The 68,954-nt window shown below is 29.6% G+C and overlaps 4 protein-coding genes across 6 annotated transcripts in view; 3 read left to right on the forward strand and 1 right to left on the reverse strand.

Moving 5' to 3' along the window:
- Positions 1-3,033: 3,033 nt before the first annotated feature.
- Positions 3,034-14,626, forward strand: LOC137819047 (very-long-chain aldehyde decarbonylase CER1-like). The gene is made up of 9 exons (XM_068622769.1): positions 3,034-3,437; positions 5,007-5,230; positions 8,565-8,797; positions 9,550-9,769; positions 10,656-11,031; positions 11,824-12,132; positions 12,803-12,898; positions 13,522-13,695; positions 14,240-14,626. Exons 1-9 carry the CDS (start codon positions 3,378-3,380, stop codon positions 14,414-14,416), a joined length of 1,869 nt encoding a protein of 622 aa, XP_068478870.1. The 5' UTR covers positions 3,034-3,377; the 3' UTR covers positions 14,417-14,626.
- A 27,651-nt stretch (positions 14,627-42,277) lies between these two features.
- On the forward strand, positions 42,278-43,312 carry LOC137819212 (uncharacterized mitochondrial protein AtMg00810-like; the record flags this gene model as incomplete). Its single annotated transcript, XM_068622992.1, has 1 exon — positions 42,278-43,312. A coding segment is annotated over one exon (1,035 nt), but the record flags the coding sequence as incomplete, so codon positions are not given.
- A 4,446-nt stretch (positions 43,313-47,758) lies between these two features.
- LOC137818528 (very-long-chain aldehyde decarbonylase CER1-like) lies at positions 47,759-57,993 on the forward strand. Of its 2 annotated transcripts, none has more exons than XM_068622008.1 (10): positions 47,759-47,988; positions 48,157-48,380; positions 48,688-48,920; positions 49,835-50,054; positions 53,493-53,868; positions 54,150-54,257; positions 55,014-55,214; positions 56,474-56,572; positions 56,724-56,897; positions 57,629-57,993. In XM_068622008.1, exons 1-10 carry the CDS (start codon positions 47,929-47,931, stop codon positions 57,809-57,811), a joined length of 1,878 nt encoding a protein of 625 aa, XP_068478109.1. In that variant the 5' UTR covers positions 47,759-47,928; the 3' UTR covers positions 57,812-57,993. The 2 variants fall into 2 exon arrangements, with proteins under 2 accessions (XP_068478109.1, XP_068478108.1); XM_068622007.1 differs by having other exon boundaries at positions 47,837-47,988; positions 54,150-54,261; positions 55,018-55,214.
- Positions 57,994-65,313: 7,320 nt separating this feature from the next.
- LOC137818642 (uncharacterized) overlaps positions 65,314-68,954 on the reverse strand; it is a 13,088-nt gene continuing 9,447 nt past the window's right edge. Inside the window, exons 6-13 of one of the 2 annotated variants that reach the window (XM_068622179.1) lie at positions 68,469-68,727; positions 68,196-68,306; positions 67,934-68,037; positions 67,811-67,864; positions 67,624-67,707; positions 66,648-66,811; positions 66,039-66,188; positions 65,314-65,531 (exon numbers count right to left, since the gene is read on the reverse strand). In XM_068622179.1, coding sequence (XP_068478280.1) covers positions 66,041-66,188; positions 66,648-66,811; positions 67,624-67,707; positions 67,811-67,864; positions 67,934-68,037; positions 68,196-68,306; positions 68,469-68,727 — 924 coding nt within the window. In that variant the 3' untranslated portion in view covers positions 65,314-65,531; positions 66,039-66,040. Of the gene's footprint in view, positions 65,532-66,038; positions 66,189-66,647; positions 66,812-67,623; positions 67,708-67,810; positions 67,865-67,933; positions 68,041-68,195; positions 68,307-68,468; positions 68,728-68,954 lie in introns of both variants that reach the window. The other variant, XM_068622178.1, reaches the window with a different exon arrangement.

Consider the following 68,954-nt stretch of genomic DNA (forward strand, 5'->3'; position numbering starts at 1 on the left):
ATAAGCTAAATCTCTCCACCACCATGATTGATATTTCGATCGAGCTTGACTTCTACCATTTTCTGAGCCACAAGGATATCTTTCCATTTCCCTTTCTCATCACTCATCAATCTCCATTTCCCTTTCGCCAAGAGAGCGCTATTGAATTTTCTTATATCTTTAATCCTCAACCCAGCTTCTTCAAGGGGCTTACAAACTTTCTCCTATCTTACCCAAGGAATAACCCTGTTATCTTTGACCCAAGCCCAAAGGAACTTCCTTTGTATACTAATAATACAATTGCACACTGAAGCTAGAGCTTTACAGAAAGACAAATAAAAAAGAGGAATGACGGTAAAGACCGATTTAAGTAAGCATATTCTTCCTGCCATAGATGAAAATCTCCCCTTCCAAGAATTGAGTCTAGCATTTATTTTGTTAAATACAGGCTCCCAAAATTGTTTCTTCCTTGGGTTACCTCCTACTTCTACCCCCCAAGTATTTAAAAGTTATTTGCATGGTATTGTAATTTAAGGTTTTTGCATACGTATTAAGGGAGTACTTGTCAACACAAACACTTGCCAACTTAGATTTATGGAAGTTGACTTTCATACCTGAGACAAATTCGATAAGGATCGCCTTGATAGAGAAGATACTAGAGAAGGAGTCGTCACACAGGAATAAAATTTCATCCGCAAATTGTAACATACAACAATCAATACCATTTCTTACCACCTTCACTCCTTTGAGCACATTCTGTTTTGAAGTTTGTCTCACAAACCCGGCCAAGCCTTTGACCACCACAGGAAATAAAAGCGAGACTAAGGGATACTTAATATGAGATCTTCAACAAAATAAAGTAGAAAATTACTAAGGGATACCTAATATGAGATCTTCAACAAAATAAAGTAAGAAATTGCTAATCGTATGGATTGCTAATCTTAATTGTCATGCTTTTGCGATTTCTTCCTCACCCTTGAGCTTTTCCACGAAATTGCAGCAATGTAGTTTACCAATGAAACTTCCCTTTGGCCATGCCTTCCCTTCCTTTGCTACCTAAAACTCTATAACATTCACATGGATCTTTCTATTCTCAATCCAAATTTTATCTAAATATTTTCTCAGTTTCCTTGCTTGCATTTCCTACACCAGAAAATCTCACCATCAACAACCAAATATTTGTCCTATCTATCTAATTTAGTTTCCTTGAGGTCAAAGTATCCTATAGTCTCTCCCATCTCTAGTACATCTTCCACATATTATATTCCCTATAATTAACTGGAAAGTGTGTGAGAAGAAGAAGAATGTATTGCTCCATTTTTCGCTACTCCCCTTTCTCTATCAATGTTATACATTAAAAAAAGATTTTAAGAAATTGATCTTAAAATATAATCCAAATAAAATTAGATTTTCTAAAAATAATTCAAATAAGTTGCACCACAAAATATAAATTTAAATACAATTAATCTTGTTAAAAAAAATTTAATTTCATAATTCTAAATAAAAAAACCCAATCTCTGCAACAAATACTAAAAAAAAGAAAATTATGCTCAACAAGTATATATTGCTAAATAACCTTTTCACAATATATCCTAAAAAATAATGAAAAAATAGGGTTTGTTATCACTAACACTTTACATTATATTGTTGGTTCTCTCATTTAATTGAATTAATGTTTAATTTTATTTATAATTATTGAGAAGTTTTTCGTACACTATAACTATAGAAAGAGATAGATTTTTCATTGCATGAGACGTGTTACAATATCTTTCTTTGTCAACAAAATTATATGAATAAGCATCTTCACACTACACTAAAAAACAAAAAACATTAAAAATGAAAACTGTGCATTTCATCCATTAGGGTTTGGATTTCTTGGTTGCTTTTTCAGCAGTAAAACATTATATCCACAATTGTGTACTTTATAATTAAAAATATAATAAACATAGCATGAAGAAAAACTGTTCTGTGATTGCACATTTAAAGCAGTGAATTGTACTTCTCTGAATTCTCTCAGAATTTGTTTTTTTTTTTTTTGAAAAAAAAAACAGATAATCGACAGTGACGAATAAACTACACGAAACAGAGAAATGAATCCATTTGTGACTTTCTGACCTAGCCATAAAAGTATTATGAAAACCAACACAACAATAGACATCGAAATAAATGACTTTTAATTACGCCCTCCAACCCACACCAAAAGTTTGGTGAGTCCAATAAATGAAAACAAACGAAAAGTAAATTTATTCTTTTAGTAATTGTAGCAATAAAAGTGGTCACACTCATTTTAGAACACAGAGAGGAATCTCAATACATAAAAAAAATTAAAAAATAGAGTCCTAACAAGTAACAACTTACTATATTTTCAATTCAAAAGGCAAATACCTAACTTCACATTAATTAAAACAAATACTTAGTCAAATTTGTTTAAATTTCTTATTTTTTTATATAAAAAATAGATTTTTAAACTCTCCCTGATATATTTATTATAAATAATATTCGTATTTAAAATAACTCTAAGGGTATCTTTGGAATTACGAAATTAAACAAAGTTAACTTAGGTGGAAACTTTTTTTTAATTTTAATTGATTGAATTTTGCATTTTTTTTATATTTAAGTGAAAAAGTAAAATTTATTGAAAATGCCACCTTTGTCACGTGATTGTTGTTCTTAATGTTTACACGAATTAAGAATAACAATAATATGATACGTTTTCTAAATGAGTTTATTTAAATAGTCTATTTTTTCAACAAACTTGCTATAGTTTGATTGAGATGGAGAAAATAATAGGAATAAAATTATTCACGTGTCACCGAAAAAAACTGATAACAAAACAATTATTTTTTTAAAAGTATTAAAAGTAAAGTCTCTTTTTTACACATAAGAGTTGTTTTTTATCGATAAAAACTAAATAAATTAATTGAAATATATAAGAGATTTCAATCGTATTAGAAAGAGTGAACTCTTTTTTTTTTACACAAAAGAGTATAAAATTAAAAAAAAAAAAAAACTGATCAGATTATTTATAATTTCACCAAAACAAAATTAACACCCAAGAATAAATTCATTTATCTACCTGGTATCAATGAAGGTGACATCTAAATAATGTTATGTATGAAAATAGAAAAAAAAAAACTATTTTGACAAAAACTTGGGAAAATGGTGAGAGGATTTTTATTTGAAAACGTAACATTAATTGGTTCTGCTTTCCCTGTGATGGGAAGTTGTGACTTCCATTTTCTTTGGTAATTAATGCATCAAATGTTCCAAAGGGAAAGTGAGTTAGGTCTATAAATAAAGTCACTCACAATGCTTCAAAACACAGAAACACTTGTGTTTGATTCTAACAAAACCACACTTTTGTTCAAACAACATAGATTTTGTTCTTGGAACAAATCATGGCTTCAAGACCTGGAATTCTCACGGATTGGCCATGGAAACCTCTCGGAAGCTTTAAGGTTTGACACATTATTCCCATTGTCTTGTTACTTCTAATCTCTATATAGTTCTATAAACAACACACACAACTTTTTCCTTAACAAGTTACATTGCTCTTTCTGTATCATGGTTGGTTTGAACTGGTTTTTTTATTAGAGTCATTTAGCCCTCTTTTTGTGTATATGTCGGAACATTTTTCAAAATGTTTCTTTCAGTTTTATTCATTATTTTTTTATAAAAAAATTGTATATGTCTGTATCATTGTTTCTATAAAGAATAATACATGCATGAAATGGTTTTGGTTTGGTTTCACGTACCCTAATTAGAATGGTTACTATTATTTTTTAGGAAAACCAAGAAAACCCAGCCAATGTTTAACTTAGAATGTGTTTACGGTTTATTTTTTATCAGTAATAATTTGTTTTCTTATCACTAAAGAATAAATACATTAATTTGTTAAAGTTGAATATAATTGTACTTTAGTTGAAGATATATAGATTTAGGTGGTTGAACTGTTTAATATAAACTAAGTATAAAATATGAACTTCAAAACATTACATGTATTTTGTTGCTGATAAAAAAAACAAAAAACATGTATTTTGTAAAGATAATCATTGTTGGATTCCTTAACTAACTGGGAGATAACTTGTCTCTCAATGTACTTTATGTGCAGAGATACTCTTTTTTCATGGGAATTCATTCATTATATTTTATTGATTGATTTCTTTATAAATTGATTTTCTCTTCTAAGATTTAGGTACGGTTTATGGAAATTTTTATGAGCATTGTTAATACATATATATAAATTCCAAATTAAATGTTAGAAATTTAATAGAAAATGACTTTGACAAATTAGTTCATGTAAATTGATTTTATTGTATGGAGAAATTATTTATTTTTCTTACAAAGTGAAAATCAGTGGATGTTTCTGAGTTTGGTTTTATGTTCTCCTAACCTTTTTTTAACCTCACTTTTCTTATATTTAATCATATTCAATACAATTAGTAATGAGTATCAATCTAGTTAGTTACTATTGTGACACTTTTACTTGCAAAATTTATTGCCAAAAAAGGAAAGGGATTTAATATATACCCTTCATTAAGGTGCATTAGTTATCTTGCCACGTCCAATTATTAACAATCAACATCAATAATGCATTTTAGACAGTTGTTTATAATAAAAGCTTACTTTAAGAATTTTAAATGTTGGACTTAATCCACAAAATCAGTGAGTTATTTTTAATTTATATACACTTTTTTCAAACCCCATGAGTTTGCTTTTCAATAACTACCACCATAAATTTTTATAAATCATAAACTACTTTAGATCTTTAGGAGTCTATAAAAAAAAATAAACACTACATAAATGTAAATACATTCTTTATCACTAAATATAAAAAATAAACACAATGTTTTATCCTAATATTAATTGAGAGTCTTTTTTAATTATCAGTAGTTTTTTAAGAATAATTGAAAAAAATTCCCAATTAATATTAGAATCATTTTGTAACTCTGTATCTATCCTTTAATACTTTACATTGAGATTATGATGATGTAATTGCATTTTATAATTTGGCATTACTTTTGCAGTATGTGGTGCTAGCTCCATGGGTGATTCACAGCACCTATTCTATGTTGGTGAAGGATAAGAATGAAAGGGATGTGGGAACTTTTCTGATATTACCACTTTTGCTTTGGCGTATGGTTCATAATCAGATATGGATCACTCTCTCTCGTTATAGAACAGCCAAAGGAAATGGTAGAATTGTTGATAAAGGACTTGAATTTGATCAAGTTGATAGAGAAAGAGAATGGTTAGTTTCATTCTTCCACACCCTTATCCCCATTTTTATCCCTATTTTTGGTGCATGGTTAAGTGCATTATTCATACATGGCTTTTACATGTTTTCACATAAAGAAAAGACTGATTTAGTGTGATTTTACGCTTACACTTATTCGTAAAAAATACGGTATTTTTAAAATTATGTTGATTTACAAATGCGGATATTGATAAAGTCGCATTTGTAAATAAAGTGTTTTGATTTATAGAAGCGACTATTGGTAAAATGGATGCATTTGTAAATCAAACGCTTTAAATATCTATTGATTTATCCATTAGCTTTTATTTCTATTGAAGCCTCTATCTTCTTTATACATAGAGATATAGGTACTTTTTGAGAGTTAGGATTTTGATAGAGAAAGAGAATTTAGAGTAAGGTTCATAAAAAAAAATGAGGTAAGAAAATACATTTCATATACAAGTACTTTGGAGGGTACGAAAAAATCCTTGTAAAGGAATTTGGAGTATCCTAATACTTCTTATGTATAATATCTGTTTCTTTGTGGATTAAAGAAAAAAAAACCAAATTGTCCAGAAGTTTTGTAAGTGAATTTATCTAGGATATGTTTGAATAAGCTTTCAAGACCTCAAACATTTTTAATTTTTTGATAAATAAAAGTTAGTTTGTAAATAAATAAATTAACAAAATTCTGTCGTATAATTTAAAAAAAAATTTAAAATAATTGGTTTGGATGAGAAGCAACAGATATATAACTTGCTTTATGAACCACTAGGTCTAAATATTAAAGTCCTACTTCCTATTTTACCAAACTCCTAATTTCAGCATTCATAATTTTCCAACTTCTGAATTTAGCATGGTCCCTCTTTCTTAATTCATATTTTAGATATGGTGACTCAAAAAAATTAATTAAAAAAAATCAATAAATTAAAAATACTCAACCCATATAAATAAAAAGTAAAATTAACAGTTTATTTCGATATATCCATCATCCTAAAAAGAAACTGAAAGATAAACAATTTAAACCTATAGTGATATGTTTGGGATAATCTGCAGATAAATGAAAGCATAATAGTGGTTATGTTAGGAAGGTGGTTAATCTTTTACTGTTAAAAAATGTCTAACATATTTAAGTTCTTTTCCCCCTTATGCCTTCATGCTTTGGCACATAATATGTAATATTATTATTTTAATGTGTTATTCATATACTGATTATTTTCAATAATGCATTTTACTTTGTTCATGTGCTTAATCAAACAAAAAGATATTAATTATTTCAAAAACAAATAAATAATATCAATAATCCATTACAAATTTCATTTTTTATAAATAAAAAATGAATTAAATAAATTGGATATTTAAGATATGTCAAAACCTGTATAAAAAAGAATGAAATCATTTGTTCCTGATTCATATAGATACCACTCTCCCATTGCCAATTCTCAGATATATCCAAAAAAAAAACTAACCACAACTCTTACATAAAAAAACCATGTACACAAATATAAGATATTTTATATGATTCCATGAAAGACTTAGTATAGAAAACAACATTTCATATCTTTTTAGTATTTACACTTTTGATTAGTATATTTCAAACAAGTTAGAGTTTATTAAACCATACTTCTCAACAAAGAAATAGTCAAACATAAATTACTTTGAGTAATCTCATTTTCTTTTATCAAATTTAAATTTCCGACACATTATTTTTTATTTAGATTCATAAAGTTTCATCCGAATAATTGAAAGCAATGATATTATTCATGAGATTTTACCTTTTGAAACACAGGAATTTTGTTACTAAAGAGTAAAAGAGATTCTCATAGTACATTAAAAACCAAATCAAAGGTCTTAATAGAGACCACATATGCTGTGCTTCCAAAAAAAATCATCAAAGTTTTTTTTTTTTTTTTTTTATAAAATAAAATAAATATGAATCATTGGAGAGGCTAACTGTATACATACTAACAGAAATATTCAACACTCCATATACTTATTTATTTATATGTATACATATTTTTTCAACACTAATATATATATATATATATATATATATATATATATAATATTTGTGGATTTTGTTATGTGAGGGTGTTATTTTTATTGAAATAAAGGAAAGGAGACAATTTTTTTATTTTAAATTTAAAATAGATATACTTATGGATAACAAATGTTAAAGCACCACATTTTTGCTAGTCTATATAATTTATTTCTATAATTTAAAAATAGTATTGAATGAGATAAATAATTTATTTATTTATTAATGGAAACTTCATCCTTTTCTTCGTAAAACATAATTCTCAAATATATCATTTAAAGAACAACCTAATTTTCTCACAGTTCTCTTCCTTCACAATCACTCGTACCAGTACTTCTTTGTATCTTTCACTTTCTTCTTTTCTATTCATGACACGTGTCACACCTTTTCATAGATTTTTTTCTCTGGTCAAAAGATACTTTTCCTTAGGAAACACGTGTCCATGCAGCACACATAAAAGTATTAGAAAATACGTGCTCAAAATAATGAAACATAATTATCATAATCCCATCCACTCTATATGTTCTAGATTAATTTGATACTATATTAGAGTAATTTAACTTAATTTTATAAAATAATTAATTTATTTAATTCTTAAAAATCCTATATTAATTATAAATAGAAATATTTTACAATATATTAATAATACAAATTTTATTTTATAAAATTGATTTAAATTTAAAAATTTATTTTATAATATAGTATTAGAGTAAAAATTTAAAATATATCATACTTAAAATTTATTTAATCTATTATTCTATAATCCAAATATAAACATAACAAATTAAACACTACAAGAAAATCATCAAATAGAAATTAATTTTTAGGATTAAAATAATTAGTTACAATAATAATTTAGACGATTCTAAAAACTAAAAGAAAAATTGATTTTAAATTAGTTTTTATTATTATTAAATAATTTATAAATAATTATCTAATTAACGATCAAAGTTTTAACTATATTAATTATTTATATTTCAAATTTGGTAGTAAAAACTTTAGTTGTTAATATACTAATTTAGAAATTATTTAATAATAATAGAAACTAATTTAAAAATCAAAAATTTATTTAGTTCCTAAAATAATTTCTAATTTAATCACTATAACAACTAATTATTTTTAGTTTCTAAAATTCATTTCTATTTTATATTTTTTTTATTGAAATACTTCCAATCCACTTGTAATATTATATATTTTGACATATTGTTATCTCTAACAAATTATTACATTATTTTACATTTTGATATAACTTATTATATATAAGGTTAATTTAAGATATTGATGTGATTGTTCATTTGAACCTTGTTTCAGGGATGATCAAATACTGTTCAATGGGTTACTATACTACTTGGCCTGCTACACATTACCTGGTGCATCTCATCTTCCATTGTGGAGAACTGAAGGACTGGTTATGGCAATGCTGATTCATGCAGGACCTGTGGAGTTTCTCTACTATTGGTTACACAGAGCACTTCACCACCATTTTCTCTATTCCAGATACCATTCTCACCACCATTCTTCCATTGTCACAGAACCTATAACTTGTGAGTCATTCCTCTCATTAATTGCTCTGCTTGCAAAATTCAATGCTTTCCAACCACCATTTCTGGCTTGCACTCAGCAATTTATTGCCACATGTCAGTGCTGTCTGTGTTGTCACAGAACACACAGACTGCATTGTTCATATCGTGTTTAGGATGAAGGACCACAAAGCAAGTGTTTCAATGGAACAAGTGTCAAATAGTTATAGGTTCACTTTATAGTTTGACATTTATGGATAATGTAACCACCCACATAAGAACTTTAGTAGGTCATGTTAACTCGTCCATGTTCAAGGAATTTAAGAATGGAATTTCTTATTAGAAACTTGAAAGAAAAAAAATATTATTAATTAATGTGAGAAAATAAGATTTATGAGATCAATAGATATTACAAAACATCAACTTCATCTCCATCAGATGTGAGATGTGTTATTAATTAAAATTCAGTAGTGGTTGCCATCTTGAGTCTTGCATATGAATGACAAAAAATGTCAACAAACCAAACTGTGTGGTTTTTTAATACAAGAACATTGTGAATATCATTGTCTAAGATTGGACATGTTGTTTTTTTATACTTCATATGCATGTTCTAAGACACGTATAAATCCGAATACGACAGTAAAATCTTTGATATTACATGATTTGATTTGTTTTATATGACTTAGGGTTAATTCTTTTTTAACAGGACTTTTGTATATGTTGTTGTTAATATATGTATATAATTATTTGGCTAACTCCATATTGTGTTGATGCAGCTGTGATTCATCCATTTGCAGAACACATATCATATTTTCTTCTGTTTTCAATACCCATGTTAACCCTAGTATTCACAAACACAGCTTCTGTGGGAACCATGGTGGTGTATGTCACTTACATTGACTTCATGAATAATATGGGTCACTCCAACTTTGAGGTGGTTCCAAAGTGGCTCTTTGCCATCTTTCCTCCTCTCAAATATCTCATCTACACCTCATCGTAAGTTTTTTTTTAATGTTATTTACCATTTTTTTCATCAATAATAATAATAATAATAATAAAAAGTATTGTCTAATACTTTTATTATTAAAAAAGTTATTAAATAAAAATTAATTTTAAAAATAAAAAATAGTTAATTATTATTTTAACTAAATTAATATTATTTTAAATGTTAAATTTTTTTTCATATTTAAAATAATTTTTTATTGATAAATAATATTATGAAAATATAGATAAATAGTATTCAATCATAAATCATTTCTTACCAAAAATTAAATATTTGCGTCGTTCATAGATATTACTCGTTCATATAAATGAACTCCTTAATTAATTCATATTTATTTATTTATTTATTTTGTTGATAAAAAAAATTATTTACATGTTATATGTATTTATTTATAAAAAAAAATGTGCATATTATTTTTATTTAATATGAATAATTATGTATATAAAAATAGTAAAAAATATGTTTTTATAATTAACATTTGTATAAAATATAATCCATATTTTTATTCTTTCATGTGAATGAACTTGGACCTTAAACTTCAAACAACAGGTAGATAGATTTAGTCTCTTTTATTTTCTTCAACAATATCAATATTTAAAAAAAGAAACCTAAAGTTTTTGTTAGTTGTGTTTTCATTCATATGATTCTCAGCATTTTTTGTTATTAACTGAAGTTTATTAAATTTATGAAAACGTTATATGACATTGATCAATTATATTAAAAAGCAAGACTTACATAAACTTGTAAAGCACAGTTATATATAGTTTTGTAAATTATAAGAGTGTATTAGAGAACAAATACATAACATACTACTAGCATTATTTCTGTTATGGAGAAGCAATTAGTAAGAAAGAAATGAGTTTTGTGATATTTTTGCAGGTTTCATTCTTTGCACCATACCCAGTTCAGAACAAACTACTCGTTGTTTATGCCATTTTATGACTACATCTATGGCACCACAGATAAGGCTTCTGATACATTGCAGGAATCTGCATTAAAACGAGAAGAAGAAATCCCAGATGTTGTGCACCTTACACATCTCACAACTCCTCAATCAATCTATCATCTCAGGCTTGGATTTGCTTACTTGGCTTCCAAGCCTTACACATCAAAATGGTACCTGAGTTTGATGTGGCCTTTCACAGCTTGGTCCATGATCCTCACATGGATCTATGGCACAACATTCATTGTGGAGGCAAATCGTTTTGACAAACTCAAGCTGCAAACTTGGGCAATTCCCAAGTACAGTCTCCAAGTAAGTTTTCTATATTCTCATTCTCTTTATTTGCTACATGTATTTTCTTTTATCAACGAAGAATGAAATAAATTAAAGAGACACTTCAGAGTTCAAAATTAAAGGAATATAATTTTTTTTTAGTCAACCATACATCTATAAAACAACAATTTATTCCAGAGATTTAAAGTACAACAATTTATTCAAGAGATTTTAAGCATGAAAACCATAAACCCTAAATTGGATACATAGACGAATTAGAGAAAGAAAAAAGAAAACATCATGCATGGCCAAAGATTTAGTGGGACGTTATGTCATAAGAAATTTAGAAAATATTTATAGAAGTGTGTTTTTTTTATCAATAAGAAAGAAACAATATATATATGAATCACTTTAAGGATAATTCAACTCATATATAAAAAACTAAGATAACCATGTATTAATACAAGACCTTCCAGACAATCATGTCATCATGTCAAAATTTTAGAAATATATATATACTGTCACATATTAAGTATATTAAAAAATATCAATATTTTGAATTTTTTTATAAAAAAAAATTAAATAAAAATATAAGGGATACTTCAATTCTATTAAAAATATTACCTCCGTTATCCAAGCCTACATGTTTCAATAAATGAGTTGTTTTCTTGTACATACAATTAGTAATTGTTGAGGTGTTAAATATTTTATTTTGTATGATTAAGGATGAATGATTTCACTAAAGCTTTTAGTATTATTGCATGTGATAATTTGTTTATTACTGATCTTGGAATGCATGGTGAAAATAAAATTGATATAATTTTTTTGCAGTACTTGTTGAAATCACAAAAAGTGGGAATCAACACAATGATAGAAAAAGCAATACTTGATGCAGAGAGAAAAGGAATAAAAGTGTTGAGCTTAGGGCTAAGAAATCAAGGAGAAGAGCTTAACATCTATGGAGGATTATATGTTAGTAGACATCCAAAGTTGAAAGTTAAGATTGTAGATGGAAGCAGTCTTGTAATTGCCCTTCTTCTTAACACCATTCCCAAAGGAACAACTCAAGTTTTGCTTAGGGGAAAACTCACTAAGGTTGCTTATGGCCTTGCCTTCACACTCTCTCAACAAAATGTTCAGGTCAGTTTTTCTTTAAATGCCTCCAAAATGCTTTTATTTCTTCTCAAATATTTTAAATTCAATTTTTTTTCTATTTTTTTGTTCTTTTAAATCTGAAAAGCACAACTTTTTACTATACATTTAAATCAATTTTTATCATTTTTAATAAAAAATAAATAATAAATTAAGAATACTAGAGTTACTCCAATCCATATAATATATATTATTCATTTAAATCAAATTTCATATTTTTTAATAAAAAATAAATCATAAATTAAGAATATTAAAGTTACCCTAACTCATATAGTATATACTATACATTTAAATCAATTTTCATCTTTTTTTAATAAATAAATAATAAATTAAAAATACTAGAATTACTTCAACCCATATAACCCTATTCCATATCATCATATCACCCTATTCCATCGTCACAAAATGTTGCATGTGAAACAGAAAGCTATTGAAAGGCAATTTTCAACCCTCTTATAAATGTTGTCTAAATCATTTGAAGAAAAAAAAATTATTTTAAATTAGAAAAATAAAACAGGTTTTTTAAAATATTATACAAGAACAACTTCAAAAATTTTATAAAGACTAAAAATATATATTTTATCTTTATTTTAGAACTATTTTCTCACTAGATATCCATCTAAAATGGCATTACTTTAACTCTTCTATTATATTTCAGGTTGCTACATTGTATGAAGATGATTATGTGAGGCTCAAAAAGTCATTCAAGAGCTCTGAAACTAATTTGACCTTTTCCAAAACTAGCACACAGACGGTAAAATTACATGAAACAATTTTCTTTGATTCACTTTTACTCTATATTTTGCTTCATTTTGATATGGAATTTTGCTTCATAATTTCTTACCTTGTTTTTCTTTCTTGCATTTAATAAGAGAGGAAAGAGATAAAAGGAAAAAGGTGTAAAATTATATTAAATTCTATTTAAACAAATTGAACAATATGGGTGGAAATTATCTTCATCTGCTTCCTCTGTTATGAAGAGTTGAAAATGATCGATGAGTCCCTCACGAATGTTTTTTTTTATCTTTCCTTGTTTTGTTCAAATCATAGAATTTTTTTTATAAGACTTGGCATAATAAATGTTTAATATTTTTAGAAAATGATACGAGAATAATAATTTGTTTCCTTTGGTAGAATTGAAATTAAAAGTATTTCTCAGACATTTTTTTTTGGAACTGATAATTTATTTATATATGAAAGTTAAAAAAAAAATCACCATAGGAAGTACAATATTAAAATATCAAAAGATGAGTGTAATATACATAATCAGCTTACACAAAAAATACATAAAACATATTTCTTAATATTTGACCCCATTTTGTTAATAATTACAAACAAAAAGTTCCTTTTTTTCATCTTCATTTTTGGTTTTGATAGGTTTGGTTAGTAGGAGATGAAGTGAGTGAAGAAGAACAACTAAAGGCACCCAAAGGAACATTATTTATTCCATACACACAATTTCCACCAAAGAAATATCGCAAGGATTGCTTCTACCATTGCACACCAGCAATGTTAGCTCCTCCTTCTCTTGAAAATATCCATTCTTGTGAGGTTAGTCCTAATTATCTTCTTTTTCTTCAATTGATTTATTTTTACTATAAAAAATTATTAAATAGAAACAACATTTTAAAAAAAAATTATTATATTGACTAAATTATATATTATTTTAGATACTAAAAAATTATGTTTATCTAAAGGGTTTCTATTATTAATAAAAATTTATAAAATAATTTTTAAATTTTATCTAAATTAGCTACTTAGGTTTAACTACTAATATTTTAGATTCTAAATTAGTCTTTAACACACTAATAGAGACTAATTTAGAATATAAAGTAATTAGTAGTTAAAATCTTAATAGTTAATTGTTAGATATTAATTTAAAAACTATTTTATAAATTTGTATTAATAATAGTAACTACTTTAGATACCGATAATTTTTTAGCGTCTAAAATAATTTTTAATTTAATAAATATAGTAACTAATTATTTTTTTTTCTAATTTTTATTATAATGTTTCACTATGAAGAAAGATTGAATTAAAATTTTTTCACATCTTAGATTATTATAAAACTTCATGTATCATATTTTAATTGTAGGATTGGTTGCCAAGAAGGGTAATGAGTGCTTGGCGCATAGCTGGGATAGTTCACTCTCTTGAAGGATGGAATGAACATGAGTGTGGCCACACAATGAATAACATTGACAAAGTTTGGGATTCAACTCTTCAACATGGATTCAAACCAATTCCTATACAAGTCAAAGAGTTAGCTTAATATTAATAAAGACCAAGAGAAATATTATCAATGTATTTTGGTCCTATGTTATAGTTCTTTGGTGGGTGATAATCCTATCTATGAATATCCCTATGTTAAATAAGGATGTTGAGTCTTATTACACTTTGGACAAGCAAATTAAAGTGTAACACATGATATATTATAAATATTATATACTTTGCATACAAAAACAAAAGAGGTTTTACCCTATATTACTAAAGAAATGTCCATGAAAAGCACAAATCTCCAAACATTGAATTCAAATAAGATGAAAAAACCCATATTCTTTTCTTAAATTAACTAATATGTAATAACTTAAATAATGTATATCTAATAAGAGATTTCTTATTGATACAACTATAAAATAAATAAATAAAACACGTTTCTTATCTTAAAGTTTTCTTTTATTAGGATACATTCCAAAGATTCAAGTAATTAATTAACAGTCTTTTTTAGACTATATTTTTAATATAATCTTTTTTTATAATATGTTTCACTTAACATTAATGAAATAATTTTTTAGCTAGTTTTTTTTATTAGAAAAAATAAATGAATTAAAGGGGACACTTCAGGAGTGTTCCAACCCCTATACATCTCAAAAGAACCCTACATCCTATTTGACAAAAAAAAATCAATATGAATCATAGATAAAAAAAAGAAAAAAAAAGACTCAGACTTCCTAAGAATTACACAAGCATATCAGGATCCTAAACCAACCCATAACTATATTGTTCATTCTGCAGAATTATTCAACATTCCGCATAAAACCAGATTTACCACTACTAACCACAATTTATTTTACATACATTCCAATTAGCTCAAACCTGTCAGCATATGCTTATTTCTTCCTTCATCTTCATTTTTCCAAGACTTCCTTATCAATCATTCCCTACGTAGCCACAACCCCTGCACCTATATAATGGTTGTTGTCTCAATAAATTGGTTGTTGTTCGCCCTAACTCTCTTCCCCTCTGCTTAATTCGCTATGTCGCTGCTTGATTGATGTCGCCTTCCTAGCATTTAGCTGCAATGGCACATATGGACTTCTGATTCTTCATTCTTTCTTCTCGTGGATCCAGTTTGGCTTTCCATCTCTCCCTGCATAAAAACATTTACAACAAACATTCTCGGCTTCTTTCCAGGGCTAAGTCAAACTGGTAAGGGTAGTAAAATCCACCAGAATTGTACATAAAGTAAATACAATACCAGATCATACCTTTTCTTTTCCACAAAAAATTGTTATATACTCTAACCTCTTTTAATTATTGCTATTAAAAGTTTGACAAACATCACACTACGAGTTTCCATCCCAACAACCCCAAGAATCTTTCCTTCTCAACAATGTCATATCTTCCCAACAATATGGTTCTCCCAACGCACACCTTCCTTCAACCCCCTGCCCTTATTAGTCCATCATTCTGGATCTGTATCTTTAACCCACATCCATATATTACAATCTCTACTTCTAGAGACCTCCACTTATTCACATATTCCTAATTGAGCTACAACATCTTATTTCTACACTCGCATCCTCCACCAATTATGCACTCCCTACCTTCAACCTTATAGCAGAATCCCACACTACACACCTATTGATCAAGTGTAGCTCTTAATACATTGAATGGAGTCCATTACCCATTCTGAAAAGGAGTACAAGAAAGACTTCATTATGTATTTTAACCATAGCCAAATTTTGAGTTGTTTGCTTCCTATAGTCTAACTAATCATACTTTACTAAATTCGTGCAAAGGTTTTCAACGTGAACTAGTCTCTGGTTTCGAGATACAAAAATCTCCTGAGGAGAAGTTTGCCAAGGTTGCACCGAACATTGATCATTCTCCTCCATATGCGCCACTTGACGATGTTGAGCGCTAGAATCACTACTATTTTGGTGCAAAGAAATCTCTGTCCCTAAATCCTTATATTTGGTTATCTTCATTGTCATGTTGGTGATCAGAGAATATGGTTCCCTTTACTAGAGAATCCAAGAGGAGATGATGTTTGACGATTTCATATGCTACCAGCTACATTGGTACTAATTATTAACATTATTTGGCATTTCCTCTTCCACTACTACAACACGGATTTGTCCATTGATCTTCATATCTTGCTTGAGCGAGGCACTAAAACCCAATGATAGTCTAACCTTGAGCCTTGGATATTCAATATTATCTTAGGCTAGCGTTGCTTCGTCAATATAAGAATCAAAGTTTTGACCTCGGCATCAACCTTGTTAAAGCACTTTACGTTCCAAGTAGAAAGAGACATCCCACTGCATCTTACCCAAACTAATCGGTTTCTTGACATTTTCTATTTCGACCATGGCACTATAGATTGAAATAGACTTTCAAACCACCTTTTATTGAGTTTTACCATTTCCTCTACAATTTTTTCGCTTTTCTATGTTAATAAAACTATGTTGTCCCCCATACTCTACAAGAAAATCATTAAATAGAAACTAATTTTAGATACCAAAATAATTAGTCACTATATTGATTAAATTAGAGACATTTTATAAACTAAAAAATTATAGATGTTTAAAGTAGTTTCTAAATTCGTATCTAATCATTCGCTACCAAGGTTTTAGTTACTAACTATTTTATATTTTAAATTAGTCTCTAACCTTGGTAACTAATTTAGATACTAATTTAGAAACTATTTTATAATTTTTTATTAATAATACAAACCACTTTAGATACCAATAATTTGTTAGTCTCTAAAATAGTATTTAATTTAGTCAATATATTGACTAATTATTTTTTGTCTCTAAATTTGATTGTTTTTTAATAATTTTCTTCCAGTGATATACCTCACTTTAATTGTATTCATTCCCCCTTTGATAAAACCGTCATTGACCTTGTTAAATGATACATCTAGTTGCATGTGTCCAACATAGCTATTTTCCAACCATGGTAGATCTAACTTCTTAGTTTGTATCTGATGAGAATCAAAAAGATGTCTTCAATAGAAGAAATTGACAAGGGCCAAAGCATTTAAAGTTCTTCTTATTAGTCTTTGCAAAAGATGAGGCCCAAGCCCAAAGCCCAAGCCCAAAAAGACCCAAGCCCAAAGGGGCAAGGCCAAGCTTTAAATAAAAGAGCATCATTTGAATGACTCTTGTAGGAGGTGTGGATATTAAATAAATAGGTGTGAATGTATTAGAGAGAGTCACATTGTCCATGTGACTTAGTAGGGGGGTGTAGGTGTAGTTTTTTAGGAGGTGTCATAGTAGAAAAAAGTCACACCTCCCATGTGACTTGTTTTTTGTGGGAATTTCAAATGAGTTTCATTTGAATTTTCCCACCTATTTTTCAGCACCTCTTAGGCTATAAATAAGGTGCTTGCCTTTGTAAAATTCAGATTTGGAAATTAGAAGTAGAGAGACTATACTCAAATTTAGAGAGAAATTGTGAGTCTTGTGTCTTCTTTTTCCTTTGCCTTATCTTGTGTGCCAATGGTGAGCTTCAAGTGGCGGCATTCTATCACTTATCTTGGAACAAGGCTCCAAGTGGCGTGACTACTTTTTCCAAGTCTCAATCCAGCAAGCTTCACTCCATAAGTGTTCTTCCTTTCATTTCTTTCAATTTCATTCGGTATTTTACCATGTTTAGTGTTCTTCATTCTTTTCCACCGATTACATTTGTGTTTCCTAGCTTAGCTTTCAATTTCTGTTCGGTACAGTAGCTTTACCTTTCAATTCTGTTCGGTTTTCAATTGTTGTTCTTCATTCCTTGTTGTTTGATTCCATTTGACAATATATGGACTTCCATATGAGCTTTGGTTTGGTGCAAAGTCTTGGTGAGTTCTTGAATTAGAACATTGATCCAATTCTAAGTAAAGTGCCATTTCATGACCAACTCAAGTTGCTCCTAAGAATGTCAAAGAATCATGTATTCTTGTTATTACATTCACATCAATATCATTGGTCCATTCCATCTATCATGTGTTGACATAGACAGGGACACTCCTTTTGTAACATCAACATAAGTTGGCTTCCTTTTCTTTTCCCTTCAAATAATATGTTTCTTCAGTTTTGTATGGGCATATGTTAGTCGTTCCTTGCTCCTTGGTTCTTAATATTTTTGGATCTTGTTCCTTCTATATCTTGGTATGTTGACATGTAGCTTAAAGTTCTCACTTATGATATTGTCTAGTTCTTTCTCTGTTTGTATTGCATTCCTGATATCATATAGCCTCACGAATTCATTGCTGATAAAAAAAAAATATAGCCTCACGAATTGAAACCTCTTTCCCACCTATTGAACTTTCGTGATATAAAGACTTCATTCACCCTTTTCCATCTCTGAAAAATTTTGAGCATGTAATACTCCATATAACTATTAGGGAAATTTGACGAGAAAAATATGGTGCAGGTTCGACCATCGAGTGTTTGTCAATGACGTTCCATACCATTTTATAAGCATTGATTTTCGTTGCACCCTAATCCCACATCATGTTCTCCACTCATGTTGTGCTGAGTATTTGCCAGTGTGAAAACTAGACCACTTTGATGTCTCAATGGAAAATCCTGGTTGAGAAACATCTAGGTTCATCATTTGAGTTGTGCATGAGTGAACATTTCTTGAACAACTACTTTTACATTTCTAAAAAAAAACCTTAAACCCTAAACCTTAAACCTTAAACCAAACACTCCAAACTATCGTCATCCACATACATTTTCACACTATATAACACTTAGAATTTAATCCTTGATATGCAAATTGACATAAATGATTGTTTACTCTATTATAGTATAGTATAGAAAAGAGACTTGTACGCAAAAATTATACATTTTTCATATATATGCAAGTGAAGAAATAGTCTATAAGAATTTCATCACCCACTTAAGACATGAAACATATACACATATACACGTTCAAGTAAAGGTTTGGTCCTGGGTGTCTACAAATTCCCGATCAGTTTCCTTCTCCTATTCTGATTGGTGTTTGGAACCAATGAAGTGTATGAGGTTAGTTTCTTGAAGTTTGTTTTAGTTCATATAAGGGCAAGGTTTGTTTTGTTGGTTTTGACGGTATGCAACTGGAATTGGTATTGTGTAATGCGTATAAGGGTTGAACCACCCCTGAAATGATTCTAATTTATTTATTTATTATTGCTGATAAAAGAAAATACACTTTCCTCATTGACAGCTGTAATATTAATATTAATGAGCTAACAAATCAATTTTATCACTTGATTGATTCTTTGTCTAACTCCATATTCTCGTGATGCAGCTGTCATTCATCCATTTGCTGCAGTACACGTGTCATATTTTCTTCTCTTCATTTGATGCAGCTGTCATATTTGCTCCATAAAGGTAATGTATGTCCTTTATATTGACTTCATGTACTATATAATATGGGGTCACTCCAACTTTGAGGTGCTTATTCTTTCATAATGAATTTGGACCTTAAACCTTAAACAACATGGAGATTTAGTGTCTTTTATTTTCTTAAACAATATGAATATTTAATGAAAAAAACTAAATTCATTGGTTTAATGTTTAATAATTAAACTTAGTGATATAAAAATATGAAACCTTGATAACATTTTACTGAAAATATAAAAATTAAAAACATTTTTTTTATTAGATAGGTTTTTATTAATAAATGTGCAACAAATTTAAGAGAAAGTCAAATGCGCAACTGATCATACATAAATAATTTATCTTACTTTATCTTTGTTGTTACTGATTTTCTTTTATTATTACTTATATGCTTCCCTAATTGGGATAAGGTGCTCGTTTTCATACTATTATCTTTTCCACCTAAATGATAACTAATACTTATTGTTAAATTTCAAGATCATGTACTAATAACAAATCAATTGTGTTTTCATTCATATTATTTTTAACATGTTTTATTATTAACTGAAGTTTATTAAATTTATGAAAACGTGTAAAATAACTTACATACATCAAATTGTAAACCATAGTTATAGTTTTCTATTTCTAAAGTATAGACTACAATTAATTACAATAATAACTAAATTAGAAACCATTTTAAAAACTAAAAATAAAAATTGATTTCTAAATTAGTTTTTATTATTGTTAAATAATTTTTAAATTGGTATCTAAATAGGAATCAAGGTTTTTACTACCAAATTTAAAAACTAAATAATTGATTGTTAAAACCTTACTAATTAGACACCAATTTAGAAACTATTTAACAATAATAAAAAATAATAGAAATTAATTTAGAAACTATTTTTTTTTTAGTTTTTAAAATGTCTCTATTTTAGTTTTATGATAACTAATTATTTTGGTCTATAAAAATTGGTTTCTATTTTATGATTTTATTACGGTGTATTAGTTAACAAATTCATATAATATTACTAGCATTTCTGTTATGGAGAACCAATTAGTAAGAAAGAAATGAGTTTTGTGATATTTTTTCAGGTTTCATTCTTTGCACCATACACAGTTCAGAACAAACTACTCCTTGTTTATGCCATTTTATGACTACATCTATGGCACCACAGATAAAGCTTCTGATACATTGCAGGAATCTGCATTAAAATGAGAAGAAGAAACCCTAGATGTTGTGCACCTTACACATCTCACAACCTCTCAATCAATCTATCATCTCAGGCTTGGATTTGCTTACTTGGCTTCGAAGCCTTACACATCAAAATGGTACCTTTGATTGATGTGACCTATGACAGCTTGGTTCATGATCCTCACTCACATGGATCAATGGTACAACATTCATTGTAGAGGGAAATCGTTTTTATACATTCAAGCTGCAAACTTGGAAATTCCAAAGTACAGTCTCCAATTAAGTTTTCTATTTTTTCATTCTCTATATTTATTTTCTGTATTTGTTTCCTCGATTTCATAAACATTAATTGAAAACAATTTATTTGTTTTTTTTATTATGATTTATGATGGAAAGACTCTCTTTTTCTATTAATTATTTTTTTTATTTCTTCTTCAAATAGATGACGAAGGAGATTTAAGGAGTGAAAATATTCTAAAAATTCAAGATTAGTACAAAATATAAAAACAAAGACCCTTTATTTAATGCGTTTTTATGGTTAGACACTGTCATTCAAAATCCGATGATTTTTTTGAAATTAATTTTATTTAAGAATGCGACTTTTTGTTATAGTTGCATTATTAAACAAAGTGTTTTGTTTAAGAATGTGACTTTACCTCTTAGCCGCATTCTTAAAACATTTTTTTTTTATCCTAAGACAAAGCGCGTCACTTACGCTTTCATACTTCCTTTTCTGGCACTTTCGTTCTCTTCAACTCTTTTTCTCTGGTGCTTCCTCTTGTCTTCCTTGAGCCTGCATTTGTCTTCTTCGTTGTTGTCGCTTCTGCTGTCTCAAGTTCTTGTCATCCTCAAACGGATGGGTAAACTGAAGTTGTAAATAGATCTCTTTTCACTATGCTTAGGTCAATCATGAAAGGCAACCACAAATCTTAGGATGAGTATCTTCCTCATATTGAGTTTGCATATAATAGGGTAGTTCATAAAACTACTAATATTTCTCCATTTGAGGTTGTGTATGGATTTAACCCTCTTACTCCTTTGGATTTGTTACCTCTACCTAATCCACAAGAATTTGTACATAAGGAAAGAGTAATAATGACTGAATTTGTAAAGAAAATGCATGAGAGGATTAAGAAATAAATACAACAACAAACAGAGAAATATATGAAACATAACAATAAGGGAAAGAGAGAGAATATATTTTAGGAAGGAGATTGGGTTTGGCTTCACCTTAGGAAGGATAGATTCCCTAATAAGAGAAAGTCCAAACTTAGTCCCCGAGGATATGGTCCTTTCCAAGTCCTCAAAAGAATCAATAATAATGCATATCAACTTGACATGCTTGAGGAATATGGAGTACATACTACCTTCAATGTTATGGATCTAACACCTTTTGCAGGTAGTGGAGATGAAGAGGCAGAAACTTGTGACTTGAGGACAAATCCTCTTCAAGAAGGAGGGGGTGATGGAAGAAGGTCACGCTCAGGCCCAACAACTAGGTCAATGGCAAGGAAGATCCAAGAAGATTGAGACTCTGCTACTGATGGCAGAGAAACTTTCCTATACATGTTCAAAAATCCATAAACCTAGTGTAGAGTAGAATTTATTTTTGTCAAAAGTAGAATAAGAATTTTACTTGTAATTTTTCTTAAATGTAATTAGGGTTGAATTTAGGCATCTAAAAACCAACCTAGGTTAAATTAGGGTTTCTAGAAACTCCTAATTAAACCTTGGTCGATCCTTTAGACCTAATTTGAGTCAAATGATGCATACCATATCACGCCTCCCTTGTGAGCTCAAATAGGCGCCTATTTTCAAACATTTGTCCATTTGAATTTCCCACCAAATTATGTGTACAATGGCCAGACCCTAAAGCAATATAAAGGGGTGTTTGGCTCATGAATTTTGGAAGATTAATGAATGAGTGAATTGTTGCCAAGATTGCTAGCCATCTCACTCCCTTGTCTTGCCTCTCTAGGATAGGTACTTTAATCTTCTTCTTCACCTAACTCAAGTGATATGGCCCAACCAATCACTCTCCCTACCTATCATGCATCTTCAAGGAATCCATAGCTCCATGAGAGTCATCCTTGCACATTTCCTCCATTGAAGCTTCCACAAATCCTCCAAAATTTCAACAAATCAATTCCGTCATGAAGGCACATTCCATCAAGGTGTCTGGGTTAGGCTATGAATGTATGAAATGCATCAGCCACAATGGTTACCTCATCTCAAGGTAGTGGAACATGAGCATCAACTACTCATTTTTTCCACTGTTATCTTCACCACATTAGAGGGGAGAGGGGCGTTATGTAAGGTGGTGGCCTCTTGATAGACTTTTCCAATGGCCACCACCTGAGGAAAGATGTCACCCTCTATCAATAACTCACATTGGCTTATTTGGCCAATGACATCCCCCCCTGAGGTTGTAGGAGCTACATAACTCCCCTTTGTGCTCTTGGGAGCATAACTAACATGCGGCTCAAGCAGCTCAGCACAATGTTGTTGCGATAGAAACTCCTATCGCAACTCTAGTTGCACACGTTCAGTCTCCTTTCTGATCTCCTCCATTAATTCTTAATGTATCTTACTCGTAAGTTCTACTTTGGTCTCTGAGGTGGGGGAGAAGGATGAGTTTCGTGTTGCAGCTCCGAAATAATATTTAATTCCAACCCCTTTTTCCAGTTGCACGTACATGACCAGGGTGCTCAGGTCATCCAATTGCTTCAATCAGGATATCTTGACAACCTTGAGATACAAAATTACCTTGGGAGCTTTGCTTAACCAAAGAATCCTGCAAGAGACCAAAATCATATAAGTTTTTAATATAATTAATGCTTTAAAATAAATGCAAAAGAGGATAAAAATAACTTACAATTTTTTTCTGAGATTATCTGTGATTGCTCATAACTATATGCACTCAACTTTTTAATTCAGACCATCTTCCATTTTTGGTGGCGGGATGATGGCGATGGAGGTTCACTGACACTTGTATCAATCGCAAACGCAGTCCCCTATTTGGATTGCTCATTTTCCACATCAATGATTTTCAAGCTTTCGATACCCCGAACAAGACATTAGGTGTGAGGTGACATTCTTTAATGTTATCTCTTGAGTTTTCTTTCGACGATCCTGTCATAAATGAAATAAAGAAAGTGAATAAAATAATATTAAGTAATTAATGTTATGATTCACAAATAAAATAATTAAGTAACTTCACTTACCAACCACACTTTAGATTCACGGCTTTGAAAAAAAAGACGCAATGTCTCCTCATCAATATTGATGTACTTTAAACAAAGATTTAGGCCTTTATAACAACCAAAAACATAATTCGTCGTCAGTTGTGACTTAAAATGATGGAATTAAATGCCAATATTAGATAAAATATTTAATCTTAGTGGTTCCACATTAGGCATCTCAAAATGTGTTTGCAAAATAATATCATAAAATTAAAATTGATCAATTAATATTAAAAAGAAATATATGATACTGATAATAATGTAAAGCTTACCAGGACATCCTCCCAAAGCATGTTCCAGTCAACCTCAAACACACCATCCCATAAATTAATCATATGGAAAGCCTCTCACGAGAAACAATTCCAAGATAGTTGCTCAAAGTCTCAGCATAAGAACCAGAACCTACTCCAGTGTTGATGTCAATGTTGACAGGTGTCTTCTCACCACTAGCACGTCTCAATGAGAGATGCCTTAGTCTGGTAGGTCCTCTGCTGGCTCGTGCAAAAGGGGAGATAGAAAAAATTGGAGTCTAATCGTTAGTCATATCTTTGTTAAAAAATTAGGTAACAAACATTAGTTAAATTACATCGAAAGAAAATCATATAAAACAAATACATAAAATTCTAAATTCGTATTATCAAAAATATTTCTAAATTTGTTACCATAGTGGGTTGAATGTTCATATGTAAATTCCTTCACATTGTGGTCTTTACGGTTTGCATGTACATCATCAACTACATCGTCATCTTTATTCATTATCATTGGTGTGAATGAACGGGGGGGTCACCATTTTCAATATCATCAATAGTTTCCCCTATTTTTTTCCCGTGTAAAACGACATACCAATGTTTTGACGTAGAAAACTCTGTGATGCTTGTTGAACCATTATAAATGACTCATATTGATAACCTATCTTTTGAAAGTCCACTAATGTGAATTCTGATTCATCAATTTTAACCTCACTCTTATTGTCAACCCATTTACACTTGAGAACTAGAACAAAAAACTTAGTATAGTCAACCTCCCATATCTCTTCTATAATACCATAGTATGCCATTGATCCAACTACAGGATTTGTATCTTTTGAGGTGGAAAATTGCATTGACTCAACTTCAAGAGTAACCCCACAATTTTGAATTATACTCTTTTCATCCATAGGCTTCGTGTAAAATATACAATTGTTCACTTCATAACCTATACAAGAAATGACATCAAACATCAATCCAACAGCCAACCAGGTCAAGGTCTTCTTCGTTGAATCCTTTAATACCTCGCCTTTAAACCAAGGCATGAAAGATCTATTATGTTCCATCGAGACCCATTTCTCTGGTTGTCTTGTGTTATTTGCCTTCACAACGACTTTATGAGCATTTATGTAAGGTATAACCTCATTTGTGTTATTCAATATATATAAATGTGCTTGAAAGACTTTTGATCAAGATTTTCTTACCACATGTACACCACATAAACATTTACTTGTACAACTTATGTGGTGCCATGAGTTGGCTGGAAGACCTATTGGATTTGCTTTTGACATGTACTATGATAAAATTCAATACTTCCTTCAGCTATGTACCTTTCAATCATTAAAACTTTTAAACAATAATGATTTTTGACATACCCTTTCAAAATTTTCATATACCGCTCAACAGGATACATCCATCTTTAAGTACACTGGTCCTCACAATTTAACCTCTCTTACTACATGCACAACTAGGTGAACCATGATGTCAAAAAAAGATGGAGAAAAAACATCTCCAATTCACACAAGATTACAACAATTTCATCTTCAAGTTCATCTAACTTTACATGATCAATGACTTTACAACAAATGGAACAGAAGAATGAGCACAAACAGGTTGTGGTATGTCTAACATTTTTTTTGGTAAGATCCCACGAATAGCTACCAACAACAATTGTTGCATCAAGATGTGACAATCATGAGACTTTAACCCAATTAACTTCAAATCTTGCATTGACATTAGGCTTTTCACAATTGAGGAATGTCCTTGTGGCACTTTCACACCCTTTAGAATTTGACAAAAACTTTTATTTTCATCTTTTGACATGGTGTAACAGGCTAGGGGCAAATATGTACGTTTACCCATTTGTATCGGTGCCAACTCGCCTCGTATGTTCATCTCAATCAAATTTAAACGAGCATTTAGACCATCCTTCATCTTCCCATTAATGTTAAGAAGTGTACCAATTAAACTATCACACACATTCTTCTCAACATGCATTACATCTATACAATGTCTGACTTCTAACCTCGACGAGTACAGAAGATCAAAGAAGATTGATTTTTTCTTTCATATGTTAGTCACATTTGACTTCTTTTTCGACTTACTGAAGGTATGGTCTATGTTATTTACCTTTTCGTAAACCTCAACACCAATTAATGGAGTTGGTGGATTGTCAATCTCTTGATGTCCATTAAAGGCCTTTTTCAACCTCGGGTAAGGATGATGGCCTCTAAGAAACCTCTGATGCTGAAGATATATTGTCTTGCTTCCATGTTTCAATTGCTGAGAAGCAGTGTCTTCTTCGCAAATTAGACATGCTTTATGACCCTTAACATTATACCATGATAAGGTACATATGCTGGAAAGTCATTGATAGTGCAAAATAACATGTCATGCATCTTGAAAGTTTCATTAGTAAATCCGTCAAATACTTCAACACCCTAATCCCACATTAAGTTCAAATATTCAATTAGAGGACTTAGATAAACATTTATGTCATTTCCTGGTTGTCTTTAACCAGATATCAACATGGACAACATCATGTATTTTCACTTCATGTACAATCCAGGAGGTAAGTTGTAAATAACTAATAAAATAGGCCATAAACTGTGATTCGTACTCATATTACCAAACGAATTCATTTGTCTATAGCTAAACCAAGTCGGGGGTCCATGCTTTTCTATCTCTTCAATAGTATCATCATCTTTTTGTTTCAACTTATAACATTATAACCCACACCTCAGACAATTTTTCAACAATTCAAAATCTTTCCTGTATAATATACAATCAATAGGACATGCATGTATACTCAATACCCATCGGAAAAAGAATCTTTTTGGCCTCATAATTACGATTAGGTAAAGTATTTCCCTCTGGAAGCATATCCTTCAACAACTGAAGCAATTCTGCGAAGCTTTTATCATTCCATCCATTTATTGCCTTCAAATTCATCAATCTTAACACCATCGACAATTGTGTGAAATTAGTTGATCGAGGATACAATGGAGTCTCTGCATTGTTTGACATACTAACATATCCATGCGCTTTTGCAAAAGACTCGGCTTCAACATCACGAATCATGTCCTCCAATCGATCATCATCTACTTTACCATGTACTGCATCTTCTAAGGTGGACCCCACATATTCTTCGGATACAAAAACACTTGGTAAATTTAATAATTCACCATGTCCTGTCCAAGTTGTATAAGATCGAACAAACTCATCACATAGAAGGTGCTTCCTGATTTTTTTAACATCCAATCTCCTTTTATTCAAACAATTAACGCACAGAGACCTAAACTTTATTCCATCATGACCACTATTATTGGCATTACGTTGCGCAAATTGTATAAATTCTTGTACTCCTCTTTTGTACTCATCACTTAATTGAACCGAGTTAATCCAATTTTGATCCATTATGTTATGTAATGGTCATTCAGGTGTTCACTAATGAGTGTGAAATCTCACGTTTGCCGAGGGTCGAACACCCCAGACTCAATACCAACATGTATCAATTGCCAAGAGTCGAACACCCTCGGACTCAATACCAAAACGATAATTCTATTCTAATCTAACAACTAACATAGTATAAATTAATAATAAATACAAATTATAATAAATACTAAATATACAAATTAAAAATTATTAAATTAATTATAAATACTAAATAATATAAATCTATAATAATTTAATAATTCTATTATAACCTAACAACTAACATAATATAAATTAATAATAAATACTAATACAAATTAAAAATCATTAAATTAATTATAAATAATAAATAATATAAATCTATTTACAATCTAACACTTTAATAATTCTATTATAACCAAACAACTAACATAATATAAATATAAATTAAAAATAAATACAAAATATACAAATTAATAATACTAAAAACTTATTAGAAAAATTAAAAACACCACCAACCTGGTGCATGAAGGCCATGATAGTGAAGAACAATGGCAACGAACGGCAGCGACGAGCAAACAGTAGCAACGACGACAGCTAGCAGCCAATGGTGGCACAAGGAAACCAATGAAATTGGCGGTGGAAAGACAATGAAACAACAATAAGAGAAACAAAAAAGAGAAACAAATAATCATGGAGGAGAATGGAATGAGTGAATAAGTGAATGAAAGAACTTACAATGAGCAGAGAGCACGAAGATGAAGAATAAGTAGAGAGCACGAAGACAAAACACAAAGACAAAGGAAAAACAAAAGCGTAAGTGGTGCGCTTCAAATTAGAGTAATAAAATGACTCTAAAATAGCAGTTCTTAGGTAAAACCTCCATTTTAGGCCAAAGTTGCTTGCTCTAAAACGACGACTGTGAGTGAAAATGTTGTTTTAGACCAAAGCGCTTGGTATAAAACAGCGATTCCACCCACAGTCGTCATTTTAGACCAAGCAACGTTGGTCTAAAACGGAGATTTCACCCACAATCGTCGTTTTACACTCGTTTTAATTTCAAAAATGTCACCGTGTTTTGATGGACAACGTTTGGTAGTAAAAGCACTGTGAATTTATTATCGTAAATAGGACTTTCTGCACTAGAACATAGACAATCTTTGTTCCGGTGAAATCTAATAAAACGTAAAATATTGTTCCGCTTGGAAGAGCTAATTTAGTTGTTCAGGGCCTTCAAAGAAAGCCAGTTGGAGCTTGGGTGGGCAGATCGTATGAGAGGGGTTTGTACGGTGGTGAACATGGTTTTGTGAGGATTACGGATAGCTTGTTGGTTGCCACTGTTAAGGCGGGATGATGTGACAGTAATTCGAAAATGCTGGGCGCCACTAGGTGGGGGAACCGTGTGCTCTTCATGTGAAATGGAGGAAACTTGATCTATGAGAAAAGTGAGGGTTGCTTACATAGAGTCATTACGTGCCTTCATGTCTACCTATTAGGTATGATTATCCTCAATCTACACTTGAATATAGAGAGACGTTCTTGGATGGCGTGTAGTATTTCCTCTTGATCTTTTGTTTGGGGTTTTAGATGCATGGTAATGGCAATGAAAGCACCAAATTTCTAGACTTTTGCTACAACTACACTAAGGATAAGAGAGAATTCACTAAAAAAACTAGGACAAAAAACTTTTTATATTCATTTTTGTTTCAGCATACGTAAATAGACATCGAGTGAGCCGAATGGGCCTTACAAAATATTTCTTTGTTAAATCATCCAGTGTCCTTTTTGTTTTATTACAATGAAACCTCCTTCTAACTTATTTCCTAACTTCTAAAATTGTCTATCCATTTGGGTTGTTTAATTTCTCTCTTGGATCTAATTACGTTAATGGGCCAGTGTGTATCAACATAACACGTGATATATTATAAATATGATGTACTTTGCATAAAAGGAACAAAAGAGGTTTTACCCTACATTAATAAAGAAATGTCCTTTTTTACAAAAAAAATACATGTTTAGAAAAAAAAACCATAAATAAAACATAGAATTCAAAGAGAAGAAAAAAAAAACAACCTTTGTTTTTTTTAATTTCAACCTATATGTAATATCGAATAAGAGATTTCTTATTGATACAACTAAAAAAAAAACTACCATGTGTTTCTTATCCTTAAAGTTTGTTTTTTTCTTTTATTAGGTTACATTCTAAAGAATTCAAGCAATTAATTGAGAGTCCTGAAAACTTTTGGTCAATTATTAGGGCTACATTTTTAATATAACCTTCTTTTAGAACATGTTTCACTTAGCAAAGTGAAATATTCTCCCAACTAGCTAGGGTACACTCACTTAAGAAAATGAAGACCTTAATTAATGTACCCTAGTTAGGTTTATTCTTTGACAAAAAAGAATCCCAATATAGGTTTTCAATGTTTATGGAAACCTTCCACCTCAACTATGTGTAGATGGTAGAAGTTGAGAGTTCCACCTACTTAGCATGTTCAATGAATGCAAGAGACAAAGATGAAGTGTGTGTAGCTGTGGTTCACACAGTTATACATTAACAAGTTGAAAGCTGGCCCAAACACTGAAGAATTTAGCAGTGAAAAGAAACCACATTCATGAGTTTCAAGCACATTTGATGGGGACATGTTATATTCATTTCATTTTTTTTTTCAAGAGTACAAAATATCTACTATTTTTTAAGTTTGTTATGGTGTTAATTTTTTTTATCAAATAAATATCTGATTCTCATCTATATTTTAAATAATTCATATATCAATCATAAAAAAGAAAAAATGAAAAGAAATAACATATTTACTATTGATTATAAATAAATAAAAAAATGTAACTGTTTTATGAAAATAGGAAAAGTTATTTTATATAATGAAAACCAAAAATCTTGTTCTCCAGGTAGACTCACAATTCAATATGTTTGTTTATTAATTATTTAATTTATTTACCTTTAAACTGAATTAATTCATTGAATTATTATGGAAAAGGTTACATTTTATTTTAATTCTCGTAAATAAGTGAGTTTTTATTTTAGTCTTTCTAAAAATTTGTCTAGTGATTATTTAATTTATTTACATATAAATTTAACTAGTTCATTTGATTATCGAAAAGGTTAAACTTTACTTCAATTCTTGTAAAATAAGTGATTTTTTATTTTAGTATTTTTTAAAAATTAAATAAAATTGTCTGTTGTGCTTATATGCTAAGAACATTTTAATAGTAATCCTTATAAAATAATTTTTATTTTCATTATTTTAAAAGTGTAAAATCATTGTGTCTAGGCAGATAACTTTATAAAAACTTCATCGAAACAAAGTTTAGGAAACTTCCTAAATTCATTTATGATAATACCTTGTTAACGAAAATTATAAAAAATAATATTTTCTAAAGTTAGGTATAACTCATTAGAACTAAATTAATAACACGAATACTATAATGAAAAAGTATCAGTGTTATTAGTTTGGCACCAATTGAATCATGCCTTGTGTTTTTTGGATTCTTTCAATTTTTAATTCCCAACTAATAACGACATTCCACAACACCTAAATATGTGTATTTATTCATTACCAAAGGTGAATTTAAAATAGATTTCATTTGTTGTTAGTATTTTGTTTTAATTATATAATTTATATAACTACAATAAAATCATTACATAGCAATTAAATTTAGAGACAAAAATAATTAACTATATTGATTAAATTAAATGCTAATTTAGAAACTACAAAATTATTCATCTAAAGTGATTTCTATTATTAATAAAAAATTATAAAATAATTTTTAAATTAGTATCTAAATTAGCTACCTAGGTTTTAATTACTAATATTTAGATTTTAAATTAGTCTTTAAAAGATTAATAGAGAAGAATTTAGAATATAAAGTAGTAAGTAGCTAAAACTTTGGTAGTTAATGATTAGATATCAATTTAAAAATTATTTTATAAATGTTTATTTAATAATAGAAACTACTTTAAATACCAATAATTTTTTTAGTTTATAAAATGACATTTAATTTAGTTAAATAATAATTAATTATTTTGATCTCTAAAATTAATTTTTATTTAATAATTTTCTTGTAGTAGATATACTCATTTATTAATATATTTTTTAATTAAAAAATTAATATTATCATTCAAGTACAAATAACAAACAAAGTTTTTAAAAAATCAGTTTTATAGCCTTTTTCTTATAAAATATTTTTTTTATAAGAAAAAAAAAATAAAGCATTGAAATGATGTTTAACCCTAAAATAAAAATATGATAAGCTATATGTCATAGTGTCCATAAAATCCTCAAAACAATATGGTATTGAGACACCTACACACACTGCACTTAATAGCATTTATATTCCTTTTAAATCCATAACCCTCACCTCCATTATCATTACTTATTGTTTTCTTTCTCCCCACAAAAGGAGAAGTTGGAATATTAATGATACAGTTTTTTTTATTTATGTTCAATCAACAAAAAGAGATTAGTAAATGCCAACAAAATGAGCTTTTGAAGAACCATATAGGAAATATAAGAACATAGAAGAAAAAAAGTTGAAACGAAACCAGAAAATAAAGCTATTAAAAGAGAAAAATAATAATTTATTGAATTAAGATGTGTGTTATTTACATAAAAGTATAATATATATATATATATATATATAATAAATATATTAATAAATTGAATAAACAAAATAATTTATCATATAATATTTATAATGTTTAATTATATTTTATTTTAATAAGTGGAAGAAAAAAAAAACTTATTGAAGGTTAGGTGTTGGACAAAATTAAGAATAAGGGTAGAAGAAACCTTAAGTGGTAGAACATGATGTAAAATGAGAGTACACACGAACAATTTTAGAAAGTTCTAAGATAGGGTTATAATATTTGGACATTTTTGTGTAAAATTGTAAGGTTTTATATAATTTTTTTTATAAAGGTTTATTATTTTTGTTAAGAAAAATGTATGTAATAATATAATATTTAAATAGTTAGTGGTTCAAATTCATTTGTATTAAATCGAACTAAATTTCTTGGTTTTGAAAGAATAAATGAAAACTTTCAGTTTGAATCGGTTACCTATATTTTGGATTTTTTTTTCTTTTATCAGTGCTATCATAAATAGTTTCATAAAATCAATTTGAAATATTTAGCATCGTATTTTGTAGTAACTTTTCGTCATAAAATATAAATAAATATTTAGTGAAGATTATTTAGAGATGGAAAAATTATATTCACTAAGATTATTTAGAGATGGAAAAATTATATTCACTATTTACTAAGTAAATAATTTTTTTATTGCCAAATCATTTACTAATTAAAAAAAAATCAATTACCTATTTAGTCATGATTATAATTTTTTATCATTAAATTAAGTCGCTGTATATCTTTTTTTAGTAGTTATCATTGTCAGTTCCAAACTTTCACTCGGTCGTCCTTCCTTACATTTATCTCCATTAACATTGTATTTTATCATTATTACTCTCTTAAAAAGTTTCAATCCCTCAAGATTAATATCTCTCTACATAGACACCTCCATCCCTAATTACTACCATTACCTCCTTGATAATTTGTTTTCGGTCTTGCATTCCTAATCCATACCATAATCGTTAAAGTGTTAGTAATATTAGTGTGCTATCTTAATAAGAGGTGTCGAGAACAACCTTGACCGAAGGTGGAAACATGCACAATAAGGGTCTGAATCGAATGAAAGATATGGCATTATGTACTACTTCTTCACTTCTCAAACAACTTTGGAGAGTATGATATGTGAAAAGTTTTCAGAAGATGGGGAAGGGTAAATGAAGTATTCATATTAGGGAAGTTAGACTAGAAGGGATGCAAATTTGGGCTTGTCCATTTTTAGATGTCAAGAATGAAAGGGCTCTAGAAATGGAGTTGGGTGGTATATGGATAGGGAACACTAAATTGCAAGTGAATAGACCAGGTATAAAAGATGTAAGGAAGGGAGACACGACAAAAAATAGAGTCGATGGACGTATAAGGAAAAGGAACAACTGCAAAAGAATAGTGAAAAGTGGTAATGTGGATAAGGAAACCACAATATTAATCCTACGCTCATGTAATGAACAAGGATACAAAGAACAAAATTGCTAATGGAGGGTGGGAAGGTATCAAATTCAATGTAGTTGAGGTCAAAATGGAGTGGTTGAGGGGGAGTTTTATAGGAAGGCTACATAGCCTAGATCACCTGGACTCAATCAATGACAATCTCGTTCTAGATGGTATGAGCATTCTTAGGGCAAGGTATATAGGTGATAACATGGTACTGTTTACAGGAAAGAAAGAATAAAAGATAGAAACGATGATAGATTAAAATAACAAATGACTCGCCACAATGTTCAAATCAATAGTGCCACATTTTCATTAAGAGGAAAAAACAAACATGAAAGGAAGTGAGAACAAATACTATATAAATCATTTACATGACATAGATAGTATGAATATATGGTTAGACTTGAATCAAATGTTATAGATTTAAATTATCTTTGAGTACTAGTCAGAATAAATGACTTTCAACAATATACAAGACCATTTTGTATTGTTGTTGACTATTTTACGACAAGTGTATCGAGTCATAAGTAATAATTTCTCTCTAAGGACGGATATCGAACTCACAAGGAACAGTTATTTAAAATCCTAATAGTAGCATTCACTGAGTATAATAAGAATATGTACAGTAATTTGATTTGAAAGATATTGACATAAGTTTGCACGAAAATTAAATAAAAAAAATAGACGAGTAAAAGATTTCAATTAAGAAAATTGAGAATGGGGTTAATCTTTCTCACTCGTCTAGTTTTAAACATATAACATTCCATCTTGTTTGACATTGATGCACATATAAAGATTATTCGTATTGATTCCTCGTATACAAAATTATCGAGAGAGTCTCCTAAATATTGATTCCTCGCATATTTATAGAATCTCATTATCATTACGAATAGACGCTATAAAGTAATTACCATTTCAAATCTATTCCTAGCATTTTCAAATATGTTAAACATTATCGTTTAGGTCAAGTGTTAAGAAGTACTTTCCAGTCAAATCTAAGGATCAAAATCATGAATAGTTTCAAGTTTTGAGAATAAAATGATAATATCAATCATCAATCAATAATAGAATATTATAGATAAATCTAACATCAATACATAAGAGTTTGAACATATTACTCAATCTCAAAGGAAAGAACTAGCCACTCATGGTAGCTATTACAAGCATGGACAATAAGAAAAGAAGATCAAGTTTTTCTCTCCTTGACGGCGGTCTCCTTTAGAGTTTCCTTCTATTTAACCTAATTGGGCTTAGTCTAAGTGACATCTTGCTTAAGCAAGTTTTATGAGAAAAAACTCAATTTTACTGGAGTGAACTCGCTTAAGCGATTCTTGGGCGAGTTCCTATGGAGTGATATTGCTTGGGTGAGTTTGGGAAAGTTTTCAATGCTCTAACTTTTTCTTTTCATCTTATCTTTAACTTATCCATTCTCCTTTAGCGATTTTACCTCCATTTCCCCCTAGATTCCTGAAATTAACACAAATTTGGGAATAAATCATTCATATTCATCTTATAATCCAAAAATATGTAAAAAGGTTTAAATTCCTAAATTAGAGGTGGAATTATAACTATTTTATCAATTAAAGTCCATATGTGTTTACCTTTTTGTATGAAATATTACTGAATTATGACACTTGTTAATCGTACAAATAATACTTATTTAAATCTCCAAGATCAAATCTCTAGCTACACATAATTTAAATACATACAATGCCACATCAGTCACAAGGTACTAAAGTTACCCTATTCAGGTCAAAACATTTACAAATCAACAGGATAATGAGGTTAGAGACACCTCACTAACAAAGAAAATTATAATTTGAACAATATACACATACAAGAGGATAAATGTCACATTCCCTTACTTGCATATTTTGAACATTTGAATTTTATTTCTATCATTGCAACACTTCTTTCTTTTTCAGGGCTTGCTTTTATTTACTTTCAAGAGTACAAATATTTATCTCACTATAATGTTTTTATTTATAGAAAAAAATTTCATGATTGTACTCCTCTCAATTTAAACTCTAATTTTTTTCAATTTAGTTCTGAATGAATTGAAATTTAAAGGTCACATCATTAAAGTTAATGAGAGGATAAGTTCTCCAGGTAATTGTAAAAACATAATTTAGTAATTTACACTTAGAAGGATTCTAATGGGGTAGAAGAAAAAAATCTAATCAAATTTATCCTTTGCATTAAATTTGTCATGTCATGAATAGTAACTAAGGGTGAAAGAATCTTTTGATTTCATCCTTATCTAGGTGAATGAAAGACTTATAGTTCTATGTAGCCTTGCCCTAAAGATATGTTAAGACTATCTTACATACCTTTAATTAATTTGAGCTTCGATATAATCTTCTTCAAATACTTACTTTACTCAAATGATTATTCCAATGCGTGTTTCATGCATGACTTATTTCTTAAACGTAGTTTGTCTAACCACATTACGAATGCTCCATACAAACATCATTCTAGTTTATCTTACTTCAAAGTTTTTTAGAATATATAAGATCAAATTATGAGTTTTATTTGTCTTGTATAATTTGTTGGATTAAGTGTGTCCGATGAAGCCTTTGGGTTTGTTTATCTTAAAGAATTTCATGAAGTGAAAGATGATATGAAGACTTATGCTTTTCTGTCCTTTAGATTTCGTTAGGCGAAACTTCAATCTGTCTTAAACTTTTGGATTCGTTAGACTACATGTTCCATACAAAACCTTCAATTCATTAGCTAGTGAATTAGATGTAACATTTCAGACCAATCTTTCCATCTATCATATTATTGGCTTAAATTCAAAAGCATATATAGTAAATCATCCAAATAATCTAATAATAACATTAAATATTGTATTAAAAAAAGTATTATTTAATAATTATGAGATTTTACAATAATTATTGATTATGTTTAGTTATAATTGATTATCTCAATTAGTCACCATAAAATGTTTGCGAAACTTCATTTAAAAGAAAAGCATTCCATAGTTTTGTTTGAATACCTATAAAATATTTTAACAATTCGAGTTCTTGGAGAATCATCTTTTACATTTGAAAAAAGAACCAGATCAACAATCAATATTAAAAGTGTTATAAGTTTTCTAGCTCTATTGAGGAACATTTGTCACTCCTGGTGATACTTTTCCTTATTTTGTAATCTTCTTTGTTCTAGTACACCAATGTGGTGTGGTTATAGGTATTTGGGTGTTTTCAATACCTTGTGTTTCTTCTTGTAGGATGTTCAAGAAGGTTGTAAGTGTAAGAATTGATGGCTTAAACAATAGGGGGTGAATTGTTTATTAAAGATTTTCGCAAAGATTGAATAAGAATGAACCTTTATCAAACAATCACAGATAAGCAATTAAGGAAATCAATCAAACAATGATAAAGAAACAGATATAAGAGTTATAAGGAGTATTAAAAGCAGTATTAAAACAAACAGTTATAAGGAGTGAGAAAGAGAGAGATTTACACAACCAATTTTATACTGGTTCACTCAACCTTGAGCTACATCCAGTTCCCAGAACAACCACTAGGTTTCACTAGTAATCACTTACAGATTACAACAGCACAACCACAAAGAGGTGACCTTGAAAACCACAAGACCCACTTACCCCCCTTTACAACCACAGACCTCAAGTCAGAACACCCTATGACTTTGCAGGATTTCACACACACTTACAAGTTTATGAAAGTACAATTACAAGAATCATGAAAGGAATAGAAAACACCTAATATTACAGAAACCAGGAAGTCCTATGATCCGATCTTGTACCAGTGCAAAGCTAAACAACAATCTTGCAAACTTTGAAAAACTTCTTTCAAAACTAATCTCAATCTCACTTTGATTTCAAACTGTGTAAAAACTTGTGTATTTTGTTTTGAAAGAAAGGGTATATTTATAGCACTTAAAAACTAGTCGTTCAAGACAACATTTATGAGCTAAAGCAATTTTGATCACACCCAAAACAGATTAATAGGTTTTCAAAAAACTGTTAGAAAATGTCACAATCAACCGGTTCAAAAGTCATTTTAATCGGTTGAATTGGTTAGGCAGATACATAACCAAATCAAAAAACAGTTTTAAAACCTTTAAACGAGCCAAGTGACAAACAACCGATTATTTCGATAATTCAACCGGTTGTTTTTCTCTTTGCTTAGAAAAAAACTTTTATTTATAAAACAGATTAGGCAAGCTTTGTGCAAGGGCTAAGAACTGAGTGGTGTTCAATGTTTTGAAGAATCCAAATCCTTTGAAGGATGATGAAGCCTCTACTTTGCTTGATGCTGCTGTGCTGGTTTTAGCCTTGTTCTGGGGTAGTTCAATGTTGTAATCAACACTTAGATTAAATCTCAAAGCAATTAACATCTCAATTTTATCAAAGCAAAATGATTTTCAAACTAAGTTAAAACAACCGATTGTTTTGTCGAAACAACTGATTGTTTACACTTAGGTGTTTTGAGAAAGTTTGAAAACTGTTTTTGAATGGTGTTTTTGTTAAGTAACAAAACAACCGATGGATTCGAGGAAACAATCGATTGTTTGTTTTAAAACCATAACAGAAAAACTGTTTTCTTTGACTGAGCTTTAAATGCTTTAACTGAATACGCTTCAATCATTAAATGTTTTGACCAATCTATTTTAAATGCAATTAAGAGTTTGTTAAGATTTGATAACAAACTATATTCTTAGATATATTCTGAAAAACAGTTTTGATATATTAAGAATCTTGAAACATAGTTTTGATCTAAGAAGAGTTTTTCAAAGTATTCTGAGATTGCTAAAGAGTTGAGAGATTGATCAAAGTGCTGAATAGGGATTCTACTTGTATTGATTTCAGATTTTCATCTGTAACAAGTGTAATCTTTTGTAAACTGCTGAACAATTCGTTTTGTGTGTGTTGCTGAGATTGGCTGTGTGTTCTTGAGGTGTTCAAGATCAGCAATCTTAGTGTTGGCCAAGGAGAGTGTGTTTCTTGAGGTGTTTAAGGTCATTCTCTTGGTTGTGGTGTAAGTGATCAAGTGGTGATTGCTTAGTGGATATCCTCGGGGTTTCTAAGAAGACTAGATGTAGCTCTGGATTGGAGTGAACCAGTATAAACAACTGTGTACATTTTTCTCTATCCCTATCTCTTTAATTCAGTTTTGTTATTTTTGGAACTAGTATAAACAACCGATTGTTTCGTTAAAACAACCGATTGTTTTTCCAGCTTTGTGCTTTTGCTGTTTGTTTTGGAAAAACTGAATCCTTAATCAAGGTTCTTCTGAAGTATTTTCATTCTAAGCTTAAAAGTTTTCAAAAATCCTTCTTAAACAATTCACCCCCCCCCCCTCGTTTAAGGCCATATATTCTAACAATTGGCATCAAGAGCTTGGTTCTTGAAAGTTATTCTAAAAAAAAATTTCTATGGCTGGAAAACTATCTTTTGAGGAGGGTGCTTCAATCTACAAACCACCTTTATTCTGTGGATTGAATTACAAATTTTGGGAAGCAAGAATGAAAATCTTTATTGAATATATTGATCAAGGAATTTGGGACTCAATTGAGAATGGTCCTTACATTCCAAAATTCAAAAAGGAAAATGCTTTCTTTACAAAACCTTTGTCCAAATGGACAGATGATGAATGTAAGATGGCTCAGCTTGATAAGTCTGCTCAAAACATTATAGCATCTGCACTTGAAACTAATGAATTTTTCAGAATATCAAAGTGCAAAACTGCTAAGGAAATGTGGGAGACACTCAAAGCTGCTCATGAACCAAAGGAAGCAATGACAAAGAGTCAAGCAAGAAGAAAGAAAAGGCAAAACAAGAAAAGCCTCAATCTTTGCTTAATGGCCAGAAGGGAAGATGACTCATGTAGTGTAAGTTCATCAAACTCTTCAAACTCTGAAAATTATGGTCAATTGCTTCAAGCCTTTCAAGAAACTCATGAAGAAGCCAACCGATTGGCTCTCTTGAACAATCGGTTGAAAGAAAAGAATAGCTGGCTTGAAAACAGAGTAAAGACACTGGAAGAGGATTTAGAAAACTCAAAAATGGATTTTGAAAATCTGGAAATTATTTACAAAAACTCCTCTTGCAAGTGTGATACTCTAATTTGTGAAAATTGCGAAAATCTTGAAAAGAAGGTCCACTATCTTGTTAAAACAGTGGATAAGCTTTCTAAAGGCCAATCTAACTTTGAGAGTGTGCTAGCATCTCAAAATTGTGTTTTTGGAAAATCTGGATTGGGTTTTAATCCACAAAACAAGCAAGATAGATTTTCAAAATCATTTTCGAAAATGCCAGAAAAACAATCGATTGGACCATCGAAACAACCGATTGTTACATGCTTCTATTGCATAAAAAGAGGTCATTCTGTGCGATTCTATAAAATCAGAAAACATGTTGTTCCTAAAGGGCTTATGAAGTGGATTCCTAAGAAAAATAAAGCTTGTATTGATGAGTATAAACCAAATGGACCCACATTCATAAGGGGACCAAACCTATGTACTTGATAATCTTTTTGTAGGACATCTTGGAGGAAAGAAAACATCTTTGGTACTTGGACAGTGGATGCTCCAAGCATATGACAGGGGACAAATCAAAGTTCCTGAGAATATCCTTCAAGCAAGAGGGTTATGTCACCTATGGAGACAACAACAAAGGAAGAATACTTGGAAGAGGATCCATAGGAGATGAAAGCATCTTGGTGATTCATGATGTGCTCTTTGTTGAGGGCCTAAAGCATAATCTTCTGAGTATTAGCCAACTATGTGACAAGGGATATCAAGTGATGTTCAAGACAAACACATGTGAAATCTGTCTACCCAACACTAAAGAGGTAATGTTGGTAGGTAAGAGAGTTAATAATGTGTATCTTCTAGATATCTCTACACCATGTTCAATTGGATGTCTTCTATCCAAGCAAGATGAATCTTGGCTTTGGCATAGAAGAATTGCTCATATTCACATGAATCATTTGAACAAGCTAATACCAAAAGATCTTGTGATTGGGCTCCCAAAACTCAAGTTTGAGAGGGATCACATTTGTGAAGCTTGCCAAAAGGGGAAACAAGTGAAGAGTTCTTTTAAAACCAAAAATCTTGTCTCTTCATTGAGACCTCTTGAACTCCTTCACATGGATCTCTTTGGACCCTCTAGAACTATGAGTCTTGGTGGAAATTATTATGCTCTTGTTATTGTTGATGATTTCTCTAGGTACACTTGGACTTTGTTCTTGGAATCAAAGAGTGATGCCTTTGCTGCATTCAAAAAGCTAGCAAGAAGGCTTCAAAACACAAAGAACAACAACATTGGCTCCATAAGAAGTGACCATGGAGGAGAATTCCAAAATGAGAAGTTTGCAAAGTTCTGTGAGAAGTTGGGGATCCTACACAATTTCTCTGCTCCAAGAACACCACAGCAGAATGGAGTTGTAGAGAGGAAGAACAAATCTCTTGAAGAGCTTGCAAGTACAATGCTTAGTGAATCATCACTTCCTAAGTATTTTTGGGCAGATGCAGTGAGCACCTCTTGCTATGTGATGAATAGGGTGCTTATAAGGCCCATCTTGAAGAAAACCCCATATGAGTTGTTCAATGGAAGGAAGCCTAACATCAGTCACCTCAAAGTATTTGGTTGTAGTTGTTTTGTTCTCAACAATGGAAAGGAAAGCTTGGGAAAGTTTGATGAAAAAGCTGACCTTGGCATTTTCATTGGTTACTCTCTCACAAGCCATGTATATAGAGTCTACAACAAAAGATTGATGACTGTAGAAGAATCAGTACATGTAGTCTTTGATGAGGTAGATCGCAGAATCAGTGAGAACCCAAAGATCAGTGTTGAGGAAGACGAACAGAGCATTAATTTGGAGAAGCTAGATATCTGTGCAGAAAAACAACCGGTTGATTCGCAGAAACAACCGATTGAAATTTTGCAACAGAGTAAGCTGCCCAAAGAGTGGATGATTCCTAGAGATCTATCTGTGGATAACATCATAGGAAAGATAAAGGAAGGTGTCTCCACACGTAGCTCCATCTCAAACTTCTGCAGGCACACAACTTTTGTTTCTCAAATTGAACCAAAGTCAATTGAAGAAGCTCTCAAGGATGAGAAATGGGTTGAGGCTATGCATGAAGAGCTAAACCAATTTGAAAGAAATGAGGTATGGTTTCTTGTCCCTAAAACTAATGAAATGAATATTATTGGTTCAAAATGGGTTTTCAGGAACAAGCTAGATGAGGATGGAGTGATCACTAGAAACAAAGCAAGGCTAGTTGCCAAAGGCTACAATCAAGAAGAGGGCATAGACTATGGTGAAACCTTTGCTCCTGTGGCTAGATTGGAGGCTGTGAGGCTGCTGCTGGCTTTTGCTTGTATGAGTGGCTTCAAACTCTTCCAAATGGATGTAAAGAGTGCCTTTTTGAATGGCTACATCAATGAGGAAGTCTATGTAGATCAACCACCGGGTTTTGAAGATCATAAGTTTCCTAACCATGTCTTCAAGTTGAAGAAAGCTTTGTATGGTCTGAAACCAGCTCCAAGGCAGTGGTATGAGAGGCTTAGCAACTTTCTGCTATCTCATGGTTATGAAAGAGGAATGGTAGACAAGACTCTCTTCATCAAAAAGTCTAATGCAGAAATTATTCTTGTGCAAATCTATGTTGATGACATCATCTTTGGTGCTATACAAGATAGGCTATGTGAAGAATTTGTGGCTGCAATGAAAGGTGAATTTGAAATGTCTATGATGGGAGAACTATCTTTCTTTCTTGGATTGCAGGTTAAACAAAAAAAGGATGGGATCTTCCTAAGTCAATCAAAGTATTGCAAGGAAATTCTCAAAAAGTTTGACATGGAGAATTGCAAAGAGGCAAGCACTCCAATGCCATCAAGCTGCTATATGGATGCAGATGCTGCTAGAAAGAGTATAGATCAAACAAAATACAGAGGTTTGATTGGATCTTTGCTTTATCTCACAGCAAGTAGACCGGACATCATGTTTGCGGTGTGTCTATGTGCAAGATATCAAGCAAATCCTAAGGAGTCACACTTCAAAGCTGCAAAAAGGATTCTGAAATATCTCAAAGGAACATCTTATGTAGGACTATGGTATGCTTCTCATTCTCCTATACATTTAATTGGTTATTCAGATTCTGATTTTGCAGGTTGCAAGCTAGATAGAAAAAGCACAAGTGGCACTTGTCACCTTCTTGGCTCAAGCCTAATCTCATGGCATAGCAAGAAGCAAGCATGTGTTGCTCTCTCTACTGCTGAGGCAGAATATATAGCTGCAGGTAGCTGCTGTGCACAGATCCTATGGCTCAAGCAACAACTTGCAGATTTTGGTTTACAAATCAGCAAAGTTCCCTTGATGTGTGATAACACAAGTGCAATCAATCTTACCAAAAATCAGATTCAGCACTCAAGGACAAAACACATTGAAATAAGACATCATTTCATCAGAGATCATGTGCAAAATGGGTGTGAAGTGAAGTTTGTGGAGACCAAACTGCAGCTAGCTGACATCTTCACAAAGCCTTTGCCAAAAGAGAGGTTTTTCTTCTTGAGAAATGAGTTAGGTATTCTTGATCTTAATAATCTCTCTTAAATCTGTTTTTAATACATGTTAAAGTCTATTTGTGAAGACAAATAGGGGGAGAATTATTGGTTCTTGTATATCTATGTCTTATATGCATAAAATGTTTAAATCTCTGAATTTAAAATTGCTTTCTGCTGCTGCTGATAGAAACAACTGATTGTTTCGTGTAAACAACTGATTGTTTATTATGCTTAATGAGTGAGATCCAACTTGCTGTTGTAAGAAGCTTTGGATAGTATGAATGCTTTCTCTGCAGGAACTGTGCTTTGGATTTAATCAGTACAACACAAGCACCAGGGATTTGTCTTCATCAGATAGGGGGAGATTGTTGAACCAAGTGGTGTTCAATGTTTTGAAGAATCCAAATCCTTTGAAGGATGATGAAGCCTCTACTTTGCTTGATGCTGCTGTGCTGGTTTTAGCCTTGTTCTGGGGTAGTTCAATGTTGTAATCAACACTTAGATTAAATCTCAAAGCAATTAGCATCTCAATTTTATCAAAGCAAAATGATTTTCAAACTAAGTTAAAACAACCGATTGTTTTGTCGAAACAACCGATTGTTTACACTTAGGTGTTTTGAGAAAGTTTGAAAACTGTTTTTGAATGGTGTTTTTGTTAAGTAACAAAACAACCGATGGATTCGAGGAAACAATCGATTGTTTGTTTTAAAACCATAACAGAAAAACTGTTTTCTTTGACTGAGCTTTAAATGCTTTAACTGAATACGCTCCAGTCATTAAATGCTTTGACCAATCTATTTTAAATGCAATTAAGAGTTTGTTAAGATTTGATAACAAACTATATTCTTAGATATATTCTGAAAAACAGTTTTGATATATTAAGAATCTTGAAACATAGTTTTGATCTAAGAAGAGTTTTTCAAAGTATTCTGAGATTGCTAAAGAGTTGAGAGATTGATCAAAGTGCTGAATAGGGATTCTACTTGTATTGATTTCAGATTTTCATCTGTAACAAGTGTAATCTTTTGTAAACTGCTGAACAATTCGTTTTGTGTGTGTTGCTGAGATTGGCTGTGTGTTCTTGAGGTGTTCAAGATCAACAATCTTAGTGTTGGCCAAGGAGAGTGTGTTTCTTGAGGTGTTCAAGGTCATTCTCTTGGTTGTGGTGTAAGTGATCAAGTGGTGATTGCTTAGTGGATATCCTCAGAGTTTCTGAGAAGACTGGATGTAGCTCTGGATTGGAGTGAACCAGTATAAACAACTGCGTACATTTTTCTTTATCCCTATCTTTTTAATTCAGTTTTGTTATTTTTGGAACTGGTATAAACAACCGATTGTTTTTCCAGCTTTGTGCTTTTGCTGTTTGTTTTGGAAAAACTGAATCCTTAATCAAGGTTCTTCTGAAGTATTTTCATTCTAAACTTAAAAGTTATCAAAAATCCTTCTTAAACAATTCACCCCCCCTCTCTCGTTTAAGGCCATATATTCTAACAATTTTAAAACCTTTAAACGAGCCAAGTGACAAACAATCGAATATTTCGATAATTCAACCGGTTGTTTTTCTCTTTGCTTAAAAAAACACTTTTATTTTTAAAACAGATTAGGCAAGCTTTGTGCAAGGGCTAAGAACTGATCTTTACATAGATTCTAAACACTCTAATCTAAACCCAAACCAAAAGCAACACAGCTTCAAGCTTCATCATGAATTTGAAACATTAAAGCTCTCATACTGTACAGTAAGTTTTCTTGTATCAGTTGTACAAGAGTTCTTGTAATTGAATAACTTAAGAAGATATTTGAAAATTTTAGTTTAGGTTGTTTGGATTAAACTAAATGTAGATTCTTGTTGAATCAAACTAGTATAAAAATTTATGTGCATCTTGCTTTTCATCTTGATTATATTATCGTTATTTTTATTATTTCATTGTGTTCTGATTTAAAGTTTAAATGACATCAAACCAGAGCATTCAAGTTATCCCTCGTTCATATTTTGATGTGTCTTTTATAATCTTTAGTTAGTTGTTTGTTATCCTCTTAGTCTTAACTAATATTATCTCATTTTTAAAATTTAATCTTCCTCAACTAATTTCACGTACCACAAGTAGATATCACTTTATTCTTGGATACGATTTTGGGTAGTTTTATTGAATCTCTCTAATGATTAATAGGCCATATAACTGACTTTAGATAAGTTACAGTTCCTATTATTAGGAGATCAAGCCAACTACCACACAGTCCCCCAGCCTCAAGCTGAGTAGACAAGGCAAAGAGGTTTATCCAGCAAAAAAGCAAAAAATAAATTATGATGTAATGTGTGCCTAATCGGTTTAACGTCTTATTTTCCCTTATCGTTTTGCCCTAATTTAAATTACCTTAAAACTTTATTGTTGACGATTGCCTAAGTTAAAAAAAATATCTTGTATTTATTGTCAATGTTAAATTATAAGAGAGGATCATTTTAATATATACATATTGTATGTTTTTGTTTAGAAGAGAGCAATGAAGAGTATGAATCACCCCATGTGGTGTCTGTTTGAGAATAAATGACAACCACCATCTTCCAATGTTGAAGAACAATAAGTTTTGAACAGAAAGAGTAAATAAAATGTACGAAAGGTGAACAATAAGAAGTGAAGGATATTTAAATTCTGCGCACTGTCTTTGTCACTATCATAGCTTCTCACCTTTACTCTTTCAGAATTCATTGTACTTTTTTCTCAGTGGATATGGACATGCACGCAGCTACTGCTCTAATAATGTTTTTAATTATGCTAAACTCACTCATTCCTCTTTAAAATATTCAGTATAGAAAATAATTATTAAAAATAAAAAATAATTAATTTTTATTGCGATTAAATTAGAGAATGTTACTTAAAAATATATTGGTTTCTAAATTATTTTCTATTAGTGTTAAATAGTTTTTAAATTAATATTTAATTAACAATAAAAATTTTGCTATCAAATTTAGAATTTAAATAATTAGTAACAGGTGGTTAATTAGACATCAATTTAAAAACCATTTAACAATAATAGAAACTAATTTAGAAATCAAAATTTTTTTAATCTCTAAAATGGTTTCTTAGTCAATATAACAACTAATTATTTTTTATTTCTAAAAATTGGTTTTTATCTCATGATTTTATTGTTAGTGTTTATATTTTTTAATTCTTTTTAATTAGGATAACTTTAGTGCTTTATATTTTTAAAATCTTAATTATTTTTTTTTAAATGATATTATTTTATTTTATAACTTAAATATTAAAAAAAAATCAAACCTAACATTTTTTTAAGAAATGTTCAGTAAAGATAATTAAAATGTTAGTTAAAAATACTTAAATTTTTCATAAACTTAAAACTTAATAAAAGATATAATAATTAAACTGAATATTTTTTGTGTTAAACACAGCATTGGAAAATCTGTATATAAGTCTTTGCCCTATAGTCTGTCAAATGATCCAAATAATTGAACTATAATTTTTAAATGGTAAAAAAATCAATACATATATAACCTACATTAATAATTAAATTGATGACAAAAAAATAAAATAGGTTTCAGAATAATTATTTTCTGCCTCCTTAAGATTATTTAAAATATAATTGATTGAGAATTAAGTTTGTGTCCCCATTTACTCCACTGCAATAAGTAGTTAGAAAATTAATTTTCTTGTCTGCATTATTTATTCTTCTGCTCTTCAATGTTCACCCGACATAATCGGACTTTTAGATAAACATAAAGACAAATTTTAAATTTTCCTAAGCACTCCTTAATTATGAGTTTTATGTCGTTAATTTAATTTGTGTAATAAAATAGTTTAATAAAAAATAATGTAGAATATCACACCACAACTTTTCATAGTTTTATGATATTTTTCTATAAACATTTTGTAAAGATTTATCAAATCCATAAAAAAATTTAAAAGAAGTATTTCATGTGATTTTTCTTTTAAATTTATAAAAAATTACAATAAAATTTGAAAACATTTAATAGGTTCAAAAAGCAAACCCTAATTCTTATTTCGAGTAACAATAAATAATTCTTAAAACATTAAATTTTGTTGGTTATATAAGAAAGCGAGTTTAATTTTAGTCTTCAATTGTTTCAATAACTTTCTAAGTATTCTAAAGTTTCAAACATGTTGACATTAATTGTGTGATTTTATAGTCACCAAATGCATCACATCATTATAATAGATAGAGACTCAAATAACATGATGAAATTAAAAATAAAAAACACACAATTAACACTTTATAAATCAAAATGCTACAATTAAAATATGAAAAACTAATAAAGTTAGACATTTATTATTTCTTATCAAAGCAAAAAATTATCATAACTTGTTATCTATCTACCCTACACGTTTTCAATCAAAGCTCTTCATCAATCAATACACCTCACACATTTTCTCTTTTCTTCCCACTATAAATATGAACACCTCCCAAGAATATCACAAACACAAATTTTTGTGCTCCTTCGTTTTCTCACCCTAATCTATTTTGAAAATGGCATCAAAACCTGGCATTCTCACCCATTGGCCATGGGAGCCTCTCGGGAGCTTCAAGGTTTCATAGTTATTTTGAATTCTTAATGTTTCTCATGCATTGTTTTCTATGAACTATTTTTTTGTTTTTCATCAGAAAAAAAAAAGTATGTTAAAGAGTATGAATATGAGAGATTTGGGGTGTTTGGTATTAAGTAATTGGTTTGTTTCATGATGGTGATGATGACAGTGGGTGATTCTGACACCATGGATTGTTCATAGCACTTACTCCTTCATAGTGAATGATCCAAAGGATAGAGAACTTGCCTACTTCCTCATCTTCCCCTACATGTTGGTGAGGATGCTGCATGACCAAATTTGGATCACACTTTCTCGCCATAGAAATGCCAAAGGCAAAAGCAGAATCGTTGACAAGGGCATTGAGTTTGAACAAGTTGATCGAGAAAGCAATTGGTTAGTTCTTTAACAATCTCATTCAAAAACACTTATACCAGTCAACAAAACTGCAGAAAGAAACCAGTTTTTCTCTACCATGTTTCAGAAAATGGTTCATCATCATAGTTTCAATAACAAACCTCAACTTTTTGAAATAATTATCACTGCAATTACCATCATAATGGTCGTAATTTTCTCTACTTCTATAAAGTTATTAAGACTGTGATCAAGTTCATAGCTCAAAACCTTTGATTAAAGACTGATATATGTAACAAATTTTCTTAAACATTGTTCAAGAACTGAACTGCATTGGTAAATTTTGCAGGGATGACCAGATCTTGTTCAATGGGATCTTGTTTTATGCAGGTCATATGTTAATTCCAGAAGCTTCTAAGATGCCCTTCTGGAGAATGGATGGAGTGGTTATCACTGCTGTTTTACATGCAGGAGCAGTGGAGTTTCTGTATTATTGGTTACACAGAGCACTTCACCACCATTTTCTCTACTCCAGATACCATTCTCACCACCACTCTTCCATTGTCACAGAACCCATTACTTGTAGGTTTTCCATTTTCTTCTTTTAGTAATATTTCCCTTTTTATATGCATATTAAAACCATCAAACTTTACTTCAAAAATAATAAAGCTTTTGCTGCATAAAGTACAAAAGAATCCAGTGTTACAAAATCTTTTTTACATAAAACTGTCTCACAGTACACTACATACATACAACTACATACATTCATAAAAATCATAAAATAAAAACCAAATTTTAAAAATAAAAAATAATTAATTATTATATTGAATAAATTAGAGACTAAAAAAATTTGATTTTTAAATTAGTTTTTATTATTGTTACATGATTTCTAAATTGGTATCTAATTAGCAATCAAAGTTTTTCTACTAAATTTAGAATCTAAATAATTGGTAGTTAAAACCGTGACAGCTAATTAGATACCAATTTAGAAATCAAATTTTTTTTAGTCTCTAGTCTCTAATTTAGTCACTATGACAACTAATTATTTTTTGTTTTTAAAAATTGATTTCTATTTCATAATTTTCTTGTTATTGAGTAAATTTTATCTATTTCTCATTAAATAAAAGCTCAACCTTCTTTTTTTCTAGTAGAATTTACATAAAAAAAAAAAAAAAAAACTATATTCCATGCTAAAAAAATCCATGTTGATGGGTGTGTTATTGTCCTTCTCCAACCCATTATTGAAATAGCTTTGATTTTGCGACACATGGAACACATAAATAATTTAAAAGAAAATTATGTTGTATTCAACAACGCATGTGACTTTAATTATTGAGAGCTATAGTTAACACCTCAAAACAACTTTTTGTCTTTATTTAATGAAAAAAAATCACTAAAATAAAAAATAATTTCAAAAATAAAATAATTAATGATTATATCAATTAATTTTGATCATAAAGTTGAATTTTGAATTGGGTTTTTGATGAATTTTGCAGCTGTGATCCATCCATTTGCAGAACACATAGCATACTTTCTGTTATTTGCAATCCCATTGTACACAACTGTGGTTACAAGAACAGCTTCTATAGTATCATATGCTGGTTATCTTGCATACATTGATTTCATGAACAATTTGGGTCACTGCAATTTCGAGTGCATTCCAAAGCCCATTTTCTCTACATTTCCCTTCCTCAAGTACTTCATGTACACTCCAACGTAAGTTTCTACCCTCTCTTCATTTTTTCTTTTATTTATTTATTTATTTTCCATAGATAAAAAATAATTATTTTCGAAATTTATTATATGAACCATGCATGCATATCCTTCATTCAGACAGCTCAATAAAACTAAATGTAGGTGTGTGTTGCTTTCAAGTTTGCATCAATAATGGCGGTGTAAAAAAACAAACCATTAAACAATTAAATGTGTTTTTTATTTAATTTACAAACTTGGTCAAAAAAAGTTTAATAATTTGAAAATAATACATATTTGCCATGAAACAATTGTGAGGTATAAAATTTGGTTAGCAATGTAATGAAGATAGGAAAATGTTATTATTATATCATATACTCTCTTCGTGAAATCTTAAATGTATTTATTATTTAAACTTAATATACAAACACTACTACAAGAAAATAACCAAATTAATTAATTATTATTTAATTAAATTTAAGATTATTTTATAAATTAAAAAAAAAGTATTGGTATATAAAGTTTTTATTAATTTATAAAATAATTTATAAATTAGTATCTAACCATTAGATATTAAGATTTTAGTTACTTAGTATTTTATATTCTAAATTGATCTCTACTAATCTTTTAGAGACTAATTTAAAATCTAATATAATATTAGTAGCTAAAACCTTGATAACTAATTTAGATACTAATTTAAAAATTATTTTATAATTTTTTATTAATAGTAAAAACCATTTTAGATATCAATAATTTTTAATCTCTAAAATAATATCTAATTTAGTTAATATAGTGAGTAATTATTTTTTATTTTTAAATTTAATAATTATTTAGTGATTAGTGATTTTCTTATAGTAGAATTTAGGTGTGAAAGGAAAAGTGGTTGAATTATTTCTAAATAATAAATGTGTCATAAAACAATATTTTAGGGTAAGATTTGGCTATAAATTTAATGAAGATAATATAGCATAGGTTATTATATCATTTTTATTTTTTTTGTATATATTGTTGGCAAGTCCATAAGATAGATAATCTCACCTTATTCATTTCTTTCCAAAAGTGATCCAAAAGGCAAAGAGAATGGAGGATATAAGAGGAAATAAAAGTTACATTTCACCTTTACATTGCATTCAATAATTAACATCTTCATTCCCCCAACCAACACTGCCAAAATTGTTGCAATGTGATGATGTCTCCATTATTATCATTAAATTTTTTTATGTATTGATGCTTCAATAATTATCATTACACTTTACCACAATCATTCACTCATATAACTATTATACAAACAATATTTACATACAACCATTATGTTATTATCTTTTGTTATATCATTATATTATACTATTATTGTTATAATTATTTTTCATCTCCATTAATAATTCACCAAGTTTTAATATATCCACTACCAACATTAACGTTACTATTTTGTTCACTATTATCACAATTTTTCATTGGCATAATTTGAAACTATAAAAATTAACAAATTTAATAAAAACTAATTATTTAAAAATAGATGTGATAGATTATTATATAAAATCAACCTGTTATTTAAGATCAATGTTTATTGATTTAACACTTCTTTAACAGATTTTTTGTGTTTCTTAAAAAGTCAAAGCATCATAATTTTATGTTGTTCGTAATAAAAGTCCTAATTAAAGCAATAGGTATCATATAGTGACCCAAGTTATGTATAACTAAGTGTCTTCAGTGCATTGGTCACCCAATAATGAATAATAACTAAAAATCAATTCTAACTAGGTTCAAATTAGATTAAATAATTTATTGCTACCCTTCTACTATTGACAAAACATTAACATCCAAAGATTGATGATACACGTGGAACATTCTCAAACGTTTGTTTTACCTAAATGCAAATAAAAAAAATTACTTTAATTGATATATTAATTAAATTATATATTACTTTAGATATTAAAAAATTATTAATATTTAAATTAGTTTTTATTATTGATAAATAATTTTTGAATTGATATTTTTAAGATTTAGAATCTAAATTTAAATATCATTAATAAAAAATTAATTTAGATATTAATAATTTTTAATTTTTAAAATAATATTTAATTTAGTTAATATAATAATTAATTATTTTTAATCTTTAAAATTGATTTTATTTAATTATTTTTTTATAATGAAATCATTGAATTTTGATATGTTACACGTGTCCCTCCTTAATGTTTAAAAGTGGTTATTAGTTCATAGGTTTAATTAAGTATTATGTACAAGGATTGCATTAATTAGTTCATTTATGTTAGTTTTGTATTATGATTGAATTACACCAATTTTCGATAATTCATTCATTAACTCATGTGTCACCCATATCTTGAAGACACCTATAATTGATGAAGTGTGATTGAAACAACCAACTATGCCTTGTCATAGGTAGATTCAAAACAATATTAATTACATATCCTATTGAGATTTTATAGTTGTTGATCTTTCTCTTTATAGAAAATGGTGTGATAGGTGAGGTCATATCTTTCTTTTAAATATATAGATTGTGATAATAAATAATATAGGTGAAATGAACTACGTGTGGCTTTGTGATACATTAAAACAACATTTTTTATTTTTACTAATTATAAATCATTAATTTGAATATGAATACTAATATATAAATAATTCAATTTAAATAAAAAATACATTATTATTCACTCTTTAAACTCTCATTATTATTTTATCTTTACTATTATTACCACTATTCATATTTTTTAAATTATTATAACCATAATATTATAATTGTTTACCATCCAAAGATCAACACAGATCATATCTCCTCCAAAAAGCATAGGTCTCCTACACCAAAAAAAAAAACTTATATATATGTTCATTTGTGTAAACAGAACTTTTAAAATGTATTATTCTGGATATAGGATAGGAAAATGTGATTAAAGTGGCAAATATAAAAAATTCTTGCTGCAAAAATCATGTATACGAGTTGGAGTATATAAAGTATTTTATTGATAAAAAAATCATAATTATTACATTTTTTTACTATATTATCAGTACTTTTCACTGAAGTAATTTTATGCATAAAATTTTATTATATATTATTACAATTTTTTAGTTTTATAATCATGTCAATTCTTATCTTATTTGAATGATAAAAAAAAAACCCTAACACATAATATACTTTAATTTTAAGATTTTCACTGAGAAGTTAAATATCATTAACTAAATATTTCAGTTAATAATAATCAATGGTTGAATGATAAAAGTAAAATATTTTTATACTGTCAGTACATCTTAATGAAGTTAATTTCAGAAACATAGTCATATGCATTTTCTTTGAAACTGATGTTGACAAATGAAGATGAAGAGAGAATTAATAAATATGCATTTTTTTTTTCTTGATATTGATCTTAGTGAAATAATTGTATTTTTTCATACAAGTTAGAGTATTCTTCAAATATTCTAAGTAACTAAATTTTGTTTTTGTGACAGGTTTCACTCACTGCATCATACCCAGTTTAGGACCAATTACTCACTCTTCATGCCCATCTATGATTACATTTATGGCACCATGGACAAGACAACAGACAGCACATATGAAACATCATTGAAGAGAGAAGAAACATCACCTGATGTGGTTCATCTAACACATCTTACAACCCCAGAATCCATTTATCATCTGAGGTTGGGATTTGCTTCCTTAGCCTCCAAACCTCAATCTTCAACATGGTACCTTTATTTGATGTGGCCTTTCACTCTTTGGTCTGTTCTTGTGACTTGGTTTTATGGTCAAACATTTGTCATGGAGAGAAATGCTTTCAAAATGCTCAATTTGCAATCATGGGTTATACCTAGATTCCATGTACAAGTAAGTTTGACATTACGGATTTAGGGTTTAAAATTTCAGTTTCATATTCATAGGTTTAGGGTTTAAAATTTCGGTTTCGTATTTATATTCATAAAATTTAAGATTTAAGATTTAAAATTTTGATTTTGTATTTATATTCATAATAGGATTTATAGGATTTAAAGTTTGGAATTTAAAATTTCGGTTTTATATTTATATTCATAATAGAGTTTAAGGTTTAAGGTTTAAAATTTTGATTTCGTATTCATAATATATGGTTTTCTCTTTTCCACTTTTGGCAGTACCTTTTCAAATGGCAAAGTGAAACTCTAAACAAACTTATAGAAGAAGCAATACTTGAAGCAGAGTTAAGCAAAGCAAAGGTTTTAAGTCTAGGTCTTTCAAACCAGGCAAGTAACTTTAATTTCTTTTGATATTTGCATTGTGTTATTTCTTTCTATCAAATGTCAACAACAATCACTATTCACACCATTACATGTATATAAAAATTATAAGGTCCATTATCAATAAACGATTCTTAATTTCATTCATTAATTTTTTACCAAATGGAGACCCCTATAATTGGTACGTGTATAATGAAATTAGAGACAATTTTTTACTTTTTTTATTCAAAACTTTTCTTGATGGGCCAAACTATTGCAATTGGACTGCCCATGTCTGTTAAATTGTAGGTCATTTCTTTATGCACCCCATAGTTTTCATGTGCCCTCCTTTGGGGTGATCTGAATTATGTAATTTGGAATCTGGAAGATACTTCCAAATTACATAATTTAGAATTCAAAAAATGACTTCTATATTGTATAATTTTAAAATGATTTAAATTATATAATTTGAAAATAAAATAAAAATCTAGATTATATAACTTGAAAGTTTTTTTTTATTGTAAAATACGACTTTCAGATTGTACAAATATATTATTTCATAAAGCAAAAATAAAAAATTAAGATTTTCATATACTGAGAAAAAGAAAATAATGAGGTTGCAAAAAGAATCCCAAACCCAAAATGATGAAGAACAAATTTGAGTTTGTTAATAACACAATCCAAAAAAGAACCATGTATGTTGATTTAAAAATAGTATGATTTAATTATTTTTTCTATGGTCATAAAATATGGTTAATGAATGATTATGTTGAATGGTTGCAGGGAGATTCCCTGAATAAATATGGTGAACTTTACATCAGAAGGTTTCCTGAGCTTAAGATAAAGATTGTGGATGGCAGTAGCTTAGTTGTGGCCATTGTTCTTAACAGTATTCCTAAAGAAGCAACTCAAGTGCTTCTTTGTGGAAAACCTAATAAGATTTCATATGCCATTGCTAGTGCTTTATGTGAAAGGGGTACAAAGGTATCTTTTGTTCTATTTATAATTAAGCATGTGTTTCTTGATTATAAGTTTTTTTTTTCATTTTAATCGGTAATACAAAATAAATAAATAAATAAGAACCACTTCAGGGTGGTTCAACCCTTATACACGGTACCCAACTACCGATTTTTTTCTAAAGCCTTCCAAACTAACTAAAACTTAACTTGTCCTTGCGACAAGTAACACTATCAAATTAGAGTTTGTTAAGTCAATTGTTCTTATTATCCTAAACTTATCTATTAATTCCTCCTAAAACTTTTTCTATTCACTTATTTATTGACTTGTAACATTTCAATAGACTTGTTGGAAGTTTTAAAATTGTGAAAAGTTTTAGATTAACCAAAATTTAGACAAAAAAAAAAACAAAAAGCAGTATTTTGTATTTAATTACAACAAAATTATTATCTTGTAACATATTTTAATCTTTTATTTTATTTATTGAAATTGCTATGATATTTATTTTTATCAGTTCTTGCTGTCTTAAAATGGTTCATTCTTAAGGTCTGCCAAAAGTTTTGTTTAGTTTAAAATGGCAAGAGAAGCTGCAGGCTAAAATAAGCCATTTTCTATTAAATGTTAATTTTTTCTTTTTTATTTTTAACATAATAATGTGTATGCATCCCTTTTTATTATTATTATTATTTTAGTACGTGTCTAAAGTAACCAAATTCATTTATTTCATTGTTTTAATTATTTAGATTCTATATATAGTAAAATATTTTCATTTTAATCAGTATTATCTAAGAAATATTAGGTACTTTTGTCAATTTTTATTAGTCTTGTTAGCACTTAATAGAAAACCTTGATATGCACACAAATAAATAAGAAAACCTTGTTTTGTCTATTTTTATTAGGCATGTAGGTAAAGAAAATGACAAAACACCCTAATTTTAATAGGAACTATTTTTCTAATGTTTTATTTTATTATTTAAACTCTTAAATAAATAATTTTCAAATCTACCAGAAAGCATACATAGATAAACTAATATATGCTGTTTAAAGTCTTATTTAAATAAAAAAATTAATTCTACATATTTTGTCTGTAAATTTAAATATTTTTTCCGTTTAGAATTTTAATTGTAATTTAAACATTTCTTAATATAAAAACATTGATGCAATCTATGAAATTTCTCTTGCAAAGTGCATAAATCTTTACCACAATTCCACGAATTAATATATTCAAAATATAAATAATTTTTCTATACAAGTCTCCTTGCATAAAGTGGAATCATATTTTTCAGGTTACAACTATGTCTAAAGAAGAATATGATAATCTTGAATTAAGACTTTCCAATGAGTCCAAAAAGAACTTGGTTTTCCCAGGATCCTATACTGCAAAGGTAAATCCCTCTAACCATATTTATTAATACACATTTTTCTTTCTATTTTTGATCATTTCAATTCAAGTAATTTGAATCCAATAACAAAAGAAGAAGAAGAAGCAAAGAGAGAAGATATTACTGCAATAATGGGGTTTCATTGAATTTGCAGATTTGGCTAGTAGGAGAGCAATGTAATGAAGCAGAACAAAAGAAGGCACCAAAAGAATCATTGTTCATTCCTATTTCCCAATTCCCTCCAAAGAAACTTCGTAGAGACTGCTACTACCACATCACACCAGCCATGATAGCTCCACCTTCATTAGTCAATGTGGACTCTTGTGAGGTAATTAAGAAGATGCACTTTGGGTGTGTGTGAGAAAAGAACTATTAAGAAGTGAACTTTAAGTCAAACTCAATCTCATAAAATCGACTTATAGGGTAGGATTTGTATCCATTCTACCTTATGAACCGATTTTATAAGGTTGAGTTGGACTTAAGGTTCACCTAATATGAGAAACATTTTAAATAACAACTATTAATCTCATTGAGTTATAATTAAAAAAAAATTAATACATGAAACTAAACTTAACATATTTATCTAGTCATCATTATCACTAATACACAAGTCTTGTTCATCTGTGTAGTCATTATCATTAGTCATAACTCAAAAAATCATTATTATTATGTTACCATTGATATTATAACTATTATTAGTAGTAGTAGGATTGTTGATACTATTATTGTTAAAATTTATAGTCACAATGTTTATGTTGTTGACACTAAATGTTATTATAAGTATGATTGATAGCAATGACATTTAAGGGACAATTGATGCTAACAAGTATAACTATGAAATCAACAACAATCATGAAAGTAACCATTATGGTGATGGCAACCACTTATGATAGTTGGTTAATTGTTTCTAATTGTATAAGACATTCTACTCATTTTCATAACTTACTATAATGAGTTCTCATTGGAATATTTTTTTCTATTTGTATATGTAACCCATTCATTGTTTTATGCAATTTGCTGCCAAAATGAATTTCATTGACGAATTTAAATGGACAACAGAATTGGCTGCCAAGGAGAGTGATGAGTGCATCGCGTGTGGCCGGAATAGTGCATGCCCTAGAAGGTTGGAACGTTCATGAATGTGGAAATTTCACGTTTAGTGCTGAGAAAATATGGCAAGCAAGTCTTCACCATGGCTTTAGACCATTCAAGATTAACCCTCTTTCTTCAATTCTTAATTAATTAGCATAAAATAATAATCTTAATTAATCTGCTTGTGTGTCTATACATCTATCACTAATTAATCAACTAGCTTATGGTGTTTCCAAGATACAATATATGAATACTATAAACTATATGTATTATTGTAGTTTGTGTTGTGTAAGAGAAAGTATGTTTACATAATTCATGTCTTTGTTGAAAAATACTCCATTATCCATGTCTTACAATATTTAAAAAGTCATTATCATAATGAATGATATGGTAAATTTTAGTAATAAATACACTTTTTTTTACGTGCACCATAATTGTCATCAAAAGCACAAAATGATGATGGTGAAAGAAAAATCGTCGTAAACATATGAAAAAAAAGGAAAAGATTATCGTTGCAGCGAACTATCGTTAAAAACCACAAGAAACGATGATAGTTCCCTCTTAAGCGTCATTGAAAACTTGTATGATTTTACTTGTTCACACGCTAGACCATCATTTTCTCTATTCCTCTGTTGCATTTCCTTTTTATCTACATTTTTTACCCAACTATCGTCTGCCCCAACCGCACCACCCTATAACCATCGTTTGCCTCAATCACACTAGACCACCTGCAACTGTTGTTCTCCCTAATCGCACCGGAATGCACGACCAAAAGCCACGACATTCCACCCTTGGACCATGCAACGCCAACCGCACTACGACCACATGATGCCCCACCATTGGACTATTCAATGTCCCAATTGCATTGCGACTACGATCACTTCTTTTTAATAGTTGATTAATACATAACTTATAATCTACATTTTATATATTTTACTTAATATTTGGTTCATTGCATTTTGTGTTTATCTTCAAGTGCATATTTTATTGCGGTGATTTGTGTTACCACTTTCATTTTTTACCACCTGAAGACTAATGCGAAATAAAGTCAAAATTTCATGAAATATAAGGGATGGTGATTAAAGTTTATGTACTACTGAACTATTATAAAATTGAATCTTCTCGAATGTGATATAATCATAAATTTAATTAAAAAAGTGAGATTTACATGCATCACACAAAACATAATTCCAATAACATATGTACAGAACACAGATATGGATCAAATTTGGATTAATTCACCACGTATAAGTGATGCATATGAGAGAGGTGTGGAGGAATTTATACCGTTTGCATAACGTAATGCTGATAATAGTCACAACGGACTAAGAATGAGTTGTCCTTGTGTGAATTATTTGAATGGGAAAACATTAAATGTTTCTGAAATTAGAGATGCATCTCTTATGTGATGGATTTCTAAGAAATTATACAACATGGACATGACATGGTGAATTGTTACAATTACCAAGTGTGTGGCTACTACGTCATATAGTAGATGACAATCATTGTGCAAGTTGATATTGATAGAGGTTGGGATTATGTAATATGTTATTACCTACCAATACAATGATAAATTGAATTATTAGTTATGGACTTATGTTAACTGAATTTCCAATCTTACAGTTTTTCAATGACACACACAATCATTAGACTCAAAAACAATGGAACATGTTGAAACAACACGAGCAAAATATTTTGTTAACACTTTACAATAGATGAACACTAGTATAAAATTTTGCACAATTAGGTTTTTATAAAAAAAATTGTTGTCTTCAAACTTTGTTTAAATTGCTTGAGGATCGGTGAAGGTGGAGAAGGTCTCCACAAATTATAATCCCTCTTATATGGCTACGAAAGTGATAGTTATCGTTTAACAGTCAAATTAAATATGATTCCAGCGTAGACTTGTCTAACACTAGAGAGATGATAGTATAATTGTGGTCCGATGACCCCAAGTCGTCTCTCAACGAATCCAATAGTGAAATTAGCATATCGGTGTTTAGAATCTATCTGCAATAATAAGAGTTAGTAATAACAATAATAATAAAAAGGGGGGGTTAAGTTACTTATTCAGAAAATATAAAAGAGATTGAAATAGAAAATAAAAAGTGGTTGATCTCAAGTTCTTCCACCATTGAATTCTTCACAGGTTCTCTAAAGATTAATCCTTTCTCAATCCTCCAACAAAACTAAACCAAATTGAACATGTGCCGATTTAATTCAACTGAAACTCACCAGTAAAGCATGTGTCTACTGGTTTAATCAATACCCATTTTGTTCCGTGTGTATACTCCATGGGAATGCTTATCTCCTCTTCCTTGAATCATGCGCCCAAGAAATTAATTAGAACAATGCAAACTAACTAAGAAACCAAAGTTTAAGTTAAGGAAGACTCTCAATCATGCGTTCAAGTACAACCTCTTACAAAAACCAGTTTTCCAGGAGATTAGACAATAAAAGTAACTGCTATAGAGAATTAAAAATCGGAACTGTATTGAACAAAACCTCATAACTCAATGGGGAATTACAAAAGAAACAACCAAAAAGGTTTAGCCTTCCATGCGGAGGCAAAACAAAAGAATCACAAATAAGAAAAGAAACTAAGAAAACCCTATGAAGCTCTCCTATTTCTACTTGATGCTTGTGTCCTTTTATAGGCTTTTCTGCTCCAAGGATCTTGGGAAAATATTGTAGTTTATATTTTGTTAACAGTTTCCAACTTTCCAGAATTCTTGTATTTTGTAGAAGATTTGCTTCCAATTTTGTTTTTGAGATATTGTAGATTTTATTTTCTCTTTCTTCTCCTTGGAATTTGTTTCCTGTTTTGGTTCAAGAAGCAACTTGGACTTTTTGCATATTTGGCCCATTCACAAAGGTAGATGCTTCCTCCGGATAATTTACTCTAAAAACACAAAGTTAACAATAATAAACAATGGATTTATTTATTATTATAGTTCAATAATCCATGATTAAAGCTATTGAGTGTGAATAAATATATGCTCATCAGAAAGCTTTGCATGGTAGTAAGTTCTTTCATTGCTTGGATTTAACCCACTTGATTAGTGATTAAGCCTGTGTGTGCCTACAGGCAATGAGTGTTTTATCACTCAGAAAATTTATGTTAAACTAAGGTGAAGATTGATTTAGTAAAATCTTGTTAAAAGGTTGCTAGGTTGTCTAATATGTAGACTATCTAATAGTCAAGAGAATTTAGTGGTACAAGACTGTCTATCTTGACCAATTCATTTGTCTATCTTTAAAGCATCAAATGGTGTCAAAGTGTCTACTCAACATTAGTTGTACTTCCTTTGTTTAATATAAGAAAGTTTGACCAGTTTGACGTTTTGAGCTCATTAATGAAACATTGTTCATGTGTCTTCTCTAACCGTTTAGGGGTGATATACATAAGTTAGTTTTGACTGTTATTTTCTATATAAATAGGACCTTGTATGAACTGTTGTAACTAACCTAGAGTTAAGAGTTCACTAAAAGAAACTTTGAGTTATAATCTTTGTTATAGCGAATTTTTGTTTGTGGATGTGGATTAAAGTTAGTTAAAACTTCAACTGAATCACGTCAAATTTCTCTATATGTTTTCTTCGTTATTTTTTTTTTTAACTATTTAATTGTTCTTATGGGTTTTTTGTTATCGTTTTTACTCATTTATGTTAGTAGATGTTCTAATGGGTTTGTGAGTTATTCCCTAACAAGATGGATGTTCACATTTTGGTGTAAGTATAGTATGAGTGTTGAGTTATGAAATGTATCGATGAGATATTCAAACTTTATTAAACTATAAAAGAGTGTATCAAGTGATGAAAAGTTTATGGAAGTTCCTATCACCTATTAAGGTGTCGAGTCATCGAGATTTCATAGACGTGCAACGAGTTACCCTACCATATGTGGGTTACTAGTTTGAATTAAAATTATAGAACAATATACCCTCAAATATATGACATGTAATATTCTCATTTATTTAAACTCAATTCAATTTTCTAAAAATATAATCTTATAGTTTTATAGTACTTTGTATGATTCTTTGATGTCTTTACTGTAAGTAACAACGAATATGTATGAATAGTTTTATTAAATCAATATTTTTCCTTTATAAACTATATGTTAGATTATATTACTTGTTGGTAGCTTATCTTATTAATTTTAATTTGTAGTTATTATATGACAGATAATTATGTGTTGACACGAAAGCACTAATATAAAATATTCTAAGAATAAGGTGTAGAGACGAGTCCTCTTATAATATTTAAAAAATTATAATTATATTATATTATATTATTTAATTTTTTATAATAACAATAGTAAGATGTAATTTTATTAACTTAAATATAAATGAACTTCAATTAATTTTATGATATTTAAGATTATTATCACAAAAGAGCTTAAACATAATACCATCCCTCTCAAAAGTATGTAAGAAGTAAATTTAGAAAATGTAATTATTTATTTTATGAAATACAAAAAATATTAAATAAAATTTATTAACATCCTTATTTGTATATAATTAATTATTTTTTTTTTATATTTAAGTTCGTATTAAATTGGTAGAAAGACTATTTTAAATAACATTGCAAATAATAAAAGCAAGAACCTTAAAGATAAAAAATCAAAACACAAATTATTAAACATAATGATTAAAAGTGTCTTTTAGTCAATTTTTAAATTATAATTAAATTTTATACTTATAAATCTAGTATGTAATTTAAATTCAATTTACGATCCATAATTTTTATATTATTATGAATTTTAATACATCTACAATTATGGTCAAAATTATATAATTATGAGAAATGATTTAATTACATTTTATTTTAATTTTGATATATTGTTACGGAAAGTACAAGTTATTTCCCTTTAATATCAACTGAGATAGAAATTTTAAAAATTTCTTTAAATAAATTTTATTATTTATTATTTAATGCTTCACAAACTTATTCAGGTAAATAAAATAAAACTGTTACATTAAGGGATTATTTCCTACTATTTATTTATTTATTTTTTTCATTTTCTATATTTTACTTTATAATTAAAATGCCTCACTTTCCTTATTTTTTAATTTGCTCCTTGCGTTCAAAAATTTGTAAAGAAAATATTGAAAACAACTTTTATTTTTATTTTCTATTTCTTCAACAAATTTTTTAAAAAAAAGAGATAAAAAATAAAATAACATTTTTATAATAAAAAATTGAAAACAGAAAACAGAAACCAAGTAAATGCTCCACATCTTGCTACAATTTCTCACAGCTATTTCTTCAATGCAAGAACAGTTCATCACTGCTAAAACTCACAGCAGCAAAACTCAAATTCTCATGCTATTTTAAAGTTTCAATCATAATGCCCAACCCTGTTTGTATTTGCCAATGGAAAAGGGAAAACACCAAAAATAAAATAAAAACATTATATTTCCACATAAAAGTATGAAAAAATACATTAAAAATCACAAAGTAATTCTATTTTTGACATGTCATAAATATTTTACAATATTTACATATATTTATATTATATACAAACATTATGTTAATATTTACATTTTTAATTATTATTAAATAAATAAACAATTATAAATATATCAAAATAATAAATTATTAATAATAATAAAATTATCTCAACTTTTTTCTTCTTTCACTTCATCCCAACATTCTCCCTTTCTACTTATTTATTACATTCTTTCCTATCTTCTATTTTTTTTTTCACTTGCTCTTTAAAGCATAAGTAATTTTAGAAAATTTCTTCCTGCACCTCCATACTTTTGATAAAAAAAATCATATTTACCCTTAATAAAATTAAAATTTAAGTCTAAGTCCTACACCCTCTATCATCTTCTTCATTCCAATACAAGTAGTAAGTAGTATTACGAACATTTTCTAGATTCAGAAATAACTTTCAAATTGTATAATTCAAAATATATTAACTCTAAATTCAGCAATTCAAAAACTACTTTTTAGATTCAATTCAAAAATGACTTTTAAATTATAAAATTCGAAAATTAACTTTGTATTTTCAATTATAGAATTTAGAAGTCATTGTATTCCTGAATTCTATAATTCATAACACAAAGTTCACTTCTAAATTGTACAATTCGAAATACAAAAAGTTGACTTCTAAATTCTACAGAAACCATTTTCAGGATTTAAAAATAACTTCCGAATTGTAAAATTCAGAAGCCAATTATGAATTCTCCAATTTGAAAGTCTTTTCTGAATCCAGAAAATGACTCAAATAGTAAAATTCGGAATACAAATTCAAAAGAGTATTTTTGAAATTTCAATAATTATGGAGGTGCAGGAAGAAACATTGGAGGCAGGAAGAAATTGCCTTCATTTTAACATGCAATGCAGGTTGAGAAAACTCATTTTATAAGAAAAGTGCACCGTTTGTAATAAATCTAAATCCTTTTCTATCTGGTATAAGCTAACCCTCTAGACATAATTGATTACATTAACATCACAAACAAATACAAAATATATAAAAATAAGTGTACAAAGCAAACTTAACATTGTTCATCCAAGAGGTCCAAGAGATTGAAACCATAAAATCTAGGCAAATGCTTCCTACACCCAATCATTTTTAACCTGCACCCAACAAATTTTTTTAATTTCCAAAAATACCCTTAATTCTGGAAATAAAAATCCGGAATTGAAAATAATATATTCTGGAAAAATATTGAGTTTCAGAAATAAAAATCCAGAAAAAAAATTAAAATTCTATTTCAGACAAAAAAATCCGGAATTGAAAAATAATATATTCCAAAAAAAAAATACAGAAAAGAAATTATTGTGTTTTGGAAATGAAAAGTCGGAAACAAAAATGAAAAACTCATTCCGGATAAAATAATCCAAAATATAAAATTTCGTTTCGGAAAAAAATCTGGAACACATATTTCGGAAATTTTTTTAAGGACAGTTTCATCTTTTCTGCTGGAATTGGGTGCAGTAATATGGTGCAGGAAGCAATTGCCTAAAATCTAAGGCACCAACTTATACCCTTCTATCTCTATTTAATGATTTAGTAACCACAACAAAAAAATGATTCATACAAGGCTTCTTCTTCCTGCACCCCCCACAATTTTCTAAATCCCAAAACTGGTCTTGACCTTTTATTCGAAAAAGGACACTGTGGTTATTGGAAATACAGATTCATCAATTCGAACCTGAATATTTTTTTTTGGATGAAGAGGTGTTTAACAGATTGATAGATCCAAGATGTTTTTTTTTTTAATTATGGATTTCTGAATCTAAAATGCATACTTCTGTTATGGATTGGTGGATCCGTAATGTTTTTTTTAATGATGGACTTTTGAATGTGAAATGCATATTTTGAATTACGGATTGGTAGATCCGAAATTTAACCGAAAGTGCGAATCCGAAAATTTTCTGGATTTCATAATCCGGAATGCAAAAAAATAAATACAGTTCAAGTGCATTTTAGGGTTTTTAAATAAAAATAGGGACAGTTTAGTCTTTGCATAACATTGTGGGGTGCAGGAAGAAAAATGTGGGGGTGCAGGAAGAAACTGTCTTCATACAATCTAATAACACCCTTTTTGAGTTATAAAAAAGTAAAACAAAATCAATTAGCCGCATAAACTATGGGACATAAATCACCTGGCACCAAAGGCAAATATGAAAAACATGAAATGAGAAGAAATACTATACTAAAAAGACCTCTGCCACATTTCAGTTAAACCAATGACAACAAATTGCTCGAATTCTGGTATGCTACAAATGATCATTCTGACATTTCACTCGCTGTTATTTTGTGAAAATTTTGTACATTTAAAGAATTGAAGCTTGAGGCGTATTATAAAAAAGGCTACAATGGTCGGTTACCATATTTCAGCTTCAGCTTAATTTAACTGCAGAAAACAGATCAATATCAAAAACAAATCTGAGTATATATCAAGCATAATGGCGATCAAGTGATAACCAAATTAAAAAAAAAAAAAGACCAAATATGGTGGTTTTTAATGGATTGGAGAATAGAAACTCAAGTATTGAACAATATTATTAAAGCTGGTTATTGAAACTGCAGGATTTTAGGTACAGAGAGGAAAGAATGGAGACTAAATATCAAGAGATTGATGTTGACTTGATTCTATGTAATGTATTTACAAAGTATTTATGGGTGAGTAAAATTTAGCATATTAACCTATGTTTACACTAATCATAATCCTATTTAATTTTGGGAAACTGATCATGATGTAAGAAAATATGTTAACCAATCGTAAGAGATGATGTAAAATAGGAAAAGCAAATAATAATCTAAGCTACTCTTGTGCATTGATATGATATTTTCGTATGCAAACTGATTAACATAAACAGTTAATGGAGCTAGTTCAAGGTATATCAGAGATTCATATTACCTTCAATTGTGTACCCACATAGGATCCAAAGAGAAAAGTTTCTCGCTTCTTGTGCCAGAAGCAGGAGCTCTTGGTGGGGGAGCATGTACAGTAATTGGGAGAACCCATTCCGTTTTCTCCCTTGTCTCAATCAAAAGAGGATGATCATACCTGTGGTTCAAAAAATACATTTATATTTAAATAACCAATGCCACTAACAATTCCATGAAACCTATTTTCTTCATTTGAAGCTGAAATCACGGTTTGTAATACAACAGTAGCTTATGCCTACATGTGAGGTATACTACATGGATCATATGATGTCATTGAATTTGGTTAAAATACAAATGTTTAGAGATATCACATAAATTATGGTTAGTGAAGTGTAGAATAAATATCAATGAAACTAAAGGTTGATCTTTGGCCGTGCTAATTTATGGTTCAAATATCAAAAATAAAGATTAAGAATCACATGGTACATCCACATCAAGAATAAACTGACAATAGGTGGGCTATGAATTGAAAATTAGGTAGGGTGTAGCCAAATATGGCAGTGTGTGGACTGTAGAATGAATTGCTCTCGTGTAAGATCAACCAAAAAGCAGGTGGAGTTAAGGTTGGAACTCATACTTTGTCCAATCTACACGCTTTGGAGTTGTGAAGAATTCAAAGCGGAGAACCCACTGCACAGAAACATGTTGAGTTGAGAAGGACATTGGACCATCCATGGGGATAGAAAAAAGAAAGCTGGTCTGCACCAAATCTGCTACAACCTCATGATGATCACTCTGAACCTAAAAGTATAGTTGAGAACCACAATTATCAGAAGCCAATAATATATTAAAATACATGTATGCTCATGAATTTTCTCTAGTTAGATAATGATCCACTCCTTTTCTCGAGTATTGTAGACAGACACTATCCAAGCAAGTCTTTCAAAAAGTCAATCAGAGATTGGCCCTTGAATAATCATGCATATGGTTAATCAAAAGGCACCACCAAAACAAAATCTACATCATTCCTTCTGAATAACACATTGTAGTAATCAGTGACAAATGGCTTTTAATGATTACATCAAATGGTGCATAGCATTGCGTGGCTATATTGAAACACTGCACTTCATATATAAAAGTGTATATGATTAAATATGGAAATACTTCAAGTGTAATTTGTGCCCACAAAGTCCTATAAAACTTAGAAAAACAACACCAGCTACTATAGTAGCAAAGCCATACGGTAGCAAAAGCTAGGAAGTCAAGTGGCAACAGGAACAAAACACGTACGTAGGTGCAGCATATATGAATTTTGAGATGAATGAATAGACGGCTAGGAAAAAAGTAAAACCCACATCTATCAAAGAAAAGAAGATACAAAAATCACCATGGTGGTTGAGTCAATACAGGTTTAGACCAATGGAGGCTCTACTTAGAAATGAATAAAATCAAAAGATAGCCAGATGAAAAGAGGTAGATTGGAGCTAAAGAAAACTTTAGGAAAACCATTAACAAAGACCTTAATATAAATAGATTTAGTTGATAGTTTTTATTCAACCAATCAGTATTCAACAGAAGCTTCAGTATTAAGAGCTACAAGTAATAGCAAATACCTTTGTGATTGTAGGAGAATTCCTTCTAGAAGGATGCACAAATCGCCGATTTATAGTTTCTGAAGTTTCAAGTGTTATTAATATCTGAAAATAATAATTATGATGATAAATTCAGTTCCAGTGAAACAACCACAAAAAAATGTCTGTTAACTATTACTTTAATCTCAACAGACACAAGGGCAGTCACCTCAAGGCACCTTCTAGCTCCTTCTTCATGCAAGAAGATGAGAGTGCCACCTATCTGTGACAAGAAAGTTGTAGGTAAAAATAATTCCTATATGCACCATGTATCAAACTCTATAATACTTACCACATCACTGAAGTAATAAGTTGAGTCGGAATTTTTAGGATAAAACTTAAGCAAAACTTGATCATCAAGTCGGATATTATAAGACCTTCCTCTAATAAAGCCTTCTGCTGCAGAAAATGCCTGCAAAATATTAGCTTACATGGAATGGGGATTTTCTTTTTTAATTTTGAAGTACAATTCAATATTCAATGTGTCCAAAGCCCATAAAATCATTTAAGAGTAGAAAAATGCATCAATCCATATGATAAAGATTCTACAGCACCAGCTTCAGCTGAAGAGGATGCTCCCACATCTTCTGCAGAAAAAGCCTTTTGCAGCTTCTGTTGCTCATTTGGGGACCCAACAGCAAATAACTTTTGGCTTGACAAGACATCTGTTTTATAAATGAATTAGCATTGCAAATACTTGACTTCAAAGCAAAAAATAAAAGATGAATCGTATCATTCAGAAACTAATAAACCGATACAGTTTTATACTGTTTCAGAATGAGCAGTTTCACACATAAAGACATTCTGCTATAGTTTAATTTTCTCACCAGCAGCAGAATCAGATAATACTTCAGCAACAGACAGCCGAGGAAGTGCCATATTTGAAGATAAACTTGTTCGGAAACCTTCTACAGTAGAAGCATCCCTGGACAATGATCTTGCAGAAGACGATCGCAGTGATAATGAACTTCCAAAGCCTCTGTGTAGGCTCTCTTTCATGGGGTTATAAGAAGAAACAGATGAAATATCATCTCTTGAGCTGTCATAGCCCTCCTCGACTGCATCATAAATATCATTTGCTCTAACCTGTAAAGAAATTATTCCATTTTATCTACAGTACCAGAAAAGAACAGCATGTAATAAGTGAAATGCCAAAAGTTAGATTTATGTGCAACCAGAAATGGGATACAAAATTCCCCAAAAAGAATTTGAAACAAAGTTTTATACAGTTTTGTTAGTAACCAGCTGATAAGCACTTAGGGAACCCACCCCTTAAGAGGTAGTTGTTGAAGAGAACCAAACACTTAAATACT

This window comes from Phaseolus vulgaris, chromosome 10 (assembly GCF_000499845.2).
Source record: "Phaseolus vulgaris cultivar G19833 chromosome 10, P. vulgaris v2.0, whole genome shotgun sequence".
In the NCBI taxonomy this organism is placed as follows: Eukaryota; Viridiplantae; Streptophyta; class Magnoliopsida; order Fabales; family Fabaceae; genus Phaseolus; species Phaseolus vulgaris.

Excerpts from the sequence above, each read along its gene's own strand:
- LOC137819047 (XM_068622769.1), top strand. The coding sequence starts at position 3,378 with ATGGCTTCAAGACCTGGAATTCTCACGGATTGGCCATGGAAACCTCTC. Across the intron at positions 8,798-9,549 it reads TGTCACAGAACCTATAACTT|CTGTGATTCATCCATTTGCA; the intron begins GTGAGTCATTCC and ends GTGTTGATGCAG. Across the intron at positions 12,133-12,802 it reads TCTCTCAACAAAATGTTCAG|GTTGCTACATTGTATGAAGA; the intron begins GTCAGTTTTTCT and ends ATTATATTTCAG.
- LOC137818528 (XM_068622008.1), top strand. The coding sequence starts at position 47,929 with ATGGCATCAAAACCTGGCATTCTCACCCATTGGCCATGGGAGCCTCTC. Across the intron at positions 50,055-53,492 it reads TACTTCATGTACACTCCAAC|GTTTCACTCACTGCATCATA; the intron begins GTAAGTTTCTAC and ends TTTTTGTGACAG. Across the intron at positions 56,898-57,628 it reads TCAATGTGGACTCTTGTGAG|AATTGGCTGCCAAGGAGAGT; the intron begins GTAATTAAGAAG and ends AATGGACAACAG.